Source organism: Rutidosis leptorrhynchoides, chromosome 4, assembly GCF_046630445.1.
Source record: "Rutidosis leptorrhynchoides isolate AG116_Rl617_1_P2 chromosome 4, CSIRO_AGI_Rlap_v1, whole genome shotgun sequence".
NCBI classification, from domain to species: Eukaryota; Viridiplantae; Streptophyta; class Magnoliopsida; order Asterales; family Asteraceae; genus Rutidosis; species Rutidosis leptorrhynchoides.
Genome location: NC_092336.1, coordinates 40,842,118 through 40,914,206, shown reverse-complemented (window position 1 = coordinate 40,914,206; position 72,089 = coordinate 40,842,118). Strand labels below are relative to the sequence as shown.

The 72,089-nt window shown below is 35.3% G+C and overlaps 1 protein-coding gene and 1 pseudogene across 1 annotated transcript; one reads left to right on the top strand and one right to left on the bottom strand.

Annotated features, from left to right (window-relative positions):
* Nucleotides 1–25,362: 25,362 nt before the first annotated feature.
* On the bottom strand, nucleotides 25,363–50,166 carry LOC139840576 (putative RING-H2 finger protein ATL21B; annotated as a pseudogene).
* Nucleotides 50,167–53,092: 2,926 nt separating this feature from the next.
* Nucleotides 53,093–54,568, top strand: LOC139844084 (uncharacterized). The gene is made up of 2 exons (XM_071834298.1): nucleotides 53,093–53,224; nucleotides 53,816–54,568. The coding sequence occupies exons 1-2, from the start codon at nucleotides 53,142–53,144 to the stop codon at nucleotides 54,312–54,314; spliced, it is 582 nt and encodes a 193-aa protein (XP_071690399.1). The 5' UTR covers nucleotides 53,093–53,141; the 3' UTR covers nucleotides 54,315–54,568.
* Nucleotides 54,569–72,089: the final 17,521 nt, after the last annotated feature.

Genomic DNA, 72,089 nt, shown 5'->3' with positions numbered 1-72,089 from the left:
TAAATCAAAGTTTATCATAGTTTTTAATTAACTAACCCAAAACAGCCCGCGGTGTTACTACGACGGCGTAAATCCGGTTTTACGGTGTTTTTCGTGTTTCCAGGTTTTAAATCATTAAGTTAGCATATCATATAGATATAGAACATGTGTTTAGTTGATTTTAAAAGTCAAGTTAGAAGGATTAACTTTTATTTGCGAACAAGTTTAGAATTAACTAAACTATGTTCTAGTGATTACAAGTTTAAACCTTCGAATAAGATAGCTTTATATGTATGAATCGAATGATGTTATGAACATAATTACTACCTCAAGTTCCTTGGATAAACCTACTGGAAATGAGAAAAATAGATCTAGCTTCAAAGGATCCTTGGATGGCTTGAAAGTTCTTGAAGCAGAATCATGACACGAAAACAATTTCAAGTAAGATTTTCACTCGAAATAAGATTGTTATAGTTATAGAAATTGAATTAAAGTTTGAATATGATTATTACCTTGTATTAGAAATATAACCTACTGTAAGTAACAAAGGTTTCTTAATCTTGGATGATTACTTGGAATGGATTTAGAAAACTTGGAAGTAAACTTGCAATCTTGGAAGTATTCTTGATTTTATGAAACTATAACTTTTGGAATTTATGAAGAACACTTAGAACTTGAAGATAGAACTTGAGAGAGATCAATTAGATGAAGAAAATTGAAGAATGAAAGTGTTTGTAGGTGTTTTTGGTCGTTGGAGTATGGATTAGATATAAAGGATATGTAATTTTGTTTTCATGTAAATAAGTCATGAATGATTACTCATATTTTTGTAATTTTATGAGATATTTCATGCTAGTTGCCAAATGATGGTTCCCACATGTGTTAGGTGACTCACATGGGCTGCTAAGAGCTGATCATTGGAGTGTATATACCAATAGTACATACATCTAAAAGCTGTGTATTGTACGAGTACGAATACGGGTGCATACGAGTAGAATTGTTGATGAAACTGAACGAGGATGTAATTGTAAGCATTTTTGTTAAGTAGAAGTATTTTGATAAGTGTCTTGAAGTCTTTCAAAAGTGTATGAATACATATTAAAACACTACATGTATATACATTTTAACTGAGTCGTTAAGTCATCGTTAGTTGTTACATGTAAATGTTGTTTTGAAACCTTTAGGTTAACGATCTTGTTGAATGTTGTTAACCCATTGTTTATTATAACAAATAAGATGTTAAATTGTTATATTATCATGATATTATGATATATAATATATCTTAGTATGATATATATACAGTTAAATGTCGTTACAACGATAATCGTTACATATATGTCTCGTTTCGAAATCATTAAGTTAGTAGTCTTATTTTTACATATGTATTTCTTTGTTAATACACTTAATAATATATTTACTTATCATTTAACATAATTAACCAAGTGTATCAATATCTTAATATGATTCATATGTACCTAGTAAGACGTTGTTATAACGATAATCGTTATATATATCGTTTTCGAGTTTCTTAAATTAATAGTCTCATTTTTATGTATATAACTCATTGTTAAAATACCTAATGAGATACATACTTATAATAAAATCATGTTAACTATATATATAACCATATATATGTCATCGTATAGTTTTTTACAAGTTTTAACGTTCGTGAATCACCGGTCAACATGGGTGGTCAATTGTCTATATGAAACCTATTTCAATTAATCAAGTCTTAACAAGTTTGATTGCTTAACATGTTGGAAATACTTAATCATGTAAATAACAATTTTATTTAATATATATATAAACATGAAAAAGTTCGGGTCACTACAGTCATCGACAAGGTTTGCCTCTTTTCCTTTTCCCTTTAGGGATTCTTGATATTGATTAACAGAATATTGATTTGTTCGACAGTTCTTAGACCAGTGACCAATTTTACCACATCGATAACAAGAATCTTCAATATTCTTTGAAGAGCTTCCTTCAACATTATGATTTGTGAGATTGTATGGTAGTTGAAATTTATAATTTTGTGGATTATTATTTCTTTGTCCACGACCATGACCACCGTAACCATTACGACCACGACCACCACCACGACCATTACCATAAGGATGATTTCGAACATAGTTATGATTTTTATTATTGTTATGGTAATTTCCATGATGATGGTTTTGGCCAATATGACCACGACCTCGCCCACGTCCTCGTTCGGGTGCATTTCTTTTTTTATTATTATTATTAATAATAGCATTAGCTTCAGGGAATGCTAGCGCACCCGTAGGATGAGATTCTTGATTCTTCATCAGTAATTCTTTATTCACTTCTGCAACTAAGAGATAAGTTTGAAGTTTGGAAAAAGTTTTGTAATTCTGCAATCTTAAATTTTCTTGTATAGTAATGTTTGCAGAATGCATTGTGGAGAAAGTTTTCTCCATCATATCAGCATCACTTATTTCTTGACCACAGAATTGAAGCTTTGAACGGATCTTGAACATGGCCGAGCTGTATTCACTTACCTTTTTAAAGTCTTGGAACCTTAGATTTCTCCATTCTTCCCTCGCAGCTGGGAGTAATATTTCCTTTTGATTATCGAATCTACTCTTGATACTTTCCCATAAAACATGTAGATCTTTGATAGTGAGATACATATGTTTTAAGGTGATATCAATATGTTTGCGAATAAAAGTAATTGATTTTAATTTATCTTGATCAAAACAAGTATTGTTTTCTTTTAAAGTTTCTAGAATACCCAATGATCCAAGATTTATTTCTACATCCATGATCCATGATGTGTAGTTTGTTCCCGATACGTCTAGGGCATCAAACTCAAGCTTTGATAAGTTTGACATTTTCTATTTTTAGAAAGATGAACAACATAAATTATAATCATAATCAATTTCTAACAACATGAAATTAGAATCATTTTAAATTCATAAGTAGCAAACAACAGATTAATGGTATGATTACAAGTAATAAAACCACAAGGGTAGGATAGAATATAGGTTCACCCGGTGGTATATTAGCAACAATGATGATAGTTAATATGACCAATACAATAGGAAAAATCATCCTTGTGTGAATCATCTTTACAAAAACTTTTTGAGAGTGGTAATCTGAGAAAATGAAGATTGATTTGTGAAAAATATGAAAACGGAGATGTTTATTTTATATTTGAAAAATATAGTCGTTGTAACGTCGTCAGTTGACGTTAACAACCGTTATGTATATATGACTGTTGTAACGTCATTAGTTGACGTTAACGAATGTTATGTACTCGTTATATTAATAATCATTTTAATAAAAGAATTTTATTAGTATAAATATGATTACTATAAAATACATTTAGTATAAATATGTTTAGTATAAATACGAAGATTAAGAGAATAAACATATTATGCATAAATAATAAATTTAAGAATAAACATTAGTATGCATGAAATAAATAATAATTAATTGCATAAATAATTATAAATGTTAGATAATATAAATATAAATGTTAGTGAAGTTAATAAGAGTTAGATTACAGAAATATAATTCAGGCGGTATAACCGACCATATATAACATAAATATAAATGTTAATGAAGTTAATAAAAGTTAGATTACAGAAATATAATTCAGGTGGTATAACCAACCATATATAACATAAATATAAATGTTAATGAAGTTAATAAAAGTTAGATTACAGAAATATAATTCAGGCGGTATAACCGACCATATATAACATAAATATAAATGTTAGTTATGATGATAATAATATTTACCTTGCTAATAAATAATAGAAGATATCGTTAAAGAATTTTTTTTATTATTACCTTGATTATACGGAGCACTTCTTGCTGATAACGTGTTATAATTAAGTAGGCTTATAACATTCCCTGTAGTGGTCTGATTCGTGTTATAATTCAGTAGGCTTATAACTACCTTTAGTGGTTTGTTCTTGACTATAGGCTACTTAAAATAAGAGAGAGTAAAAGAATGATGATATATGAAAATATATTCTATGTGTGCATCTTATGCAAATCACATCCTTTGATATTTATAATACAATAATTTACTGTGCAGTTAGGTAGAATAATAATATCCGTGAATTCAAACTTCACTTTATGAAATTCAAACTTTACTTTATGAAAGTGTCGGCCATATATATATAACACGTTTATCCATTTTTCATATTTAAACTATAGTTAGTGACCGGTGGAGCAAGTTGCTAAAGAAGATAAAGGTGTAACCATATATGAACTTTTCATGTGTGTTCCTACTCACTTTGCCAGTTGCATTCAACTATCTGTACAAACCAAATCAAATTAATTAATGGTTACATTTAGGAATTGTCTTTAATTGCCTCCCTAGGTTCATATTCTGAAACACATATTGGACATGTATCATTTTCATTAGGTAGTCTATGACTCTCCCCAAGTACTGTTTTCTTGTAAGACTCGATTGTGGACGAACTTACGTCTGGTGAGGATTGTGGTGATGAAGATATAGATACAAAGAATACATTGATGTTTTTGTGTTGGTTTTGATTAAGTCCCGATTATGCATGTTGAAATCGATGCACCACTGCCTATGATCAATATGTGCTTGCAGTAGTCTGAATGCCTATATAAGGAAACTTCAATAATGAACAAAAAAAACAAAAAAAAACCTTAACATCGATAGTGAAGAATTTGGCGCGGATTATCTTGACGGTGAAATTAGGTTTCTTAAGTGAATTGAGAAACAGTTTGTGGATGTGATGAACACAACGTAACTATCAGCTGCAATTAAAGGAATTTGTAAGGATGTGAGATGGCCACCGAGTTGCCCAATGAAGCACACCACCCGGGTTCAATTTCTGGCTATGCCAAATTGTTCAAAAAGGGAGTGTGACCAGAGGGTGCACATAATTCGTAATTCACCCGGTACAAGGTCTCGCGCTCGGGGGGCTTGATTACCCGAGGTTTTACCTTCTATGGGGAAGCCAATGTGCTCGTTCATAGAAGAGTTTCCTAGCTTACCAAAAAAAAAAAAAGGATGTGAGATTGAGAAAATAAGAAATTTGCAAATAATGAGAACTAGGGTTTGTGAATATGTGTGGATATATGAAAGCTGCTCAAATTTAACTAATACTACCCGCACTTTTTCTTTTCTATATGGTCTCACGGTTATCTCATATCTGCAATCAATAGTTTTTACTAGGATGTGTGTGGTATCGTACCGGTACGGAACCGGTTGGTATAACTTTGCCTTTTTACTCTAACGTGAGTGTCGAATACTGTAGGAATATAATCATTACTGGTATGGTTCCGGTATTGCTACGATAAAAAAAAGACAATAGCCATTTGGTACGAAATTAATTTTTTTAATGAATTGCTAATATGATTGCACTAATATTGAAAGCGGCATGATTCTTAAACATGAGAACTGGAGGGCACCTACTAAACTACGAAATAATGTAGGATCATCATAAGGAAGACCTGCATGTGATTCGAGCTTATACTTGGTGTCGACGGAAGTGTAAGATGGCTTACACGTAGACATCCTAGCTCTCACAAGAATATCACGAGCATATTTTGTTAGACGATAATAAGGTCCGTGTCCGTAAATCCGAATGTATAATATCAAAAGTAGCATTAACATGAGAGCTAGAAACAGAAAAAGGGAGTCGCACGTGTTTGCCAAGCTGACAGGCATGGCAAACGGGGGATGACGATTTATTACAAATAATATCTTTATTATAAAGGAGTCTTCGGAAAACATTATGTCCGGGATGTCCGAGACGCTGATGCCATATAGCCGGACTGGTGAGAAGAGCCTCTTGAGAAGAGTGAGAGGTGGGTGATGTAAATGGGTAGAGATCCCCGTTGCTATCACAACGGAGAAGGAGGCGATGCGATAGATAATCTTTCACAGAAAAACCAAAAGGATCAAATTCAACAGAAACTAGATTATCACAGGTAAATTGACGAACGGATATTTTAATGATGTTAGGGGTTACAAGTACATTATTTAAATGTAACGATCGATGGACATTGGATAACAAGCTATGGTTGGTGTTAGTGACGGGAATGGTGTTCCCGTTACCAACGGCTACTGATGAATACTTGCTATTATTAAAAACAGTACTAAGATTATTAATACATGAGGTAAGATGTGAAGGCGCACCTGTGTCCATGTGCCACCCGGCAGCACCGTAATCTGCATTGGTTGCACTAGGAAGAATAGTCTCCTGAGTAAAAGAAGCGGGTTGAGCTGTGTAAAAGCATTGGGCTTGCTATTGGGCCTGTTGTTGGGCCTGCTGTTGTGCCTATTGTTGGGCCTGCTGTTGGGCATGAGTAATTCCTAGCTGTGCTTTTATATTTTGTTGCTGAATAATTCGTAAGAGTTGGGCTTGTGAGGTACATGACATATTTTTGTCATTGTTTGTTCGATGGAACTGATCACGTGCGGCCATAATAAGTAATTGATTTTTTTCTTTTTTTTGTTGACCCTACTTGATGATATAGGTATAGATGTGAACACAAATGAAAATATTGAAAGGAAAGAGAGATGCCTTACGTGTCATCACTTCAGCATGAATTGTTTATTGTGATCAAATGTAACGGACAGATATAATAATGAGTATTGTTATGTGTACATACATGTATAGATGGGCAAAAAAACCGGATCCAGATCCGATCCGGTGACCCGATCCGGAACCGGATCCAAGCAAAATCGGACACAGCAAAAGCCGGATCCGGATTCGGATCCGAGATCCGATCCGGTTCCACTCGGATCCAGTTTTTCAAGAAAACCGCATTTTTTCCGGATATAAACCGGATTTTATCCGATCCGGTTTGGATCCGGATCCGGATCCGATCCGGTTTTTCAAAAAACTAGCCGTTTTTTTTTTTTTTTTTTTTTTTGCAGTTTTTTGAGTTTTTTTTTGACCATTTTAACCCCACAAAGTCCATTATAAATACATGGTAATGCCTTGGTTGAAAATGCACCAACAAACATTCTCATATTTATTTCTAAATCACTAAATATTCTTTAATCTCTAGTCTAATTATCCCATAATGGATAATTCACAAGCTTCCGTTTCCGGTTCCACTTCCGTTGGAACATCTTCACAAGGCTACACTACGGCCGATATTGATTATAAAATAGAAACAAAGCGAAAAGGGGACGTTTGGTCCAAATTCGAGTTGTGTGTAATGAAGGATGGTGCGGAAAAAGCTCGTTGTACACAATGTATGAAGTTCATGGGTGTTTCGGGTAATACAACGTTAAGAAAACATCTTGACAAAAGTTGTAGTGCAAGGCAAGACCCGAGACAACAAACAATGCGGGCCGATGGTTCGATTTTTGAATACGATGCCGAAGCTCTTCGGCAAGATTTGTCAAGGTTTGTCATTCAACAAGCGCTTCCTTTCAACCACTTCGACAATCCAAGGCTTACGGAGCTAAAAAACTAAAAAAAATATTTTGGAGAGATACCGAAGGTATTTTTATGTGCGGCCGCACTTGACCCACGATTAAATTTTAATGGGGTTGAACGATTGATGACAACAATATATACCAACTTTGATTGTGTGCATGGTGTTTTTGATGACGAACCCAACTATCTTTTGAACCAAGTACACGCTTTTAATGATGTTTTTGAGAATATGTTTGGTATTTATGCAACAAAATATGGTCGACAATCAAACCCAATTGTTGACCAACCCGGATCATCTTCTCGAAGGAGCCGAGACCTCAAAATAAGTCTTTTTAACTCGGTACGTGAAGACGCTTCCAAACGCGCACGAACATCGGCACCCACAAGCGAGTTGGGAAATTATAAGATGGCAAACTTTGCACTAAACATGAGTGAAGAACAATTTAACAACCTTGACATTTTAAAATGGTGGGAAACAAAACAAGACACATATCCAATATTAAGCATTATGGCTCGTGACTTATTTACCGTTCAAGCTTCAACCGTAGCTTCCGAATCGTCCTTTTCTTTAAGTGGTCGAATTATATCGGAAAGAAGGTCAAGACTTACCCCCCAAGCTGTGAAAGTATGTGTATGTTTGAAAGATTATTTGGATGGGGTAGATAGGATACAAGATCAAACTTCATTAGAAGGTCCGTTATATAACGACATTGAAGAATGTATAGAGTTTGAAGAAAATTTAGCGGGATTATCGCCTACAACAACCGAAGAGAATTCTGACAATGAACTAAACGAAGTGGATGAAGGTGACTATGAACCGTTTGATATGGACCAAACCGAAATGAATGTATCGAGTTACCAACAAGCTTACCTTTCTCTAGTTGATGACCCCGCTTTTGAAGACTACGATCGAAGCCACAATCCTCAACGCGCTCAACAAGATAACACATTTGGGTCATTTGACGACTAAAGTATAACGGGTGATGGCCATGCCGAAGCTCGATATACTTTAGTCTTAATACATTATTGGGTGATGGCCATGCCGAAGCTCGAAATGTATTAATTATAATTGTATTGTTCGAATAAAAGTGTTTTTATTTTTATTATTGTATCGTTCGAATAAAAGTGTTATTTATATAATTGTATTGTTCGAATATTGTTATTTATATTATCTATTGTGTTGAGCACTTGAGCGTTATAACTTTTCTTTATACCGATTATATTATTGTTGTCAAACGTTAAAAAAATAGAACCGGTAAAAATATAATTCGCAAAATCAAATCCTAGTCCAAGAAAAATCCGAAAAAATCCGATCGAGATCCTAAAAAGAACCGGTTCCGGGAAAAAATCCGACGCCGAGAACCGGAACCGGATCCGGAACCGGTTCCGAAAAATCCGGACAAAAAAATCCGGTTTTTTTGTCCGAATCCGGTTTTTTATCCGGTTTGTGCATCTATACATACATGTGACGCAAATGTTGGTTCATGATAAGTTGGTTCATGATTCGGAAGCAAATGTTGGTTCTATTTCAATCCCTAAATTGGTTGATTTAGTTGAGGATGATGGTGACCATGATCTTGGTCATGAGTCTTTGCCTCATGTGTCTGATTCAGTTTTCGTGTCATGTTCATGTGTTGGTAAGAAATGTAGTAAGAAATGCGAGACTAGTTGTTTGAAGACTCGGACGATCGCTCAAAAGGAAAAAACCATTGTTGATATTGTCTCGAGCAGTACTTCTAAGGATGGTAAGATGTTGAATAACATTGAGGGAGTGAGGTTGGTTGATGTTTCAAATCTACAGGAACAGAATGTTGGTGGCAATATTAATTTGCCTTTTGTTGAAGAAGAACGTTCCGGATCGAAGGTGGATGCGGTTTGTAACGACTCAACCCGTTATCCAACAGAGAACGCAACAATTTTTTTATTTTTTTATATGACAGAAGGGTGCGCGGCGCGCTCCACTGCCTGTGCGCGGCGCGCACAAGGCTTGGTCAGCTTCTGTCCGAAATTCCTAATTTTCAATTAAAGATCTCCCACTTCCCGACACTTTTAGACGAAATGCTTTTCACAACGTATTATAATAAACAAGACTAACACGTTCCAATAATAAAACGATTTTTACGACACCGGGCCCACATCGACCGTTTTACGACTTTCGTACAAAATACAAGTTTCAATCCCAATTTACATTTAGACGAGTTAGGACTCTATAACCCAACCCGATACCATGAGCATAATCCCGGGGACTACCACATCCCCAATCCGCGTCCGTTTATCAAAAAACTACCCCATCGATCCCAAGCGCTCCTACGCATCTAGTCTATCAACTAGCTAGCTTCACAATCACAAAACCTGTAAAAGGTAAACAACGAGAGGGGTAAGCTTGAAGCTTAGTGAATGCAATAATTATACATATACATATATAACCTACTTACTTGCAATCACTTACACAATTACCGCATACACGCTAGCAATATAATTAGCATACCATCGCAAAGTATAACGCTAAATCTCCAATACGCAAGCTAGCACAAACAATAGCATATAACTCGAACAATATAATATGCTACACTACAACACATAAAACATTGATGTTCACAACATCCATTAGTACTCAAGATTTCAAGGCTAGCCCTACGAATGGTATCGTCAACATCGAACTTAAAACCCACACTCATGAGGTATCGTCAACATCGAACTTTAAGCCCTCATCGAAGGTTACTACAATAGTGGTATGGCTTCGTCAACATCGAACTTTAAATCCATACATGAGGTATCGTCTGTGACGACCCGAAAATTTCCGACCAAATTTAAACCTAATCTTAATGTGATTTTGACATGATAAGCAAAGTCTGTAATATTAAGTCTCAAAATTTTTGAACTGTTTACATGGAATCATTTAACCTTTGACTATTCCCGACGATTCACGAACAATTGTTTGTAAGAAAATGTGTGTGCATATAGATATAAATATAAATATATATGTATATATAATAATGTGAAATAATAAATATTCAAAATATGTATTATATATGATATAATTAATAAAACTGTAACATTAATATATTAAATGTAATTACAAGTTGAAAATATATTTGTATAATATTATTATTACTTATATTAATATCTATAGCAGTATTATTAATATCATTATAATTAATGGTAGAAATATAATTAGTATTATGACTACTATCTTTGTAAATATCATTATTATCATTTTTTTATATACTTATTAACATTATAAATATTATGAAAATAATTATTATTAATATTATTGTAATTAGTATTAATATAATTAGTATTATTATTATAATTATCATTAATAATATTATTATTAATTTCATTAAGATTAGTATAACTTATTATTATTACTCTTTTATTATTATAAATATCATTATTATTAATTGTATTTAGATTATTATTGATATAATATAATTATAAATATTAATAATAAATATATAAATCATACGCATGAATTAAGGGCCCAATTCTGTTGCAGATCACTTTCATTCTGTTTGAGTTGTTGAACTAAATTATATCTGTCGACTTGAGATCATGAACCATTCCAAAATCAGTTGAATGTCATTATCCGCTATATTTTTTTATCTATTCTTCTCTGGCATAAACTTTCTGTCTACTCAATGGACTACAAAACAATCAATTTGTTCAATGTTGGATGGAACCATTCGATTTTCATCAGATAAGTTAAAACCTGTTACAAGTCGAAAAATACTTTTAATTTTTTTTTTCCTGATTCTAATTAAAAATGGTGTCAAGTCGATTACAGTATCAACAAAAAAAGTTACATTAGCTGTACTTACATCTGTAAACATTTATATACCACACTGCTAATGCAAATCGATGGAAAACAACAAAAATCAAAACGTATTTTTAATAACACAGCTCTTTTTCTCTGTTATGGTTTCATTTTTCAAAAACTTCGAAAACGAATCAATTGTCAAAATTCATAAATGCCATTTTGTTAGGAATGCTCTATTGATACTATCTGCAAAGTTTCCAATTCCAATTTCTATTATCGAATGAGAATTTTCAAGTCAAAGTTTTTGAGCAAAAGTCAAACGGGCAGTTCTTAACAAAAATTCGAAGTCAATTTGATGTTATTGTTTCAATTGAGTGTACAGAAAGATTATACGAACCATTTGGAAACTAGTTCGTGTTGTAATGTTTGTCTAACAAGCTTTCAAAATTGAAATCACAATTTATTATTATTATTTTTTTGTTAAAAAACGCGACGGCAGTAGCAGTGCAGGTTATACATTTTTTTTTATTTTTTTTCTATTTTAAGTGATTTTAATCCATCTCTACTTAGTTCAGTATCGTTTATAAATCCTAAAACCCATCATGTGATTCGTTGGGTATTTAAGTTGATCCCTGCTCGTTTGGTATTGATGAAGAAGAAGCAACATGGAAAGACATAATCACGGGTTATATATAATAGGGAGTGATATTAATCAGGAATGTAGAAACAGATGAGTGGTTGTGGGTGTTTACGGTTGGGCGTGAGGTCGCGGGTTCGAGTCCCGTCTCGGGCAGTTAATTCTTTTTAATGCTACAAAGGTATAATTTGATATTATTATTATTTCTATTATTATTATTATTATTATTATTATTATTATTATTATTATTATTATTATTATTATTATTATTATTATTATTATTATTATTATTATTATTTATGAGTGTTGTTATTTAATAGCATAAGTAATAAGATTACTAGTATAGTTAATATTACTATCATTTTGTTATTACTAATATTATTATTATCATTAAAAATATAATATAAACTTATCATAAATATAAGTATTTATTATCATTTATTATTATTATAGTACAATTATGGTTATGATTATTAATAAGTATTATTTATTTATGAACTAAACTTGGAAATTTTGGAAACTCTTATGATCTTGAATAAGATAAGTTTTTAGATAAATATAAGATTTATATTGATTAGAATATAACTATGATCGTGCATACTGTAAACAAAGTATCTATACATATGTAAATATAGATATAAAACCGTTAGATCTTAAGATATTAATAAGTATTATTATTTTATTATTACGATCACTACCAATATTATATTATCATTATCATTATTATTATTATCATTACTATTATTAGTATTATTATTGTTACTATTATTATTAATGTTGTTATTATTATTATTATTAATTAGTGGCATTACAAGTATTATAATTATCATAATTATTATTAGTATTAATTAGTTACGGACTACTAGTTATTATTATTATTATAAGTATTATAACTATTAATATTATCATTAATATTAGCATCAATATCATTTTTGACGTATTATTATTATTACCAAAAGTATTACTATTAAGATTACCATTCGCAAAACGATAGTTATAATTATTATTACTATGATTATTTTTACCAAAATTATTATTTTGTTTTCATTAAAACTATCATTATTATTATTATTATCAGCATTATCTATATCAATATTACTAAAAATAATTACGTTTATAAAAATGAAAGTTTTAAAGATATTATTAAGGTTGTAAGTTTGTTTTTAATCAAATTAACAAAGTTTATATAAATATTCATATATAACATATTATGTATTTTTATTAAAATACTAATCAAATATATATCAATATAACTATATAAATATTAAACACTTTGAATATATACACAAACTAGATAAGTATAATATATAATTTATGATATAATATATAAACATGTTCGATTACGATTATATATTTTAATATATATACAATTGATATAGGTTCGTGAATTTGAGGCCAACCCTGCATTGTTCAATATCATCATATGTATTTTTACTACAAAATACAGTATTGTGAGTTTCATTTGCCTTTTTACCCTTTATATTTTTGGGCTGAGAATACATGCGCAGTTTTTATAAATGTTTTACGAAATAGACACAAGTAATTGAAACTACATTATATGGGTGAATGATCGAAGCCGAATATGCCCCTTTTGCTTGGTAACCTAAGAATTAGTAAACCGATCTACTAATTGACGCGAATCCTAAAGATAGATCTATTGGGCCTAACGAACCCCATCCAAAGTACCAGATGCTTTAGTACTTCGATGTTGTATTTATCATGTCCGAAGGATTTCTCGGAATGATAGGGGATATTCTTATATGCATCTTGTTAATGTCGGTTACCAGGTGTTCACCATATGAATGATATTTTTGTCTCTATGCATGGGACGTATATTTATGAGAACTGAAAATGAAATTCTTGTGGTCTATTAAAATGATAAAAATGAATGATTATGATAAACTAATGAACTCACCAACCTTTTGGTTGACACTTTAAAGCATGTTTATTCTCAGGTATTAAAGAAATTTTCCGCTGTGCATTAGCTCATTTTAGGGATATTACTTAGAGTCATTCATGTCATATTTTGAAAGACGTTGCATTCGAGTCATTGAATTCAACAAGATTATTATTAAGTCAATTATAGTTGGATGTATTATGAAATGGTATGCATGCCGTCAACTTTCGATGTAATGAAAGTTTGTCTTTTAAAAACGAATGCAATGTTTGTAAAATTGTATCATATAGAGGTCAAGTACCTCGCGATGTAACCAACTATTGTGAATCGTTTGTAATCGATATGGACTTCGTCCGGATGGATTAGGACGGGTAGCTTCATCGTCAACATCGAACTTAAACCCTCATCAAATCGAACAAACAATATACTTTAGGATATGGTATCGTCAACATCGAAGTTTAACCCATACCCCACAAGTAAATAAATCATATACATACATATATAATTATTCCACTCACCTTGGAATTCCCGCACAAGTCATGTATAACATGATCTTCGTCCTCAAATCCGAGCAAGTAACCACCTATATCACACATAGGTACAATATACACATAAATAGTCATTCTCTAAAAGGGAACCCGACACAAATTTTCCTTAGCCGAGAGATCACACCTTGCTAGCCAAAACCCGCCCATTTAATACCTAATGGACATAAATCAATTACCACTTCGGGTGGTAATTCCAACCAACACAACAAAGTACAATTTAACCCAAATCATACTTTACACCAATTAGACCAAACCTAGGTCTTAATACTAAATTACTACTTAGGTAGTAATCATTTCAAACGCCGATTACACCAAAACCCCAACACGTGCAATATTGACCCATATTGCTTTTGACCACGTTTGACTTATGTTAAAATATCGCTTTAACCCCAAAATTACTTCTCGCGGGTAATTACATCCAAAGACATTATTTAACACTTAACAAAAGCGTTTATCATCCATTTAATCCAAATTAGTGTCGTCATCAATTTCAACCCAATTCAAATTACCCATTTTGACCAAAGTCATACAACGCCCAAAATCGTTAGCGACTAGTGATTATATTTCCAAAATACCAATTAACACCTAAATCAAGTATTTACATACTTGATTCACCAAAACTTGACTCAAAACCCATTTTGACACTAAACCAAGTCAACATCGATTTTGACTAGCAAAACTTGTTCTTAAGAACATCAAAGTCACCAACAACCTTTCAATCTAGAGGTTTAACTCCCAAACCAAGACAAATACTTCCAAATTCATCATCAAACCCTAAACCCACAATAATCGGGTTCACTTACACTAGCAATACAACAAAACCCCCAATTTCATGAGAAATGGGGTTTATAACCCTAACTAGCTCAAACCCCAAACATGAACAAGAATCATAAACAACAAAATTCGGAGTTAGAACTTACCAACACTACCAAAACGTAGTCGTGAACGAGGTGAACAACCTTAACTCTTGTACCTTAACCCGAGTCACCCTCCTTCTTCTCCAAATGGAGCTTTTCCTCTCTAAAACTCTTCCTCTCTCTAGGGTTTGAAGATGAGAGAGTTGTGGATGTGAAAGTGATCCATAATTGGATCCAAATCTGCCAATAAGACTACAGATCCGTCCTCAAGTGAAAAGACCAAAAAGCCCCTCATTTAACTCAAAATAGAAAAAAAGGCAGAAAACTGTCCCAGGTGGGGTGCGCGGCGCGCACCCTTGAATGTGCGCGGCGCGCACCCTTGAATGTGCGCGGCGCACACAAGGGTCTAAACAGATTCTGAAGTTCAGGGACTGATTCTGACTAATCCTGATTCTGATGTAAATTCTGAAAATGCATAAGTGTTAGGTAGACCTTTTGTGGCGCTTTCTGGTGCACACATTTTCTGACACTTTCAGGAACATTTCATGACGCACAAAATTCAGGGTGTTACACGGTTGAACCTAGTTCTCGGCTAAAGGAGCAACATGTTGGTGCATCTGATGGTCTTTCGACGAGCAAGTGTTCTGGGTACCTTGACTCGATTATGAAAGATCACTTGGATATTAAAGTCGAGGGTAAACACATTAACTCAAATGCGGTTTCCAAACCTATAAAGGTTAAGGGTCGTAAGGTTAAGGGTTGTAAGGTTCACGGTGCCGAGTTAAGGAATTTTTTCTCCGAGGGCATGTGATCATCTGGTGTAAGTTTGTTTTCTTCGGTCTCAATTGTGGGTGTGGTTAGATGAGCTAAATGGTTTTAATCGAACCTTAGGGTTTTTGATTATATTCCATCTTTTGAGCTCGTTTAATTCGATTTGATGATTTTAGTTTAGTTTGTTTCGTTGCTTTCTTTTATTGTGCCTTGGTCAAGTTTAGGTTCGTTTTCGTGTTGTTAGGCTCGTTTAGATCTAGTTGCGGGCTTTTATTCGTTTGTATCATGGTTTGACCTTCATCTTTTTGATGAAGTGTCTTGGTTTAATATAAAGTTCTTGTTTTTTTGCCCAAAAAAAAAAAAACATACATGTGACGGTGGTGCAATCAAAAAGGTTGATACCATATTACACAATATAATGAAACCCCATGATGAGTATATTATCATCAGTGGCAATTCCAGAATGTAAACTCAATGAGGTCCTAAATTTTTTTCAAAACTAATTATATTTGAATGCTATTTTAATGGTTGTTTACTTTCAAAAAACTACAAGTTTCGAAAAATATATTGGGTCCGAGTAGTTAAATATAGTGGTGTCATATACATTTTAAAGGAAAAACTTTAAATTCGCAAAAGATATAGGGTCCTCCAATTAAATTTAATGGTGTCCAATACAATTTACAGGGTATTTTCTACTAAAAATTTTCGAACTAGCGGTGTCCCGTGACCCCACGTAACAATAAATAAACTCGCCACTGATTATCATAATGAGATATTTATAGGTACATAATCTCTAAACATGAGTAAACTCTAGTGGACCCTAAGCCCAACGGACACGGGCCTTATTATCGTCTAACATATTTAACCCGACTTAGAAAGAGACTTGCGGCAGTATGCTTACCAGAAATACCAAGAAAATAATGCAACATGCCAAGATCTTTCATGTCGAATTCACAAGATAACTTATGGATAATCGTCCGTCGTAAAACATCTGATGAATCTGTAATGATAATATCGTCGACATACAAAAGAATATCTGCCATTTCATTACCATGATAGATAAACAGAGAATGGTCACACTTGATGTGAGTGAAACCGAGTGTAAAAATAAAATCTGCAAAGCGTTGGTACCAAGCCCGAGGGCCTTGCTTGAGGCCGTATAACGACTTCTTCAAGTGACAAACGTAGTCTGGGAAATGGAAATCACGAAAACCCATTGGCTGGTGTATAAAAACTGTCTTTTGAAGATAACTATGTAGAAAAGCATTTTTAACGTCTAATTGATGTATGGCCAAGAATGCGAAAGCGCCAAAGTAAGTACCACGCGAATTGTGGCAGGTTTAACCACGTGACTGAACGTCTCTGTACAATCTATATCAACCTGTTGAGACCTGCCATCATCAACCAAGCGAGTCTTATAGCGCTCAAAAGAACCGTCAGAACGAAACTTATGTTTAAAAATCCACATAGAAAACGGATAATATGCATATTATGGCTTTAGATTACACAAAATTGAACACAGGGGCAAATCGGTTTCATCAGGGCTGTTGGAAATGGTTTTGGAGAAGGGAGCCTCGTGGAGGTATAGAACTATTCTCTTTCTTCGCATTATCTGATTTATTGCAATCAACTTTTCTCTCAAATTGTGATGTTGTTTTGGTTCGGAATGGCTCGTCCACGTTTTCCGTAGCAGAAGCTACACTGCTAAATGATAAACTATCGCATGCTCCATTTACTCATCCACAAATTGGCTAGCTCTCAACCCGTCCAAAATCAACGTTTTTATTTAGTGTCTAAAAATTAATCGTCTTTCTACAGGGGATCATCTAGCGGCTAAGGCATCACTCTTTCTAATTCGACATGTATATGATGGGAAACCCATCCGGAGACGGAGACAGAACACAATATTTTTGTAGCATGTGACATCTGTAAACAAATTTGGTCTTGAATTGCTAATTGGCTATATATTCTTATTCCTTTATGGGGTTCCATGGAAGACGTGGGTTTGGCTTGATTTCTTTTAGCATTTAGGGGAAGAAAAGAACTCTAGTTACTAGCATAGCATCTGAATCGGCCATGTGTTGAACAACATTATTGTTACGTTTTTCTTTTGGTTATTCTAGATATAAAAAGCTAGGATTAATTGGTATGTGTGTTTGCATAATCCACTAGACTCCTTGAAGTTTTTGTATTTCCCCAGCGTCTTGCTAGTTGTTTAATATAATTTCTTTTGATGTAAAAAAAAAAACTTTATATTTACTTTGTCCATTATATATCTACATTCAATATATTCTTAATATTTGTCAATGTATATATGGTTAGTTAGGTTATATCAAAAGAATAGTTGTTGTATAAAAAGGATAAAAAGAACTTATTGTATATATCAAGAATTGGTAAAAGTGGTTTGGCACCCAAGTCTAGGCTCGGGTTTCACATGTCAGCTTCGGATTGGGTGCTTAAGTTCGGGTTCACTATTCCAAACACACATCGAAAATTTACAATTTAGTCCCTTTTACTTTCTTTTATCCACTTTTAGTCCTCGCCCATCTTTCACTTACAACCCTCCGTTATTTACCCCCACCTAATTTCTTTTGTCCGCTCGCCTAATTTTTACCTTAAACCCTCGATTATCTTTTAACGATTTCAAATCTGCATATTTTCTTAAGTTGATAAATTTCTCAACTTTAACCATTCAGGTTTGCCTGAGTGGCCACCGAGTTGCCCAATGAAGCACACCACCCGGGTTCAATTCCTGGCTATGCCAAATTGTTCAAAAAGGGAGTGTGACTAGAGGGTGCGCATAATGCGCAATTCACCCGGTACCAGGTCTCGCGCTCGGGGGCTTGATTACCCGAGGTTTTACCTTCTATGAGGGAACCAATGTGTTCGTTCATATGAAGGTTTCCCCGCTTACCCAAAAAAAAAAATTCTCAACTTAGCTGAAAAAAATTGATATAATATTTTTCTTTATTAGATATATCTCTAATCCATTTATACAACTCAAATATTTTAACTTTTTAGATTAACTGTATCTTTATTTGAACCAATATGTTTTTAAATTTTCTTGATACATTTTGAATACTATTTGGGTTAATTCTCTATTTATTTTAATTAATCATTCAACTATTCATCTTATCACGTTAAATTCTACAACAACAACAACAACAACAAAACCCAATCCCATATGAGTGGGGTATGGGGGAGGTGAGATGTAGACAATCCTTCCTCTATCCTAGAATAAAGAGAAATCATTTCTCCACCCCGAGTTAAACACTCACAAGGGCGGAGAAAGTCCTCCCTCTCTCTATTCGACGGGTAAAGAGATTGCTTTCAAGGGGACCTCCGGCCATAGAGAATGAGAAAAAACAACAATAATAAATAAATAAATAAATATATATATATATATATATATATATATATATATATATATATATATATATATATATATATATATATATATATATATATATAATAGTAAGAAAAAAAATAATAATAAATAAGTAAAATAAAATAAAATAAACAGAGACGCCATGAAAATGGTAGAATCAAATTTTCATAGGTTTTACATTGTGCCTGGAGTTCAATTTAGGCTCTAAGCGGCAGTCAAGTCGCCAATAAATCGACGCTTGCTAAGCCTCGCTTAACAGAACCGTGTAAAAAAAAGTATATGTATATATATATATATATATATATATATATATATATATATATATATATATATATATATATATATATATATATATATATATATATGAATATATATATAATGGGAAAAGAAGACGTACCTTAGACAGTAGGGCAAAGCTCAGGACAGAACGAGAGATGCTACAACTAAAAAGCAAAAACATATATGACCGCAAACAAGCAACCCTAAACACAACAAAACATACAAACCTTGCAACACAGACCAACAAACGAACAAACAAACGTACGTGCGCAAGACAGTAGTGCGAAGCACAAGAAATTTCGAGAGAAGTTACAACAGAAGAACAATAAACATGTATGACCACATACAAATAACCAAGAACAACAAAACATACAAACCTAGATACATAGACCTACAAACAATCAAACATACATACATACATACATACATACATACATACGTACGTACATACATACATACATACATATATACAAACATACATACAAACATACATACAAACAAGAAACCGTAAGTAACCAAACAAAAACATGCATACCTGAAACATGGTCGCGTGCATACATACATACATACATAATAAACGGCCCACATACAAACATACATACATACATACAAGCATACATACATACATACATTTATACACACATACAAACATACAAGAAACAGTACGTACAAACATGTATACAGAAGCATACGTAACAAGGCCGTATATAAAACAAACGTAGCAGACATAAAGCAAACATATAATCATACATACAAACATATCCGCAAACCCTAAACAAATAAACAAACAAATACAAACAAGCACACACATACAAGCCCAATAAAAAGAAGAGGGCCCGATAATAAGCAGAGAGCAAAAATACACGCTACATGACGAAACGAACAAACAAAAACAAACACACGAAAATCACAGTAAAAGAAGACACATAAACACCAACACACAAACACACAAACCCCCCAACACACAACCACACCAACACACCAGCACCCAACCAAACAAAAACCTACTCCTCTATTCTAATTCTAGTCCTCCACGTAATCCTATCAGAAGTCATGTCCTCGGTCAATAAAAGCTCCTTCAAGTCGAGCTTTATTCTATCCTCCCACCTACGGGTAGGTCTATCCCTTCTCCGTACACCATCAACCGTAAGTGTCTCGACTCTCCTAACAGGTGCAGTAGGAGATCGCCTTCTCACATGCCCAAACCATCGTAGCCGCTCTTCTCTTAGTTTGTCGACGATGCTTCTAACTTTCAGGTTCTCTCTAAAAACATTATTTGGAATCAAATCCAGCATGGTTTTACCGCATGTCCACCTAAGCATCCTCATCTCTGCCACCTCCATCCTCCTCTCTTGCGCCTTCGTCATTGGCCAACACTCTGATCCATATAACATGGCAGGTCTAATTGCCACCTTGAAGAATTTTCCTTTCAGCTTTAGGGGGATCTTCTTGTCGCATAAGACTCCAGTCGCTGCTCTCCACTTCATCCACCCTACTTTTATACGGTGCGACACGTCTTCATCTATCCTCCCCGATTTGTGGAGCATCGAGCCTAGGTATCTAAACGAAGTTTGTGGATGCAAGATCTGGTCTCCAATGCATATGTTCACTCCATCACCTTGTTCATCATCATTCCTATCAAAATCGCAACTAAGATATTCCGTCTTTTGTCTACTAATGTGTAGTCCATTACTTTCTAAGGCCACCCTCCATTGCTCTAGTCTTCTATTAAGCTCCTCCTTAGAATCCGAAATAAGCACAATATCATCGGCAAAGATCAAGCACCAAGGGATGCCCTCTTGTATCCCTCGAGAGAGCTCATCAAGGATCAAATCAAAAAGAAAAGGGCTAAGGGCCGATCCCTGGTGCAGGCCTACTTCTATTGGAAAAACTTCAATATTTTCCACCGGCATTCGAACACAAGACTTCGCCCTTTCATACATATCCCTAATAACATTAATATACCTACTCGAGATACATCTACCCTTAAGGGTCTTCCAAATCAAGTTTCGTGGCACGCAATCGTAGGCCTTTTCCAAGTCTAAGAAAACCATCTCTAGGTTCTTTTGTTTTTCTCTATACTTCTCCATAAGGTTCCTAATAATATGGATTGCCTCTATCGAAGAGCGCTTTGGCATGAAACCAAATTGGTTCTCCGAAACATTAGTTTCGCGTCGTAGTCTAGTCACAATCACTTTCTCCCAAAACTTCATAGTATGACTAAGTAATTTTATGCCTTTATAGTTACCGCAACATTGAGCATCCCCCTTGTTCTTATAGATGAGAATAGTCTCGCTCAGTCTCCATTCCATGGGCATTTTAGAGCTTTGAAAACGTCTTGTTAAATAGGCAAGTTAGCCACCTAACACCATCATCGCCAAGGCACCTCCACGCCTCAATAGGTATCTGATCTGGTCCCACTGATTTATTTCTCCCCATTTTTCGTAGTGCCAATCTAACTTCATCTTGGCTAATCCTCTCGCAATCCATGTTGTTCTGGGATTGTTTTATATCAGGGTCTTGTAAGTCCTCGTGGCGCTCTGGACTTCCCCCAATGAAGAGAGATGAGAAATGCTCTTCCCATATTTTCCTAATTTCGTCTTCCTTTACTAAAGTATGACCAGGCTTATAGCGATAGGGGGAAATTTGGTCATCTAGGCTTATAGCGTATTTTTCTCAATAGAATTGCAGTTAAAACAATGCGAAGGTAAAATTCATTAGTGTGCATAAAAATTAAAAGAATGAAATAAAAATATATGAGAAAACCGATATATAAAAAAGTAAACTAAATTTCTATTAAAGGGTTTGTTATATTTGGTCAACAAACTAGTTTTCGAACCCTCGCTTCGCGCCGGGGGTTCGGTTTTCGATGTATTTTATTGCTTTTAGTTTGTAAAATTATTTCGTGGCTAACGATGATGTCGTTGAATCGTAACTCGAGTCGAACTAAAAGGTATAACTCATGAAAGATTTAAATGTTATTTTTAAATTAACAATATATGTGCATCTCTGCGTTTCGCTATGAAATTTTCGACTTGTAAAAATTTAACGCAAAATCAACATGTATGAAAACTACCTCAAATATTTAACGTTTTTTAAAAAGCGACCATTTTGCGTATAGTTAGTGACATTGTGTTCTTAAAATTATTTCGAGTTTAACGATGGTGTCGGAAAAATTTAACTCGTTGCGAGCAAGAAGATATGACCCGTTAAATATTTGGGTGGAGTTTATTTAAGATTTTTTATGAAAATGATTATTTGACAGTTTACCCCCTATTTGGGGGGTCGTTTTGATTTTTTGGAAAAAGTGTAGTGGGCTTTATTGGTGTAATAATAGTTAGTTAATTTTTTTTTAAAAAGGGTGAAATAACGAAAATAACTCTGGTTACTATTTACCATTTTTGTTATTTAGATACTATAGTAATAGTAATAAATAGTATTGGGCTAAAGTTGTAATAAATAAAAGCTGAGGGTAAGTATCGCTAGATGTTTACTAAATTGAAGGGTCAGGGAGCAAAAAACTAAAAAGAATCCTGCTCGTAGATGACATTTCAGTATTCTGTTTTTGCCACAACATCAAAGAAGTCTATTCTCTCTCTCTCAAAGTAAAAAAATTAGGGTTTTGTAAAATCCAATCAATGGACGGCGATTCGAATGTTGCTGTGAAAAGTAGTGGCGGAGCGGTTACGAAATCCGTTACAAATGAATCTACACCTATGTGAGATCTCTATTTTTTTTTTTTTTTTTTTTTGGTTAAATTTTTATACGGAGTATGTATATATACAGATATACTTATTGTTTGTCTACATTGAACTGCTTTATGAGTCTGAACGTCTTGTTGTTTCGTTGTGTTTGTTGGATATTATTTATGCTTAATGATGATGATGCTGATGATGATCGTATTTGTTTAATTTTGTTGATATGTTGTTATATACATAGTCAAATTATAGATTATTTAGCAATCAATCAATCCAACTTCACTCACAATCAACACTTCGCACTTGTTTCTAATCCTCCTGCGGAATTAGGATCAATCAATATGTTATTAATTGTATCTTGTCAACTTATGCTTCTTAAAGAATCTGAAGTTGTGTATTGCTTATGCTGTCCTTTTGCTTACACCAGTTAATTATTCACAGTTGCTCTTGCTTATATTCGTTTTTTTGTTTGTGTTCATTATAGTGAAAGGATTCACTTTCATGTCAGAATTTTTAATATTCCAACAATTCGATTGGCTTTAAATTTTAATATAGTTTCTTGTGTTTTATCATTTATTACAGGATTCAGAATGCTAATGTTACTGTTGAGATTGACTACAAACCGTATCATGTAGGAGCTCTCTTGCTTTTAATCTTTCAGTGGTGTTGGCGCTCACCGTTCAAGGTAAACAAGAAACTCCAGTTGAAGCCAACGCCTTCTTGATGAACTCCATTGTGTGGAAATTTTTGGTATTTGGATTGACATCTGTTGTTGTGTATGCTGATCACAACATGATTACTTTGCCTAGCAAATCAGGCACCCTTTACCCCGTCTTAACGTGTGCTTTGCGCTTCCTATGCATTGCTGGTCATCTCTGTCTTATAGGGATGATGATTGTGGAGTTAATATGACCAAGCAAGGGCTAACTTGCATACGGTAAAGAAACTAATCATTTTGTTGCTACTAGTTTAGTGTTCAGACTTGTGTTAGTATGTTAAGCAAAGAGACGCATCTTACTTTGAAGATGATCATAGTACAAAGTTGTCTAGTTTCTCTTATATCGTTTCATTATGAAGCCTAAGACAACCTTCTATATTACTTATGCCTGGCAAACGGGTCAGGTTGGGTCGGTTTGGGTAACGGGTCAAAATGGTTTTGGGTTGAAATGGGTCATAGGTCAAATGGGTCAATTTTTTAAACGGGTCAAAATGGGTCAGGTTGGGTCGGGTCGAAACGGGTCGAAACGGGTCACATGTCAGTTGGGTCAAATGGGTTACATCGCTTTTTTTACATTTATTACATTATATTAGTTATTATTATTTATTATATATACATAAGAACTATTAATGTACATAATAAATGATATAACCATGACTGCTTTCATTAATTTTTAACAGATGCAACTTTTTGTGCTCGACCCATTCACAAAACCCATTAGACCCATTTCTATTTATTGATCTTTGAGTATTGATACCCATTAGACCCGTTTCTTAATTTTTTTTATAGGACTCAATAGGTTGGAGAGAAACTGATTTGGATCTTTTTTTAAGTTTTGATTTACATTGTTAGGCTTAATTTTTCTCAAGACCCAATTAACCTAAAAGCTTGACCCATTTGACCCGAATTTGAGAGTATGGGTCACAATTGCCAGGTCTAATATTACTGAATATATGTCGTTGTGTGTTATATGATTTTTTTTTATACATTTTTTTTTTATATATAAACAATGTGCAGTAACAGATACAAGTTTTGCAAAACTTCGATAATGGACCCCTGTCAAATTAGTGTACTACAAAGCATATACACTTATGTGAGTACAACGGGGTATTAATTATATCATACCTTCATTCCTTTATATATAGTTAGTGAAGTGATTGTAGATAGTTAGTATTGAAAATCCTTCGGTTTCATGAATAATTGTATTGGTTGGGTTCCTGAGTGTGACAAGCGGTGTTAAGTTCAAACCCAACTAGAGTTATATCTTAAATATATCTTAGGGTGGTATATCTTGGATGGTAAGGAAAATACTATTAAATGGTCATAGATGACCCGGTTATACCATAATACGGTTAGAGTAAAAAACACTTCCCCATCCTTCTCCTGGTAATTTGAATAGAGAAAATATTATCCTTTTATCCGTTTTATATATTTAAATCTACTTTTATTGACCGGTGGAGCAAGTTGCTAAAGAAGATTAAAGTGTAACCATATATGAACTTTTCAGGTGTGTTTCTACACAATCTGCAAGTTGCATTCAACTTAAGCCACTTATTTACTTATTTGTACAATCCAAATGAAAATAATGGTTCCCTTCAGGAATTGTTTCTAATGCCTCCCTAGGTTTATATTTTGAAAGACATATTTCACATGTATCATTTTCCTTACGGTGCTCAATGACTCTCCCCAAGTACTGTTTTCTTGTAAGACTCGATTGTGGATGAACTTAGGCCTGGAGAGGATTGTGGTCGTGGAGAATGGAAATATATATACAGAGAATACATCGATGTTTTGGTGTTGGTTGATGATTAAAGACCCGATTATGCATGTTAATATCGATGCACCAATGCCTATGATCAATCCGTTCTTAGCACTTGTTTGAATGCCTACTTAGGAAAACTCAATAATGAACAACAAACAAAACATTGAAATTAGGTTTCTTAAACTGAGCTGATGAGCGGTGAATTGAGAAACAGTTTGTGGAAGTGATGAACACAAGGTAACTGTTGGCCGCAATTGGAGGAATTTGTAAGGATGCGTGATTTAGAAGATAAGAAATTTGTAAATGATGAAAATTAGGGTTTGTGAATATGTGTGGATATACGAAAGCTGCCCAAAGTTAACTAATACTACCCACACTTTTTCTTTTCTTTTCTATATGCTTCTCACGGTTCTCTCATATATGCAATCAATAGTTCTTAGTAGGGATGAGCGTGGTACTGAACTGGTTGGTACCCCCGTTTTACCTTTTTACCCTAAGGTGAGTGCCAAATACCGTACCAATATAATCGGTACTTGTACGTCTCCGGTACCGATACGGTAAAAGACTCTACTGCATGTTGGTACCAAATTAAATTTTGTAATGAATTGCTAAATATGACTGCACTAATATTGAAAGCTGCATGATTCTTAATGTGATGTCACAACTGCCAAAGGAAACATATGTAATTGTTTTTCATAGATGTGAAGCTCATTCCTAAACGAAACATATGTAATTGCTTTTCATAGATGTAATTGCTTTTTACCCTAAGTTATTGACCAAATATAACGTTAAACATGGTATAAAAAGATTTTACTAAACCTCCTAGCTCGGTACCAAAACCGGTAAATACCGGTACCATACCATTAAGTACCGAATTCACATATACATAAAACCTAATACCATATCGCTTATATTTGGTGGGTACCGATTTAGTACAGGGCCGGAACGATTTTGGTTTGGTTTCGGTATTTAGATACAAATACTCATCCTTAGTTCTTAAGTGTGTTATTTTACTATATTTTGAGTTTTATAAATTATTTGATTGACATTTATTAATTTATATCAGTATTTACATGTGATTGAACTTACAAAATTGTAAAATTTTATACTTGATTTAAGTTTTCGCGATTACATTGTTGGTGATTTTAGTGTCATCCAACTAACATTTTAGCTGATTGTGATTTACTAGAAAGCAGGAGTTGACTAGTGATACTTAACATGGGTTCGGTGAGTGCGGAGTGCACGCCCATAAGAGTGAACTAGACACTGGCGCACGGTAATGGCGGGGGTCAAGGGGGCAGCGCCCCCTTGCGGGGTCCAAGGGGCAGCGCCCCTGGCGGGGTCCAAGGAGCAGCGCCCCTGGCGGGGTCCAAGGAGCAGAGCCCCTGGCTGGGGCCCCGCTCCCAGGTGAGCGGGCAGGGGTCGAGGGGGCAGCGCTGCCCCGAAACAAAAACGTTTTGAGTGATACGTTTTAATGAAACGTTTAAATAAAACGTTTTTCCCGCTCCTTTTCCAACCGTCATAACCATTCATTTGTTAACCGCCTAAACTGTTTTATATAATCAGTTTTGGAAAAACTGCTTTCATTATTATTCAATTTCATACAGAACGAACACACAAATCTATACACATAAATCGCATTCTTCTTGTCTGGAAACGATTTGCATTTCTAGTCTTATCCCAATTGAAATTTCGTGTAACCCGAGACAAGGAGGGTCGGAATATTCAATTAGGAAAGTGTTTCACGATTCTAGAAATATCCGGATTATCTCTTTACATACCCTGTTTCTAACAAACTAATTGAATATTTTCGTTGATAATCATGAGTGGAGAATCGGTGAAGGAGATGACTGCAAAGTTTGCAAAGTTGGACAAGTTTGATGGTATTGATTTCAGGCGCTGGCAGAAGAAGATGCACTTTCTTCTCACAACTTTGAAGGTTGTTTATGTACTGTCTACCCCCATGCCAGAAGAGGTTGAAGATGAAACCTTGGAGCAATACAGGAAACGAGCAAAGTGGGAAAATGATGACTACATATGTCGCGGCCATATTCTTAACGGTATGTCTGATACTCTCTTTGATGTTTATCAAACTGCTGAATCTGCAAAGGGATTATGGGAGTCACTTGAATCAAAATACATGGCAGAAGACGCTTCTAGTAAGAAGTTTCTTGTCAGTAATTTTAATAATTATAAGATGATAGATTCAAGGCCTGTGATGGAACAGTTCCATGAAATTCAAAGAATTTTGGGACAGATGTCACAACATAATTTGAAAATGGACGAATCTATCTCGGTGCCATGTATTATTGACAAACTGCCCCCTTCGTGGCAAGTTTTTAAAAACACTTTAAAACACAAAAAGGAAGAAATGTCTTTGACTGAATTGGGAGGCCACTTACGTATTGAGGAAGCAATACGGGTTGAAGAAAGTGGTAAGGGAAAGGGTAAAGAAGCGGCATCATCATCTGTCAATATGATAGAAGATGGTAACCGTGAGAACAAAAAGAACAACAAACGGTCCAATGAAAAGAAACGTAAGTTTAATGGAAAGAACAATGATTCCAACAAGAAGGATAAAAAGGCTTGTTGGAAGTGTGGAAAATACGGCCATTTCAAGAAAGAATGTTCTTCTAATAAGAATACGGGTGGTGCAAGCACGTCTGGTTCGGGAAATGGGTCTAAGGACCACGTTTCTAACCAAGGTCAGAATTCTGATTTTAATCTAAATTCTGTTCAGAATTATGTATCACATATTTCTGAGGCATTTTATGTGCAGGATGATAACGTTGCTTGGTGGATTGATTCTGGTGCCACATGTCATGCTTGTAAAGATCGTTGCTGGTTCAAGACTTTCAAACCAGATAATGATGTGTTGTACATGGGCAACGAATCAGTCACTCCTATTCTTGGTCGTGGGGATGTTGTTTTAGATTTTAGTTCTGGAAAAACTATTACTTTAAGTAATGTTGTGTATGTACCCGGGTTGAGAAAGAATCTGATTTCCAATCCTATATTAAATAAGTGTGGTTATAAACAAGTGTTCGAATCCGACAAGTATATCTTGTCGAAGGGTGGTATGTTTGTAGGATTTGGTTACTATAATAATAGTATGTTTATGTTGAATCTTAAGAATATCCCTAATGTTGTTAATTCTGCCTGTATGATTAGTTCTAATGCAAATGAATCCTGTTTATGGCATGCACGTTTAGGACATGTACATTATAAAAGAATGTATGAAATGTCTAAAGATGATTTGATTCCTAATTTTGATATGAATTTGGAAAAATGTAAAACTTGCATGTTGAACAAAATCACTAAGACTCCATTTAAAGAAATAAACAGGACTTCTTTGCCTTTAGAACTAATTCATAGTGATTTATGTGATTTCCATGCTACACCTTCATTAGGTAATAAGAAGTATGTGATCACATTTATAGATGATGCGTCTAGGTATTGCTATGTTTATCTTTTGCATACTAAAGATGAAGCATTAGACAATTTTAAGATCTATAAAACTGAAGTAGAATTGCAACTAAATGGTTTAATTAAGACATTGCGTACTGATAGAGGTGGTGAGTATTATGATCCGGTATATTTTCAGTTCGTGGGGATCATACATCAAACTACAGCTCCTTATACACCACAGCAAAATGGTGTGGCTGAGAGGAAAAATAGAGCTCTCAAAGAAATGGTTAACTCCATGATGTCCTACTCTGGTTTGAGTGAGGGGTTTTGGGGAGAAGCCATGTTAACGGCTTGTTATATCTTGAATAGGGTTCCTAACAAGAGGGGTAAGACTACTCCTTATGAGCGTTGGTATAAGAAACGACCAAGCTTGCATTACTTACGAGTTTGGGGATGTCGAGCTGTTGTGAGACTACCCGAACCCAAAAGGAAGACTTTGGGTGAAAGAGGTATTGATTGTATTTTTATTGGATATGCTGAGCATTCCAAGGCCTATAGGTTCTTTGTGATAGAACCTAATGATTCTGTTTCGGTTAATACCGTTATAGAATCAAGAGACGCGATCTTTGACGAGTCTCGTTTTACATCGATTCCTAGACCAAAGGATGTTATCTCTCATTCACATGAGACTGTTCAAGAAGAACACGTGGAGGAAATTCCTAGTGTAACACCCGAACCTCGTAGGGGCACTAGAATTAGGACGCCCAAATCTTATGGTTCTGATTTTCAACTTTTCTTAGTTGAAGGATCTAGAGATCGTGCTCAATCTCAATTTTCTTACTGTTATAGTATAGAAGAGGATCCTAGAACCTTTGATGAGGCTATGAGGTCTCGTGATGTCGCTTTCTGGAAGGAAGCAATTCGCGATGAGATGGACTCTATTTTGGAAAATAATACTTGGGAGTTGACTGATTTGCCACCTGGGTGTAAACCTTTGGGTAACAAATGGATCTTCAAAAGGAAGATGAAAGTCGATGGTACAATTGACAAGTTTAAAGCTAGATTGGTGATCCAAGGCTTTAGACAAAAGGAAGGTATTGATTATTTTGATACCTATGCTCCGGTTGCTCGTATCACTACTATTAGGTTACTGATATCACTTGCTGCGATTCATGACCTAGTGATCCATCAAATGGATGTCAAAACAGCATTCTTAAATGGTGATTTGGAGGAGGAAGTGTATATGAAACAACCGGAAGGATTTGTTATTCCCGGACAAGAGAATAAAGTGTGCAAGTTGATTAAATCATTGTATGGGCTGAAACTGTAACATCCCGCATTTTTCCGTTAAATTATTTTTAACGCCGTCTTTTTCTTTTTAGATAATATTCCTCGTATCTAGATTCGTAACCTCCGTTAGCTAACATTCTAAATTTCTCGTTATCGGATTTTAATATCTTCCGTTAATACGCGTTTTAAAATATTCCGTTTAGGTATTTTCCGCACCCGACTACAAACTCGAGGGACTAAAATTGACACGGGGCAAACTAGTTGACTAGGTCACCTAGTCCACCCCAATCACCACCATTCAACCATCTCCCTCTCTCTCTCTTTCTCTCTAGCAAGAACACACCCAAATTCCAAATTCATTCAATCATCATCTAAATCCGATTGGAGAAGCAAACATCAAAACAAATTACATTTTCGTGATCCTCTCTTCATCCTCTACATTTTGATACCAATATCATCAAGTTTGGGTAACATTTCTAAAACTCTAGATTTCTCTAAATTCGTGTTTTTGACTTGAAATGTTGTTAATTAGTGTCTATGGCTCATTGTGATGTCGCGTATGTAATTTGTATGCTCGATTTGTTGTTTTTGGTGTAACTAGCTTGAATATGAAAATTGCTTGCTTAATCTTTGATTTTGGATGATCAAATGTTGTTAGATTGTTAAAGTGCATGTTTTAAAAGTGTTACTAGTATCATTAGCTTCGTTTTGATGTGTAGGTTGATTTGTAAAACTTCATAAACTTGATTAGTGATTTTGGTGATTTTGGATTAGGGTTTGATAAGCTTTATATGAACTTTTGGTGCATCAAATGCTATGAATTGTTGTTGATAAGTGTTTGGTTGCAATGTGTGTTTGATTACCTTCGAAACGGCATATCATACATGTAAATTGGTTGCCCGAATCATGAAATGCGTTTTTAGAACTTGAAACTTTGATTATGAACGTTTAATGCGGTTTTGGGTTGTTGTAAGTGTTGAATTGCTAGATGATATGTGGTTAGTTGTATTGCTCGTCAAAATACCTTTCCGAGGATATAAGATACATGTTTTGGTTGTTTGCGGATCATAAATGGTGAATGTTTGATGTTTGGTTCGTGCATACTTTGAAAAACTGACCAGAAATGTCTGTACAGGGGGTGGCGCGGCGCGCCCTTTACCCGCGCGGCGCGCAGATTATGCTGTACAGATTCTGACCTCTTGGTCCCAATTCACGCGAAATGTTTGACTAGTTACCGACCTCCGATTCACATGAAAACAGTTTTAATATACTTGTATATGAATAATTAGCATAGAAAATTTGTCCGGGACCCGACCCGAACGCGTTGACTTTTTCGTTGACTTTGACCAAGTTTGACTTTTAGTCAAACTTAACCAAACTTTTATACAATCATTCTAACATGCTTTTATACTTGTTTCTTGTATGAAACTTGACAACGTGATTCACATGCTATACTTAATCGAGTCGTAACGAGCCATAGGACTAATTGAACACATTTCACCCGACCTTGTGTCGTAACCGGTTAATTGATACAACTTACTTGTTTAGGTCAAGGCTAAACAACTTTCATGCACACGTTTACTTTGTGAAGTACATTTATACTCGTGCACTCGAGGTGAGATCATAGTCCCACCTTTTCAACAACTTTTATACTTTTAAATCGTGGGCTGAGAAAACATGTACTTTGTTACATCTTGTACTACTTACTTTTATGTTTTGAACACAAGTGTGAAAACAAACATTCCACGTGCGAGTTAGAACAAAAATGCCTCAATTCGATTATCATTAGTTACACTTGCAGGGTGTAAGCGAGAACTTATATTGTGTGGCCATACGGGTTTAACAAACACTCATTCGGACGGTTCGCTACCGTTATGCGGATGAAATATATTTTTGTGTTTTAGTGTGGGTTCTAGCACTGTGTGATGGGGTAACGTTGGTTAAGTTTTGATAATTGAGTGCTCGCGTATAACAACACTTTTGGAATGCAAATGATTTGGATAATCTACGTTATGGAAATACAAAATCTTGTGGTTCAAAAACAACGTTTAATACTTACTAAACCTATGATTTCACCAACGTTTTCGTTGACAGATTTCTATGTTTTTCTCAGGTCTTGCACGATATGTGATACATGCTTCCGCTCACTATTTGATACTTGCATCCGATGTCGAGTATACATGCATTTCATGGAGCGTCTTTTGACTTTACTTTAAACCGTGTCGCCTAGATTTCAATCGTACTTATAACATTGTAACTTAACTTTTGGTTGAACAATTCTTGTAAACTTTGAAACAATCCTTATTTTGAAATGAAGGCGACATATTTTGGTCAAACGTTATCTTAAAGACTTATAATCAGGTAATGGGACCCACGTAGCCGACGCCGTCACTTGACGATTTGTCGGGGTCGCTACAAGTGGTATCAGAGCCTTGGTTGTAGGGATTTAGAGTTCATTTGTGTTCACCCCGAGTCATAGGGTACATAGGTGAATCTAGACTACAACCGGCATATAGACTGAAGTAGGAATTACTTGACTATTTGTGCATTTATACTCGAACTCTTCTATCATATCTAACTCGTATTCGATCTTAATCTTGAGTTGATAAATTTTGTTGATGCGCTACCTTGACTTTATGAAGTAATGTTAAATGCACATGAGAATCAGGGTAATATAATTTCCGGGATTATATTACGGTGATTCACATGGACGTTCCGACATTATGACATAAAGAATTTAAGGCGAGTCAAGGAAAATTTTCTCTACATCATCATTCCCTATCATGATTAGTATTATTGAGAATACTAATCAACGATATTCTTGTGTCTTGAAGGAACAATGCTTCCCCGTCGCGGACCACGTAATGAAACTTCCGAACAAGCTTTTCAACGCATGATAGCCACCGCCATAGGTGCGGCTATGGCTAGTATCTCCTCCGACATCAATAACAACCACAACAACCATGGAGCCGGTAATTCAAACGAGGGTTGCTCCTACAAAACTTTCATGGGGTGCAAACCTCACACCTTCGATGGGACCGGAGGACCGGTTGTGCTCACCCGATGGTTTGAGCAAACAGAAGCCGTTTTTAGCATAAGCGGTTGTCGGGACCAAGACAAAGTCAAATATTCCACCCACACTTTTGCCGGTATCGCCCTCACATGGTGGAATACGTATGTGCTGTCGGTGGGTATCGATGAAGCCCACACACTCTCATGGGCCGACTTAAAGAAAAAGATGATCACCGAATACTTCCCGCGCGAAGAGACCCGTAAGCTCGAACACGAACTAAGAACTTTAAAAGCGGTCGGGAATGACCTAAAGGCATATAATCAACGATTTTCTGAGCTATCCTTGATGTGCCCAAACCTCGTGACCCCCGAACCTCTAAGGGTTGAACTTTACATGGATGGTCTTCCCAAGAGCATCAAACAAGGAGTAATGTCATCCAAACCCAGTAATCACCAAGAGGCCCTGAATATGGCCCGTCAATTGATCGAAACGGTAGACGAGATTGAAGTGCCGGCACCTAAAGCCGAGGATGAGTCGGGTGACAACAAAAGAAAATGGGAAGCCCCCCAATCGAGTAACTACAACAACAACTTTTCCAAGGAACCTCTCACCCCCGTCGGCAAGAAAAGTTATGCCGGGACACGACCTTTTTGCAACAAATGCCACAAGCATCATTTTGGTGAATGTGGCAAGCTAATTTGCCATCGGTGCCAAGGTAGTGGTCATATTGCCAAGTATTGTGGAAGTACCGCCCCCGTCACTCAAAAGGGGCCCGGCGCACCAAAGCCGAGTATTTGCTACAAATGTGGCCAATCGGGTCATTTTAGGAATGAATGCCCAAAGAATAAAGCAAAAACCAACGCGCGCCGTTGAACTTACAACATCGACACCTAGGATGCCCGAGACGATGATGGACTAGTCACGGGTACGTTTCTTCACAACAAACCGTATATTTCATACTTATTCGATTCGAGTACCGTTAGACGTTTTATAACCAAGGATTTGACTCGTGCTCTTTATATTCCACCTCTTACCCCCAGATACTACTTAGACGATTTAAGTGACCGACGGAAAATATTGTGTGCCTATAAATTTTATCGGAGGATATGTGTTAAGAAATTGGACTCGACACCTATAGAACTAAGGAACTCAAAACCTATTCATTAAGGAGAAATTGTTGCCCTACATTTATGTATAGATTATTGTGAACTAAGTAACTTTCGGTTGGAAACCAATACTCTCTTCCTCGTATCCATTACCTCATGATTATTTACGTGGATCCCGTGTATTCCAAATCGACCTCCGTTCTGGTTATCATCAATTGGGGGTTAAGGGAGACGATGTCTCCTAAGCCATTTTCCGAGCTCGCAACGTTAGTTGTAAATCCCTCTTAGTACCGTTTGATTTATTTAGGACTCCGTCCGTATTCATGAACCTCCTAAACCACGTATGCAACTTATCTAGACAAATCTGTTATCGTATTTATGGATGACATCTTAACTTATTTAAGTAAAGAAGGAAAACGAACAACATCACCATCTTACGCTCGAACTTTTGAGAAAAGAGCAACTCTATACCAAATTCTCCGAGTGAGAATTTCTGTTGAACGAAGTCCAATTTTCTAGACCATGATGTTAATGGTCAAGGCATTACAATCAATCTCGAAATCAAGCCACATGTAATCAGGAAACTCTACCAACTCGGACTTGTATTCGTAAAAAAAAAAAAAAAAAAAAAAAAAAATCTTAGATCTCGTCTGTTATTACCGAAGATTCATTTCTGACTTTTCTCGTGTTACACGACTTTTAAACTCGTTAACTCGCTAAGGAAAACTTTAAACATCTCCGTGTTCGCACCTTGAGCGTGATTCTTCACACCAACATTTCTAGTTAAAATCGTATAGCAACAGATGGAACTCGAACATGGAAATATTTCTATTTGAACGCCGAAAGGCATACTCTCTCGACTCAAAAAAAAAAAAAAAAAAAAAAAAAAAAAAAAAAAAAAAAACTAAAATTCGTTATTTTACACGAAGAATTCGAATACTAAATTGTGGATCCGATCAAACTTCTCGTCATCACGTACCACACTACATACCTCTGTTATTTCACCATCACCGTCTGATATTACTGGAATTTAAGATAACACACAATCCAACGATACTTCACTCTTCTTTGACTTAACACCCTTGTGTTTCTGATAATCGGTCAACTATTATTCAACCCCGAACTATACAACTACGTGTACTACCTCGTTTCTCTTTCAGACTTCAACTTTTGACAACTAGAGGCACGTTATGGCAACCTCGAGATGCAAGCTCATCCTATTCTTAGTCCTCATTTCACTCCTATCTTTATCGCTCGCATTTCCGTTTAAAGAAATTCCTCATATTACCTAAGTATTCGCCACGAGGATGAATAGTCCTAACGAACATATTTCGAACCCTAACTAACTTGTTCAAACGTATCTTAAGAGATTCTATTCCAACACGGCGTATCTTTGTCAATTATTCCGTATCGAAATACTCGTTTCACTTCTAGTTTTACAAGAAACCTTGGAGACCCGTTTAGACATGAGTACCGCGTACCACCCACAAACCGACGAACCGAGCAAACGAACGATTTACGTCTTGGAAAGACATGTCACAAACTCGTATTGTCACCTTTAGTAGATCACTCTTACAACAGTAGTTACCACTCGTGTGTTCACGCGCACTTTCCGAAACCCTATATGACCGCTAATGTCATACCCCTGTTCATTTAACCAAAGCATCAACCACCGAAATCTGAACTCCATCAAGAAACAACAATTGAAATCATTCAAATCCGAGGAGGGCTCGAGACGATCCGTAGTCGCCAGAAGAGTTATACCAAACTTAGATGAAAACCTCACAAATTCCAGTGTGTAACCGCGTGATATTGAGAAACCGCACCTTGGAAAGGTGTAATCCATTTTGGGAAATCGAGAAAGGTTATATCCGCAATATTGAACCTTTTGAAACCTTGGGGCGTATTGGAGCCGCTTCCTACCATTTAGAACGGCCGACTCAATTAAGTTTCCGTTTACCCTACATTTCGTGTAACAAACTTAGAAACGTGTCCTGCGGAACAGGAACGTGCAATCCTTCTAGATGCACCAACTATTGATGACAAACTCCTCCTCATAGGAAAAACCGGCTGAACTTGTGGATCGTAAAACCAAGCCCTAATACAACGTAACACCCCGACTATCCGGATTCGTGGAATGTCTAAGAAAGTACCTTCAATCATTCGTAGAGTTACTACACTAGGTCTCGAGTAAGAGACATCGACTATTACTTCCAACTAAATTTCGGGACGAAATTTCTTTTGAGGTGTGGATAATGTAACATCCCGCATTTTTCCGTTAAATTATTTTTAACGCCGTCTTTTTCTTTTTAGATAATATTCCTCGTATCTAGATTCGTAACCTCCGTTAGCTAACATTCTAAATTTCTCGTTATCGGATTTTAATATCTTCCGTTAATACGCGTTTTAAAATATTCCGTTTAGGTATTTTCCGCACCCGACTACAAACTCGAGGGACTAAAATTGACACGGGGCAAACTAGTTGACTAGGTCACCTAGTCCACCCCAATCACCACCATTCAACCATCTCCCTCTCTCTCTCTTTCTCTCTAGCAAGAACACACCCAAATTCCAAATTCATTCAATCATCATCTAAATCCGATTGGAGAAGCAAACATCAAAACAAATTACATTTTCGTGATCCTCTCTTCATCCTCTACATTTTGATACCAATATCATCAAGTTTGGGTAACATTTCTAAAACTCTAGATTTCTCTAAATTCGTGTTTTTGACTTGAAATGTTGTTAATTAGTGTCTATGGCTCATTGTGATGTCGCGTATGTAATTTGTATGCTCGATTTGTTGTTTTTGGTGTAACTAGCTTGAATATGAAAATTGCTTGCTTAATCCTTGATTTTGGATGATCAAATGTTGTTAGATTGTTAAAGTGCATGTTTTAAAAGTGTTACTAGTATCATTAGCTTCGTTTTGATGTGTAGGTTGATTTGTAAAACTTCATAAACTTGATTAGTGATTTTGGTGATTTTGGATTAGGGTTTGATAAGCTTTATATGAACTTTTGGTGCATCAAATGCTATGAATTGTTGTTGATAAGTGTTTGGTTGCAATGTGTGTTTGATTACCTTCGAAACGGCATATCATACATGTAAATTGGTTGCCCGAATCATGAAATGCGTTTTTAGAACTTGAAACTTTGATTATGAACGTTTAATGCGGTTTTGGGTTGTTGTAAGTGTTGAATTGCTAGATGATATGTGGTTAGTTGTATTGCTCGTCAAAATACCTTTCCGAGGATATAAGATACATGTTTTGGTTGTTTGCGGATCATAAATGGTGAATGTTTGATGTTTGGTTCGTGCATACTTTGAAAAACTGACCAGAAATGTCTGTACAGGGGGTGGCGCGGCGCGCCCCTTACCCGCGCGGCGCGCAGATTATGCTGTACAGATTCTGACCTCTTGGTCCCAATTCACGCGAAATGTTTGACTAGTTACCGACCTCCGATTCACATGAAACTTGTTTTAATATACTTGTATATGAATAATTAGCATAGAAAATTTGTCCGGGACCCGACCCGAACGCGTTGACTTTTTCGTTGACTTTGACCAAGTTTGACTTTTAGTCAAACTTAACCAAACTTTTATACAATCATTCTAACATGCTTTTATACTTGTTTCTTGTATGAAACTTGACAACGTGATTCACATGCTATACTTAATCGAGTCGTAACGAGCCATAGGACTAATTGAACACATTTCACCCGACCTTGTGTCGTAACCGGTTAATTGATACAACTTACTTGTTTAGGTCAAGGCTAAGCAACTTTCATGCACACGTTTACTTTGTGAAGTACATTTATACTCGTGCACTCGAGGTGAGATCATAGTCCCACCTTTTCAACAACTTTTATACTTTTAAATCGTGGGCTGAGAAAACATGTACTTTGTTACATCTTGTACTACTTACTTTTATGTTTTGAACACAAGTGTGAAAACAAACATTCCACGTGCGAGTTAGAACAAAAATGCCTCAATTCGATTATCATTAGTTACACTTGCAGGGTGTAAGCGAGAACTTATATTGTGTGGCCATACGGGTTTAACAAACCCTCATTCGGACGGTTCGCTACCGTTATGCGGATGAAATATATTTTTGTGTTTTAGTGTGGGTTCTAGCACTGTGTGATGGGGTAACGTTGGTTAAGTTTTGATAATTGAGTGCTCGCGTATAACAACACTTTTGGAATGCAAATGATTTGGATAATCTACGTTATGGAAATACAAAATCTTGTGGTTCAAAAACAACGTTTAATACTTACTAAACCTATGATTTCACCAACGTTTTCGTTGACAGATTTCTATGTTTTTCTCAGGTCTTGCACGATATGTGATACATGCTTCCGCTCACTATTTGATACTTGCATCCGATGTCGAGTATACATGCATTTCATGGAGCGTCTTTTGACTTTACTTTAAACCGTGTCGCCTAGATTTCAATCGTACTTATAACATTGTAACTTAACTTTTGGTTGAACAATTCTTGTAAACTTTGAAACAATCCTTATTTTGAAATGAAGGCGACATATTTTGGTCAAACGTTATCTTAAAGACTTATAATCAGGTAATGGGACCCACGTAGCCGACGCCGTCACTTGACGATTTGTCGGGGTCGCTACAGAAACAAGCCCCGAAGCAGTGGCATCAAAAGTTTGATGATGTGGTATTGTCCAATGGTTTTCAACTAAACCAATCTGACAAATGTGTGTATAGCAAATTTGATCCATCTGGAAAAGGTGTGATCATTTGCTTGTATGTTGATGACATGTTGATCTTTGGTACTGACCAAGATCAAGTTGATCGAACAAAGAAGTTTTTGTCATCACAGTTTGCCATGAAAGATATGGGAGTAGCTGATGTGATTCTTGGAATAAGGATCAAGCGTGGTGAGAGGAGTATCTCGATTACGCAATCTCATTATATTGAGAAGATACTTAAAAGGTTTGAAGTTGATAACTGTTCACCTGTTAATACTCCCGTTGATCCGAGTGTGAAGTTAGTGCCCAATGAGGGCAAGGCTGTGTCACCACTTGAATACTCTCGAGCTATTGGATGTTTAATGTATGCTATGACTAGCACACGACCCGATATTGCTTATGCCGTGGGAAAGTTGAGTAGATTTATTAGTAATCCCACTACTCTTCATTGGCATGCTATAATTAGAGTATTCAAGTATTTGCGAGGTACCATGGATTATGGTATTACTTATTCAGGATTTCCTTCGGTTATAGAAGGTTATTCGGATGCAAGTTGGATTACCAACGTCGAAGATCATTCATCTACGACAGGTTGGGTATTCCTACTTGGAGGAGGTGCTATATCGTGGGCTTCGAAGAAGCAAACGTGCATTACAAATTCGACTATGGAGTCAGAATTTGTTGCTTTGGCAGCAGCTGGTAAAGAGGCTGAGTGGTTGAGAAATCTGATTTATGAGATTCCTTTGTGGCCAAAGCCGATATCTCATATCTCAGTCCATTGTGACAGTTCGTCTACCGTGTCTAAGGCATATAGTCATATGTACAATGGAAAGTCGCGACACTTAGGTCTTAGACATGGTATGATTCGTGAGTTGATCATGAATGGTGTGATATCCGTGGATTTTGTGAGATCTCAAGAAAACTTAGCGGATCATCTAACCAAAGCATTAGCCCGAGACTTAGTGCACAAGTCGGCTATTGGAGTGGGATTGAAGTCCACCGAAATCTTTCAAAGTAAGACACCCGATTCCCTTCTAGTAAAACGCTAGAAGCTGAATTTCAATGTGGAAAGCTTACTTTCTGAAGATTGAAACACATAATTATACTGATCCCAAGGTATGTGTTTAGACTGCAAGTTGAGGTAGGTTGAAGTTTATCTTCTTAATAGTTCTTTTGAAAAATTGCATATGCAGGTGCAAGATGTAAAAGAACTACCTATGTGAGCATGAAGTTTTACCGCTTCAAGGGAGCTTTGGACTTAGCTACCGATATGTTCACTGAAGGATAGGGACACATGGCTTATAAAAGTGTCAAGTGTGTATTAGATTAGTGTAAGAAACTGATGTGTGTATTACTCTCTCGTTTTCATATGGGTTGAAGGGTTTAATTTCTGAAACACCCCGATTCTCGAATTCTGGATGATGTAATATACTAAGATGAAAATTTAATTTCTGAAACATTTTCATTTATGCATTGGTTTGTCTGTTTATTGAGGTCATTTAGTAAATCAAGCATTACACTAAAATGGGGGGGAATTGTTGGTGATTTTAGTGTCATCCAACTAACATTTTAGCTGATTGTGATTTACTAGAAAGCAGGAGTTGACTAGTGATACTTAACATGGTTTCGGTGAGTGCGGAGTGCACGCCCATAAGAGTGAACTAGACACTGGCGCACGGTAATGGCGGGGGTCAAGGGGGCTGCGCCCCCTTGCGGGGTCCAAGGGGCAGCGCCCCTGGCGGGGTCCAAGGGGCAGAGCCTCTGGCTGGGGCCCCGCTCCCAGGTGAGGGGGCAGCGCTGCCCCGAAACAAAAACGTTTTGAGTGATACGTTTTAATGAAACGTTTAAATAAAACGTTTTTCCCGCTCCTTTTTCAACCGTCATAACCATTCATTTGTTAACCGCCTAAACTGTTTTATATAATCAGTTTTGGAAAAACTGCTTTCATTATTATTCAATTTCATACAGAACGAACACACAAATCTATACATATAAATCGCATTCTTCTTGTCTGGAAACTATTTGCATTTCTAGTCTTATCCCAATTGAAATTTCGTGTAACCCGAGACAAGGAGGGTCGGAATATTCAATTAGAAAAGTGTTTCACGATTCTAGAAATATCCGGATTATCTCTTTACATACCCTGTTTCTAACAACATGGTATATATTTTATTGTTTTTGTTTGAAAATGCCGATCGAAAATCCAGTTATATCAAAACAGAAATATGTCTAGTATGTCTAAAGAAAAGATTAAAGGATATTATTTTGCGCTATTGATCAAAACGCCCAATTCAAACGAACTATAACAATTCGCTTTCGAAAAAGCAAACTTGCCAAAATGCCTTTGAAAGCCGCAAGATGTCTTGCGAGCCTTGCGACTTGGGCTTGGGAGCCTTGTAATAAGTTTGTTGTAAAACTTTGAAACGTAATATCTTTTTACACGTATCTCCGATTTCGGCACCCTTTTTTTTTTAAATCGTGTAAGTTTTCTGAAAATATAATTTGTTATTCAAAATAAATTAAATAATAAATAAAAGTATTAAAAAATGAATTAAGTAATAATTAGATACTGAAATTAGACATTGAACCATTTCCTCACTTTTGGTTTCAGTTTTAAATTTCATGGACTTAGAGGACACTAAAATTCGACATTAATTTCAGTGTCTCTAATCCTAATGCTTTTAGTGTACGCTGATAAAAACGAAAAGGGTGAAATAAAATTAAATAAAAAATCTATATATAAAAGAGTAAACTAAATTTCTCTTAAAAGGTTTGTTACGAGTATATTTCATAAACAAATAATTAGTATTGGGGTAAAGTTGTAATAAATAAAAGCTGAGGATACAAGTATTGCCAGATGTTTAAATTGAAGGGTAAGGGAGCAAAAAAATAAAAAGAATTCTGCTGGTAGAATATCACATTTCAGTATTCTGTTTTTACCACAACATCAAACAAGTCTATTCTCTCTCTCTCTCTCTCAAAGTAAAAAAAATTAGGGTTTTGTAAAATCCGATCAAATGGAGGGCGATTCGGATGCTGCTGTAAAAAGTAGCGGCGGAGTGGTTACAAAATCCGTTACAAATGAATCTGCACCTATGTGAGTTATCTATATCTGCTGTAAAATTAGGGTTTATGAGTCTGGATGTCTTGTAGTTTCGTTGTGTTTATTGGATATTATATATGCTTATTGATGATGATGATGTCGTATTTGTTTAATTTCATCGATATGTTGTTATATATATATATATATAGTCAAATTATAGATTATTAAACATCAATCAATCTAACTCCACTCACAATCAACACTTCGCACTTGTTTCTAATCCTCCTGCGGACTTAGGATCAATATGTTTTCAATTGTATCTTATCAACTTATGGTACTTAATGAATCTGAAGTTGTGTATTGATTATGCTGTACTCTGCTATTCACAGACTCAGTTGCTCTTGCTTATAGTTTATCTTTTGTTTGTGTTCATTATAGTGAAAGGATTACATTAATTTCACGATTTTAATATGCCAATAATTCAATTGGATTCATATTCTAATTTAGTTGCTTGTGTTTAATCATTCATTGCAGGATTAAGAACGCAAATGTTAGGGTTGACAATCATCTCGAACTCTTTTATGATTGCTTGCTTCTTCTCACACAGTATGCTATGTTGCTGAGCGTTATTCATCTGAATTATCAAGGTAAGAAGGAAAGTCTATATGAAGCGCATGCCTTCTCGATGATCTCCTTTGTGTGCTCCTTTATGGTATTTGGTTTGACAGCCGTGCTTCTATTTGTTGATCACTATGTGACAATATTTACTAGCAAATCAGGGGCCCTTTACACCATGCGCGTCTGGCGCTTGTCTTCATATGCTGCTCATCTCTGGCTTGATGTTATTTTGATCAAAGATGGTCAACTTGCTGAACTTGCTGAACTTTTCCGTTGGTGAACTCCTTTGCAACATTTGGGTGCTACTCAGATATGTAATAGTTTGTTAAGCAAAGAGAAGTTTTTTACCTTGTTGATGATCGTAATGCAATGTTGTCTAGTTTCTATCGTACCGTTTTTCTATGTAGCCTTCCAAATATTGGATAATGTATATATGTCATTGCGTGTCGTTATATGATGGATGTTGTTTAATGCTTTTTACGTGTTATGTGATAACTATATAAGCTGATAAACACTTGTTGTGAAACTTTGATGTTGGACCCTTGTCATGCAAACTAGTGTACTACAGAACATATACACCTGTGTATTTATGTCACATCTTCTTTCCTTTATATATAGGTAGTGAAGAGTTGGTTACAAAGAACTGTCATTTTATTGAGACCTTATTGAAAGTATAGGTGATTGCTTGTGTATTTTGGTGGTGGTGGTGGTGGGTCTAAACGAGCTGAGATTGACTGGGTTCGAGCTGACGTGTTTAAAGTTCAAATCGGCCTGAGCTCGACTCATTCTAAGTCTGAATCTGCTTGAGTTCGACTAGGTTATATAAATAATAATACGAGTAGTTTTACTATATATAAACTATGTCATGCCACTTCTTCAGTGTTTCCCCTTTAGGAATCAATCCACAATGTATAGCAATTATCAAGTGATTCACGCTGGCCAGACACGTTAACGAAACCATTGGGAAACAAGTACTTGTACCTAGCTCGTTGTGTGTATTTTAACCCTAATTTTATAGTGCCCAATTGAGGTATGTTTGTATTGTGTATAAATTTCAACAATAACAGTTTGCAACAATAAGAATGAAGTTGATTTTGATGAACAAGAGAGCTTGGATACTGGAATGAAGTTGATTTTGGTCTATTATTTGAATGGTTTGGATTTTTATTTGTTTTGAATTGTTTGAATGGTTTAGTTTGATCTGTTATTTGAATGGTTTGAATTTTTATTTTTATGATTTGAATTTTTACTTGAATGTTTTGAATTGGTAACTAAGCGAATGGAATATAAATAAATGCTATTATGTTGTCAATGCTTGTATGCAGTTGTTTTTGTAAATCCTTGTAATCAGTTCTATAAGTTCTATTATGCTGTAAATACTTGTATGCTCTTGTAAATTCTTGTACCCAGTTCTATATGTTTGATTGAATGAATGGGTCAGAATTGGCACCTGTTGATTGAGTGAGTTAGAATTCATGCTTTAGAATGATCCAAAACATATATGTGCTTTATATACTTGATTTGTAATTTGTAATGGTGCACTTGATCAAAAACAGCAGCATCAGCGATTTTACAACATCTTTGATAAAAAAAACCTCCAAACTGACACACAGCCTATCTTGACACCAGTTTTGTAAATACCAAGACCAGCTAGCTCCAAACTCCATATGAAACTATTATTAAAGACAACTATTTTAAAAGTAGCCTTTGAACCATTTTTATGAACCATAAAACCAACATTCACTCAGCCCATATTTACCACCATGCAACTTACCATTAATCAGTCAGCCGGGTGGAAAGGTAGATGTCTCTCTTTCGGGGGGAGACTCGTTATGATAAACGTGGTCATTTCCAATTTGCCTCTTCACTATATGTCCATTTACAAAGCTCTGTTGGCCATTATATAACAACTTGAAAGGTATGGCAGGAATTTTCTTTGGGGTGGCGATTGCCTTAAAGAGAAAACGTGTTTGGTCAAATGGGAATCAGTTTGTTTACCTAAAGATCTCGGTGGCTTGGGTATAACTCCTCTCCGGTTATAAAAACCTCGCAATGCTTGCTAAGTGGTGGGCTCGTTTAAACTCCAACAATTTTTTTTTTTTTATGGAAATCCATCGTTGTTACCTCGTTCGGTCCTTTGTTTCGTGGTAAAATAATGAATAAAGTGTCTTCATTACAAAATTTACAACTCTCTTATTTGGAGAGATTTGATCAATCTTTAAAAGATTGAATTCGCTCAAGGTATTGTTGGTCCTAATATTTTGGAAGTGGAAATCAGGGGACGAGGCAAGTATTTTATTTTGGTATGATTCTTAGGCCGATGGGAGTATCTTGAAAGACGAATTTCCTTCTTTGTTCTTCATTTGCCAACAAAAATTCCAATGTGTCAAACGGTTGTTGAAATCGACTCACAGTTGGGATGGAATTTACATTTAAACCTCCCACGGTCCAATTTCAATTTATTTAAAGCACAGGAGCTGAACTATTTGTTGTCTAAATTTCGATTAAATGATGCTGTTGCGGATCATCTTACATGGGCCACAAGCCCAAACAAACCATTTTCTGTTACGGATGCTATAAAAATTCTTGTGCAATCGAGTAATATTGAACCGCCCATGTAGCCTAAGGGTCTGTTCCCTAATTTTTTTATAAAGGAAATGAAATGAAAGGAAGGGGAATGAAGGGGAGGGATTTCAAATCATTTCAATTTGGAAGGAAAAAATGAAGAGTAAAATACTCATCCATTCTCTTCCATTTCTTTTCTGTCAAAACTTGGGAACGCAATTGTGATTTTGATTTCATTCCAAATCAATTCCTTTCTCTCCAAATAACAGCTCCGGAATAGAGCCCAAGGTAATTTGGGGTAATAACGTTCATTTCAAGATTATAGTTTTTCATTGGCTCGCTATTAAAAAGAGGATTCCCGTTAAAGACGTTCTAGCACGAAGAAGCATTTTTTCTTCTAATCAATCTACGTTATGTGTTTGGTGTATGGTCGAAGTAGAAACCATCGAACACTTGTTACTTCATTGCAAATAGTCTCCGAGCATTTGGTCGGATTTATTTCGTTGGTGGAACATTCGTTGGGTCATGCCGAGGTCGATTGTCGATTTCTTTTTTGATTGGTATTATGGAATGGGTATCAAGGCATCGAAATTTTTGAAAGATGATCGGGCCCGCTACTATTTGGGCCATTTGGATGGCTAGAAATGATATTATCTTCAATGGTAAATTTACATGCCGTTCCATAGTTGTTCGGAACATCAAATTAAAGGTTTTCTTATGGGCGTCTAATCACATCTTAGTGCACGGTTTACAAGCTTATATATGGGAGCAAAATCCGTTTGTACTTTGTTTAATAGGATTTCTTAAGTTGTAATCCTTCTTTGTATTTTCATGATTTCATATTGTACTTCTAACCGGTAGCCTTTATTGTTTTGATGAAGTTATCATGTTTTATAATAAAATCCTTTCTTTCGCCCAAAAAAAAAAAAAAAAAAAAAATTTGTATGTTTGATAAATGAAAGGGTATTTAGCAAAAAATATTTATTGGGGTAAAATTGTAATAGATAAAAGCCGGGGATACAAGTATCGGGTAGAGTACTAAATTGAAGGGTAAGGAGGGGCAAATATATAAAAAAGGAGGGGCAAATATATAAAACGAGTAATTAGCTTTCAGTAATCAGTAGTATTTTGTTTTTACCACAAGATCAAAGGAGTCTATTCTCTCTCAAAGTCAAAATTAGGGTTTTAAAAACTCGATCGATGGAGGGCGGTTCGAACGCGGTAAAAAGTAGTGGCGGAGCGGTTGCGAATACTCTTAAAGATGAATCTACTCCATTGTGAGTTTTCTGTATCTATTGTTATCTGTATAATCTTATGTACTCCATTGTTAGTGTTGGTAGAGTATTTGTATTATGTATTGATATATAGACAGATACATATGTATATTTGATCTCAGTTTATGTATTGCTTATGCTGTTATTTTGATTGCACCAGTTAAATGTTCCTTGTTGCTCTAGCATATAGTTAGTTATTTGATTGTGTTCATTATAATGAAAGGACTCAGAGCTGTACAGGACCGGAACGGTTCTGGTTCGGCTTCGGTATTCAGATACCAATGCTCATCCTTAGTTCTTACATGTGATCATTTTATTATATTTTGAGTTTTACAAATTATTTGATTATAACATTAAATATATTATACCAGTATTTACATGTGATTGAACTTACAAAATTGTAGAATTATATATAATATAAAAGTCTTCGTGATTATATGGTATACATGTTATTGTTTTTGTTTGAACATGCCGATCAGAAATCCAGTTATAAAAAAAAATAATACTCCCAATATGTCTAGAGATTAAATGATATTAAATTATGTATTACTTGATATAATAATTTCAAAAAGCGCAATGGAGTTGGCTTAGTGGTAGTGACATGTCTTTCTATATGGGAAGTTCGGGTTCGACTCCTAATCGCTGCAACATTTCCTGAATCTTAACTGCCGTTAAAAAATATGTGAAGTATGTAAATATAAAACAAAAATAATAGTTACACATCTGTTGTTTGTGACAGAAAACATGAATTTTCTATAATGCTCGATAAGTTAAACGAAAAGGGTAAAATAAAAGATAAAGTTGTAATAACTTTCTGTTACAGGTTTTGTTAGATTTGGTCAATAAATAATTAGTATTTGGGGTAAAATTGTAATAACTAAAAGCTGAGGATACGAATATAGGCTAGATGTTTCTTAAATAGAAGTGTAGGGGAGCAAATAAAAATAAAAGAAGGCTCGTAGAGCAATTACTTCATCCGCTACTTCGTAGTTTTTACCAACACGTCAGAGGAGTCCATTGAAAAGTCAAAATTAGGGTTTTGAAATTCCGGTCGATGGCGGGTGATTCGAATGCTGTAAAAAGTAGCGGAGGATCAGTTGTGCTTTCTGCCACCAATGAATCTACTCTTCAGTAAGTTTTTTGTATCGTTGTTATTTGTAATTCTGTAAAATGTTATGTTTATTGTTAGTATATTGTTATTATCTTAACTTTCACTTTTATATTTTATCAATTGTAGCTTATCGACTTATGGGTCATTATAAATCTCAATTTATATATTTCTTATGCTGTCCTTTTGCTTGCACGAATTAGATATTCACAAATGTTCTATTATATCAAATCAAATAGTTGATTATTTATTTGTGTTTATTATATTATATGGATTCAGTATAATGCCACAATTTTAATATGCCAACAATTTAATTGTCTTTGTATTCTAATTTTGTCCTTTGTGTTTTATATCAGGATTAAGAATGCTAATGTTAGTGCTGAGATTGACTCCGAACTCAATCTTTCCTTGTTTGTTATCCCTCAGTGTCTTATGTTGGTGTGCGCTCTTCGACTGAGGTATCAAGGTAGAGAAGAAACTCCAGTTACGGACTATCCCTTCTTGATGACCTCCTTTGTGTGCAGTTCTCTATTATCTATCTTGCTAATGGTGGTTCTGTGTGTTGATACCTGTGTTAGTTTTACTAACAAGTCAGGGACCCTTTACACCATCCTCAAGCGCGTTTTTCGCTTCTCTTCCTATGTTGCTCTTCAATCTCTTATCGTTATGTTGGTTAAGGACTTTATAAGCAAGTAAATAGTACAATGGTATGCTGCAACATTTTGTTACTGTTGCTATATTGAGGATGATCGTAGTACAAGTTGTCTAGTTTCTGTTATATTGTTGCTCTATGAAGCTTAAGACAGTCTTCCAAATAGTTGAATGTATGTCGTTGTGTGTTGTTATATGATGAACTTTGTGTGATGCATTTGACATGATATGCAATAACTATCTTCAGCTTTGATTAACGTTCCTATTTAAATGATTTGTAGTACACTTGTTGCAATACTTTGATGTTTGACCCTAATCATGTAAACTGCTGTACTGCAGCATCTTAAAAACTTCTTTATGTAATATATACAAGTTTGTAAATGTCGCTAGTTGGGTGACTGTTGGCCGTGCCTTGTAGGGATTAGTCATTTAGTCCGCAGCTGACCAAGTTTGACCCGTTGAACGACTTTGACCGTCTTGAACGTATTCTTGACGGGCTAGTCTTCAAATCTGACTAGTCAACCACGCAGGTTTTTATTCCTATCTTGTTTTCGTTAATATATACTCCCAAATACTTCGTATATATAGGTAGTGAATAGTTGGTACCCTCAAATCAGTTTTCTGTCTTTCCATTTTCCTAATGTCTCAATCTAATTGTTCATTTTGTAGATGAGATAACTGATTTAAATTATTTTATATTACCCTTAAGTAGTTAAGTGTATAATATGCAACATAAATAAGTTACTAAAATGTTAAGGGTAAAGTTGTCATCTTAGTAATGTTCCCTTTTTTTTCTTCTTTTTTTCTCGTGTTTTTTTGGTCCCGTGAGAATAAAATTTTGGGTTAAAGTCAAAAATAGGCTACAAACTTACACAAATGTACCGATGTCGCCCACAAACTCATTTCCGTCCTACTGTCGCCTACAAACTTTGAAAAAATGTGTTAATATCAACATTTTGACGTTTTGACCTGTTACATACTACTCCGTAATTTTGACCTGAATTTTTTTTTTTTTTTTTTTTTTAAGAATTAAGATCCAATCCACGAACGATACGTGTCAATTTTGACCGGTTTAGGCGGTAGCAAGTCATTTTTGTTTACATTGGTACACTTTTTGAAAGTTTTTGTTTACATTGGAACACTTTTTGAAAGTTTGTAGGCGACAGTAGGACGGAAATGAGTTTGTGGGCGACATCGGTATATTTGTGTAAGTTTGTAGCCTATTTTTGGCTTTAACCCTAAAATTTTGGTCTTGTGGCAACTGGTGGATCAATTTATTTGTTGTGTACCATACAATCCCGATTATGCATATTAATATCATACACCTGCCTATGATTAAGCTCTCGTCTGAAATTCTGAATCGACAACTCAAGTAACATTGTGCTCTAAATATGTACAAACATTACAAATTGTAACAAACTTACCATTAGAAGAACCAAAACAAGTAGTTTCACCATCACTGCTTTTTAGTCTTACAAATTCTACCTTCAATTTCCCAAGTTTTACAAAATGGTCTAAACCACATCAACTAAAATTCTTCCTTAACTCGATTAAAAGAACTATACAAAATAAGTCTGCATTTATTTATTGAACTAGATTCGGAAGCCCGCGCGTTGCTGCGATTCTCAATGTTTTTGTCATAACGTTTTTGCAATAACGTGTTTTGACAAAACATTTGTTGTACGCATTTAGCGTTGATTATTTACTCATTTATCCCCACTATAAATTTATAGACATTTATTTTTATTATGTTTTTGAGAGCAAAATATATGAAAAATGAAAGGATTTATACTCCGTAATATTGCAGTATTTTTTTGATTAAAAAAAGTTGGAAGATGCAACGGCCAACTGGACTTCGTATTTGGTAGCCACATGATTTGGTCAACAATTACTTTACTACTTTGTCTTACCCCTTTACTCTCGATTAATCGAATAGGTGGTTTCGGTCGTGAGATAAAAAATTAGTTTTCCAACCCGATATCATACTCTAAAGGAAAACGGTTACCGGTAATATTAACATACTCTAAAGTTTATATAGAGTATAATATAAGAATTTAATTTAATTGATGTTCGAAATATAAATCTTTACAATTTTATGTAGGTTCGAAATATAAGAGTTGGCCGACGGTGAAGGTCGACGGCGGCGTCGGCTGTTGTGATCGTAACTGTTGCCGGAAGTAGCTTTCCACCTCCACTCTCGTGGTGTGTTGGGCTATTGTAGTTGTTCTCCTACAGGAGGTCCAGCGCTTGACATTTATCAAAGCCACGGTCGTGAAAAACCCGACTCAAAAACTTGACTTTTCAGGTATGTGTTTTTTCTAACCACTACCAAACCGTCCTATGTTCAGATTTGTTTATTGATCGGTTGATTTTTAGATTTGTTTTTGTTCCTTTAATATATATGTTTATCGTTCCCCCCACCCCCCCCCCCCCCCCCCCCCCCCCCCTCCTCTCTAATCAGACAATTGGGTGGACTCGTGAGGTATTTGATATGCTGGGTGTCTTTTAAGTTTTCAGGTATGTTTATATATTTCATCAAACACTAAATTGCCCTTTGTTCAGGAAGTTTGTCTCATGTGTGGATCTGGATGTTTTTTCTTTAGATCAGATTTGATGGTGGTTGAAAGTTGTGGACGGTGACAGTCGTAGCTGGCCGTGAAATCGGCGGTGGTAGGTGGCAGTGCATGGTGGTGTAAAGTGGCTGATGGTGGCGGTTGCAGGTGGTTGGTGGACATGGAATACTGGTGTAGATGGAAAAGAGACCCAAAAAGTAATAAGTTCATGGTTTTTTTTTTTTTTTGAATATATGTAAAAAGACGAATATTAACTGGTGGTCGTTGTATAAAATCAGAAGATTAAATAAATTATCTAAAAAAAAAAAAAAAAAAACTACTGTAGCTACAGTGCGTTACAGTAGCTACAGTGGTTTTTGGGGTATGTGGCGAGTTATGATTGGAGGGTGTTGTCCATATTTAGTATATACTATAGTATAATTATAATGGATAACTTCAAAATGGATCACAATAACTTGAATGGATTATTAAGCTTGGGCTAATCACCAACACAGATATTCATGACTTCGGCTATAACAATTTACCCATAAAAAATTGCAGATATACCCACGCAAATGGCAAAGGGTATTTGCGAGTTTCCGACTTGCGTGTCTTCTAATCGTTTGTGGGTTGTCATTCCTCACTCCAGGACAAAAATCGCAAATCACAAGCTCCTGTTTTGAGAGTTGTGAATTGTGTTTTGCGCATTATACAACTAAAACAAATAACCATTTTATTAAAGGAAACCATTTATACAATACACATACCTTAAATAAGAGGTACTTTAGACACGCTATACTTTCATCTGCAAACCACGATCTTATAATGAAACAATGTCGTGAGTCTCATCCCAAATGGTAGGTGGCGGTTAGGATCTGACTCTATGGTGTCCTGCGTTACATTTGCCATTATAAATCTCATATCGATTTTGATGCTATTTTTAATCCAATATAGGATCGTCGCTTATTAGCATCATGTATTTTGTTTTGGGTTGCCCTGACATACCGACATCCAAGGGTCTGCATGTGCGTTTTCACGAATAACCATGTATTGGACCCTCACTTCCTCTTTTAGATGTTATGCCTCAATCTTCCCCTTCGCATTGCATGTACCCACATGTTGCAGCTTACACACGGTTTCTGGTAATGTGTCCATTAAACACCCGTTAACATTGTATTGACATTCCTGATTGAAGTTGTTTTGAGTAGAATTGTTCTCCTTCTCCTAAGAGTTATTCCTCACTCATAGTAAATAAGAGTTATTCCTCATTCATTCTGCAAAAGAAAGTGAGGGAAAACGACTAGAAAAGTGGTCAACCGGACCTCCAGCGAGGTGTCGGAGGCCAGCAGTGGTTGAGCCTAAAATTATGCTTATAAACGATGGGAGGGAAAATGACGAGAGAGACAAGGCTTAAAATTTGAATATCTAGTAAATAGGGAATCAGGCCGGGTATGGGCAGGGTAAGGGTAATCCCGAACCTGATTAGAAAACCCGTCCCATACTCGACGGGTCCTCATTTACAAACTAACTAGCGGATAAACGTGTAATCTCACGGGTTTTCGGGTCCCCGTTTACTTTCTAATACATGTATATTATCAAGCTTACATACCTTATTATCAATAAATTTCCTTATATTATATAAAAAAAATATGTCAGTATATTATATTTTATTGAAATTTAAACGGGTTGGTTATACGTTTTCGAGTCTTTTTTCGGGTATACAGGGCGGATAATCGGGTTTATATCTAAAACCATCCTCATACCCGAACCCGCACAAAAATTTAAAAACCATCCTCATACCGACCTTAGACCCGTATACCCAACCCGAGCATGACTCAACAAATATTGGGTCCCGGATTTCCCCATCGTGCCACTCATACCCGTAAACAATGTAAAATTGTTTGCTTTGCTTTGTTTTGTTTTGTCAATAAATTAGAGTATTGGGCTATAATTGTAATTAAATAAAAGCGGAGGGTAGGGGAAAGTTAATGCCCGTAGAGCAATTAATTACCTTCCAGTATCTTTGGTTTTTTATCACTTAAACGGAGAAGTCTATTGTCACTCAAAATCAAAATTAGGGTTTTGTAAAATCCGGTCAATGGACGGCGATTTGAATGCTGTTAACTGTAATGGTGGAGCGGGAGCGGTTGCGATTCCTGATATGGATGAATCTACACCTCTGTGAGTTCTCTCTGTCTATTGTTATATCTAATAATATAGTAATATTTCTCTTATGTTAAAATTTAGAAGGTTTTTTTTTGGATAGCGAGTATTCCATTCTTATACTAATGTAAGCAGACCATCAAGATTACTCCGGGCTGTTTCCAACCCTTCTCTTACCAGTTACCACCACAAAATCCGACCTGGGCATGATTCAAACCTAGGATTCAAATCTAAGACCTTTTGCAAGTAATTTAGGTGCACAATCTATAATCTTATGTACATTATATCTCTAGAGTTTTCGTTAAGAATTGGTTTTCTGCAAAAAATCAAGTGGTATTTTCAGGTGGTTGGTTGTATTTATTTCTAGAGAGTAGTTGGTTATTTTCAGGCGTGGGTTTGTGCGCGTTACAAGTCGTCTAATGCTTATGATATCCTTTTGCTTGCACCAATTAAATTTACACAGTTATTCTATCATATGGAGTTAATTTCGGAGTATATGTTTGTGTTATTTTAACCAAATGATTCAGAATAATTTCACGATTTTAGTATGCTAACAAATCAATTGGCTTCCTATTCTAATTTTGTTGTTTGTTTTATCATTCTTGTCAGCATCGAGAATGCTTGTGCCAATCTCGAGAATGCTTCTGCCAAGCTCGAGAATGCTCGTGCCAAGCTCGAGAATGCTTGCGCCAAGCTCGAGAATGGGCTCGAGAATGCTTGTGCCAAGCTCGAGAATGCTTGTGTCAAACTTGAGAATGCTTGTGACGGGATCGAGAATGCTTATGGCGGGGTCGAAAATGCTGATGCCAGGGTCGAAAATGTTAATGTGAGGAGTAAGAATTGTAATGCCAGGGTTGACAATCATCTCGAACTCTTTTATCATGCCTTGCTTTTTCTCACACAGTATGCTATGTTGCTGAGCGTTATTCAATCGAGGTATGAAGGTAAGACTGAAATTGTGTTTGAAGCGCATGCATTCTCGGTGATCTCCTTTGTGTGCAGCTTTATGGTATTTGGATCGACACTCGTGCTTCTGTTTGTTGATCACTACGTGACAATATTTACTATCAAATCATTGGCCCTTTACCGCATCCTTATTCACGTTTGACTTCTCTTCATACATCGCACACGTCTGTCTTGACATCATATTAATCAAAGATGGTGAACTTGGTGAAATTGCTGAACTTTTCCATTGGTGAACTCTTTTGCAACATTTTGGTGCTACTGGTCTTGTGTATAATGTTTTCTAGTTTCTATTATATCATTTCTGTATGAAGCTTGTTACAAGCCTTCCAAAATTATTGAATATATGTTGTCGTTTGTTAATCATATGATGAATTTTGTATGATGCATTATACGTATCTTAGGTTAATTAACAGACCTATATGGACAATGCGTAGTACGGAGTAACATATACAATTTTTGCACAACTTCGATGTTGGACCCTTGTCATTCAAACTAATATCATCTTTCCTTTATGTATACGTAGTGAAGTGAAGGGAACTAGGGAAGTGATAGTGAATTGGTTAGTTAGTATTGAAGTACCTTCAGTTTGATGAATAGTTGTTTCTAGTTCATATCTCACTAGCATTATATATTTGTTACTTAGAAAAAGGATCTAAAACTGTCATGTTATAACTGGTTAAGGCACGTGTATATAGTAAAAGCACCCCCCTCCCTCCTCCTCCTCCTCTTCCTAGTGATTCACACTCCCTAGACACGTTAATGAAACTGCTGGAAACTAGTAATTCGACTTCTATATAGAACAGTTGTAAAACATATAGCTTCTTTGACTACTGAAATCAAAAGGTGTTCCTGTTAGATTAAACTCTGTTAAACGTTTCAGTTTGTATAACTCAGGATCAATGTAGATGATCTGCAAACCATAATTTGAATTTAGCTTAGGTATACAGTCAGAATAAAATGAGGAACGAAGTAACTTTGAGTCATAATTTGTGAATTTTTGTTGTAATGTATAAATAAATTGTGAATCAATTTACTTTATAGAAGTCACTAGATTAGATACATTACCTGTGCACTATAGGAGATTTTGTTGACGATGTATGAACGCGTAGGTGTTAAGTGAAGCATTGTTTGATTTCTTTCGTTGCACGAGTGGTTTCAAAACCAGGAAACCCACCCACAATGTGATGACTGTTGACTATGGATACGACGTAGTTAAGGACTGGTTGAGCTGCATAAGGACGTGCGACAATCATCGGCACCAGAAATGGATTTGAATAAGAACAAGTAGAAGAAGACAGGTAAAGTTATATCATCCATTTGGTTGGTGATGCATTATGAATGCATTTGAGAGTTCATCATGTTCACGAGTATTCGAATTTGATTTTAGACAATGGTATTAGTAACGTATTTTTTAGCGAAAAAAACATAATACTTATCACTAATTGGGATTACTTCATCCAAAAGATGAAACTTTAAATCTAGCCCACAATCCTTTCTTGTATTAGGAGGTAGTAAGCAAGACTTCACATGCTAAGATCTTTCTTCTTTTAAGAAATTTATAGTTACAAAGTCTTATTGCAGACCTTCGTCCGTCTTCACAGGTGGTTGTTGAAACCGACTCCTCCGCTTAGCGTTTAAGATGAAGCCCTAAAAATCAAGGATACAAAAAAAAAAAAAACTTCCGAGCACAACCTAAAACGAAACAACTAAACAAGAGCTCACAATGAAACACGAGAACAAGACACCAAATAAACAAGCAAAAGAACACCCTAACCAAATAAAAAAGCAAAACCAAAGAGGGTTCTCAATCATGACGTCAACAAAAGATTAAGGACCCTCTCTTTGTATCAACCACCGTACAAACCAAAGAACGAGAACCTGAAAGAAGCAACTTGCCTGCTGTCGCATTTAAATAAAGAAATATTATATCATAATGTGTTGGGATGCATTTATAGTCCCTTTGACATTAAAACACCTTTGGAGTCTCCATTTTGATTTGTTCACAGAGATAGATTACGATGGCAAAAAGAACCTAGATTACGATGGCAAAAAGAACCTCTTTTTAGCGTGTGAGATCGCGATCCACAGTCGGAATCAAACAAAAGGTCCGAACGTCCGAGGACTTGCAAGCAATTTCTTTCAAGGTGATAGTCTATCACTGATAGATGGGTACACCATTAATTTTCATCCGTAGAACACTAAACATGTTTTATGATATTGTCTAGTACAATACTTTAAAATTATATTTAGGGTAACCGAATAAAAGTTAGTGGGGTACGATCCGAACGTTGTCCTAACCATTGTGTTCGATGTCAATGTCTATCTGACTTTGGTTCGTAAGTATCTGTTTGTATGTAAATTTTAATACCCGGGAGTAAATGAACACCCAAACTGTATCGAAACTCATCAAATAGACTTGTCCGAAGTTCTTTGGTGAAGATGTCTGCATACTGATAGCGAGATGGTACGTGAAGAACACGAACTGGGCCTTTTGTCACAAGATCCCGAACAAAGTGATTGTCAATCTCAATGTTTTTGGTCCGTCGATGTTGGATTATATTGAATCAGAGATTGACACTAATGACGTTGTCACAGTAGACAAGGGTAGCCGAAAATAGTGGGCAGTAGAGCTCTCAGAGAAGGTTACGAATACAACAAGTATTAGCAACGGCGTTGACAACACCAAGATATTCGGCCTCTGCACTGGACATTGAGGTTGTACCGAGAAATACGCAGCATCTAGCGCAATAATATTGTTCATAATATTAATATGACCGTTTGTTTGACTTTGAAAGTTAGCTTTTGACTGACAAGGTTATAAATTACGCTGTATTTTAAACCTGATCAATCGCCGAAAAGATCACGCGGTGATGTTCTTATATATTTATTTCTTTGATATTTTTTATTTGATTAGGGTTTCTTTGTTGTTGTGGTATCTTTGTTGCAAATAGAGCCTATTACTGCGAATTAGGGTAAAACGAACTTTAGGGTAAAACGAACTTTTATTTAATGTAAGTATTTAGGTTTAAGATTGTACTTTATATTTTCTCTAATCGTTTTGGTCTGATTTTTGTTTTTGAACTCTTCATGTTGGTATGATCATGATATATATTTCAAGTCAAATAACCTTGTTTATGTTTTCTATTCTCAGAATGTTTATGTATCTTCAATCTATGCAGACACCATATAATCAAAGTTTGTTTATTTTTTATTCCTGTGATACTTAAAGTCTCTGTATCTTTGATTTCTTGAATTACAACTCATTATAATGTTGCTTGATGATATTTGGCTAATCTTCTTTCCTTACATTTTTCTTATTATAATGTTGCTTGATGATATATGATCATTCTTCTAATTGTGCTATTTTGTTAAGGTCATAGTTACAACCGCAAGGCCTGCTAAATAATCATCTGCAATGCTCATATTTTTGTTATAAACATGCATTACAGCCTTACAGGTCCCTTTTCTATTATTTACCTATTAATCTTGCTATTAAACCTTATATTTGGCTGATATTTTCATTGACATATATGTTGAAATATCTTCTCGGTCTTGAGGTAACTTAAGCACTTGAAGTATGATTCTTATATACAATTGGGAAAACTAATTAATCAAAAAACACATTAATTGCAATAGTGATTTTGGTACTGATTGTTGTACAATGCGATTGTTGTACATTCAGTTGTACGTGACTAATAAAGATAGGAATAGATAGCTTAGTTAAAGCATCTTAGAAAGTGGTTTGACCACATACCTAGAATAGAGTTTCTTCTTTGTATATATATATATATACATGTATCAATAAATAAATGAAGATATCAGTTTTACATAAATCATTTCACAAATACTCAGATAGGGCACCACTTAACCAAGTTGGTGTTGGTGGAGTGGATGAGGGCCTGTTAGAAATAGGAGGTTATGTATATTATTTGTGAAAGAGAGGATTGATGATTTAGAAGTTTGATTGTTCTTGAAAGCTTTGTTTATTACTTAATTTGCTTTGCTTTGCTTGATTACAAATGAGAGGTGAATCCATCTATTTATACTACACCATGGACTAGTCTAGAATACTTCATCATCTAATATCTAGATATTTCCTAAGTATTCTCATGATAATTCTAGACTTAGATATTTTACAAGATTATTCTACACACATTCTACACACTTTCACTACTACATTTTACATGAACATTCTAGATAATGGACTATAATCTTGATAATATACTTGTATACTTGCAAGGCCAAATCCAAACATATGGCCCAAAATCAAGTTTAGTTTCCAACAGCCCCCCTTAAACTTGATTTTGTCACTCCGAGCATATTCCGTAATCTCTGAAATGTCTCGTGTTTTAGGGGCTTTGTGAAAATATCAGCAACTTGGTCAAGTGACTTCGCGTACTTTATCTGCACCTCTTTATTTGTAACACACTCCCTGATAAAATGGTATTTCGTATCGATGTGCTTGCTTCGATCATGGAAGACTGGATTCTTTGCTAGAGCAATCGCAGACTTGTTATCCACATATATCTCCGTAGCTTCCTTTTGGAAAAACTTAAGCTCATTTAGTAACTTCCTGATCCATATTGCATGACAGGTGCACGATGTTGCTGCAACAAACTCAGCTTCGCACGTTGACAGAGTCACAATGGGTTGCTTCTTCGAGCTCCATGTGAACGCCGTGTCTCCCATATAGAACACAAAACCACTCGTACTCTTACGATCATCTATGTCTCTAGCCCAATCACTATCACTGTATCCAACTAGCTTGAAGTGCTCAGAAGGCGAATAAAACAGGCCATAGTCAATCGTACCTTTGATGTAGCGAAGTATCCTCTTGGCCGCCTTCAAGTGATTTATTGTAGGTGCTTCCATATATCGACTTACTAGTCCAACTCCGTAGAGAATATCTGGCCTCGTGCAGGTTAGGTACCTCAGACTTCCAACCAAACTCTTGTATTGTGTTGGGTCCACCAAGTATCCTTCATCATCTTTTGACAATTTGAGATTGCAATCCACCGGTGTGTTCATTGACTTGCAGTCATTCATCTTAAACTTCTTGAGCACCTCATTCGCATAACCTTCTTGGGATATGAATATTCCTTCTTTCTTTTGTTTTACCTCGATCCCAAGATAGTAAGCCATAAGTCCAATTTCGGTCATCTCGAACTCCCGAACCATTGCTTTCTTGAACTCCTCAAACATTTTGGGATTACTACCGGTGAATATCAAGTCATCCACGTATAGGCACACAATCATAACATCTCCATCATTGCTAACTTTGGTGTAGAGGGCATGCTCATGGGGGCATTTCGTAAAGTCATTCTGCTGGAAATACTTGTCTATCCTGCTATTCCATGCCCGAGGCGCTTGCTTCAACCCATATAAGGCCCTTTTCAATTTCAGCACCTTATTCTCTTGGCCTTTCACGATGTATCCCAAAGGTTGTTCTATATAGACTTCTTCTTCTAAGTGGCCATTAAGGAACGCGTATTTGACATCCATTTGATAAATCTTCCAATTATGCTGAGCCGCAAGTGAGATTATTAATCTTATAGTTTCTAGACGAGCGACGGGAGCAAATACTTCTTCGTAGTCTATGCCAGCTCGTTGACTATATCCCTTCGCCACCAACCTTGCCTTGTATCTTTCAACTTCACCTTTGGAATTCTTCTTGGCCTTGTACACCCACTTTACACCAATAGCCTTATGCCCTTTTGGTAGTGTAGCAAGATCCCACGTATCATTCTTCTTGATTGCTTGAATCTCCTCGTCCATGGCACGTTTCCACTTTTGGCTTTTTGCTGCGTCTTCGTAACTTATTGGCTCACAATCGGCAAGAAGGCAGAACAATGATAGATCCTCCATAGGCTGGGTTACCTCGTACAACTCCCTAATGCTCCTTGTGTGATGTTGTAGCCTACTTAATTCTCCTCCTGATGTTGGTGTCACTTCATTAGGTGTAGTGGTTGGAGTATGTGGAGAGTGCGGAGATGGTGTAGTAGAAGGTTCTTGAACTTCTAGATATTCTTCGTTCTTTGCAGTACTCTCGAATGGATAAGGGAGAAAGTCGTAGTTCTCCTCTTCGGGAACATTCCAATCCCATGTTGCTTCTTCATCGAACACCACGTCTCGACTCGAGATTACTTTACCATTCTTGGGATTGTATAGCTTGTAACCCTTCGAACTTGAGTCATAACCCACGAATATGAGTTTCTCGCTTTTATCATCGAGCTTCGTCCTTTTCTGATCTGGCACATGAGCATATGCCACACTTCCGAACACTCGAAGGTGTGAGATGCCGGGCTTCCTTCCACTCCAAGCTTCAATGGGCGTTTTGTTCTTGACACTTCTAGTGGGCGAGCGATTTGATAGATAGATCGCACAGTCCACTGCCTCAGCCCAAAACTCCTTAGGCATCCTTTTGCTCTTTAACATACTCCGGGCCATATCAAGAATGGTCCTATTTTTTCTTTCCGCAACACCATTTTGTTGAGGTGAATACGGAAGAGTTAGAGGACGTCGTAACCCGTTGTTGTCGCAAAATTTCTTGAATTCCTTGGATGTGAACTCTCCTCCACGATCGGATCTCAACGCCTTTATGGTGAGACCACTTTGATTCTCCACAAATGCTTTAAACTTCTTGAACATTCCAAAAGCTTCCGACTTCTCTTTTAGAAAATAGACCCATGTCTTTCGACTAAAATCATCAATGAATAGAAGAAAATATCTATTTTTACCAAAAGACGGTGGGCTGATGGGTCCACACACATCCGTGTGAATAAGTTCTAGAGGTTTCTTCGCTCTACTAGAAGCTTCTGTTGGAAAACTGTTTCGAAAGTGCTTTCCTAGAAGGCATCCCTCACATATTTGATCCGGATGATTAATTGGAGGCAAACCCTTCACCATTCCTTTACTTGATAATAATTTTAAGCCTCCAAAATTTAAGTGTCCGTATCTCATGTGCCAAAGCCAAGATTTATCTTTGAAACATGCTTTTAAACATCTTGGAATGTCATTTTGAATATTTAGCATGAACATCCTATTCGTTGACATTGGCACCTTAGCAATCAAACCTCCTTTTTGGTCTCTTAAAGAAAGGGTACGATTTATCATGTGAATATCATAGCCTTTCTCCAAGAGTTGTCCAATACTCAGTATATTCGTCTTCATATTGGGCACATAATACACGTTAGAGATAAATTGATGCCTTCCATTTTTCAAGCGGATGAGAATCTTACCTTTGCCTTTAACCGGGACTTTAGAGGAATCTCCGAAGGTGATATTTCCACTAATTACCTCGTCTAACTCCACAAACATGTTTTTGTCACCGCACATATGGTTGCTTGCACCCGTGTCGAGATACCACAAATTTGATTCTCCGTTATCTTCACCTTTGCATGCTAGTAACAAAGTGTTTTCCACGGCTTCAGTATCTTCTTGTGCAAAATTTGCTCTTTCTTGCACGTAATTGTTTGACTTCTCGCATTCCGAAGCATAGTGGTCAAATTTATGACAATTATAGCATTTGGTTTGAGAATTGTCATACCTTGGCCTTCTACTTGTGTAGCCTCTCCCGCGACCTCTTGTCGGGTGAAAATCTTGACTTCTTTCTTCATTTTTGTAAGAACTATAACCTCCACGTTTGATATATCCTTGCCCTCGTCCTCGGCCACGTACTTGACCACGACCTCGTTGACTCGTTTGATGAGTCTTTTCACTGTTCTCTTCCTTGAAAGAGAGTTTTGCTTGTAAAGCTTGCTCCAAAGGCTCTTTACTTTTCTTATTAAACCTCTCTTCATGGGCTTGTAGTGAACCCATGAGTTCATCGATAGTCATTGATTCTAGATCTTTAGATTCTTCGATGGCTACGACTATATAGTCGAATTTTGAATCTAATGATCTAAGAATCTTCTCAATGACTCTTACATCACTTAGAGTTTCACCATTCCTCTTTAATTGATTGACAATCGCCAAGACTCTTGTAAAATAATCGGAAATTGACTCTGAGTCTTTCTTATTTAAGGATTCGAACTCACCTCGTAGTGTTTGTAGTCGAACCTTTTTCACCTTTTCAACTCCCTTGTGAGAATTCTCCAAGATCTCCCATGCTTTCTTGGCGGTGGTTGCACTTGCAATTTTCTCAAAAGCTCCATCATCTACACTTTTTTGGATGATGGAAAGAGCCTTTTGATCGTTCGTCTTCATTAATTTTTTCTCCTTGCCGAGAGGACCTTTTTCTGCAGGTTCCTCATAGCCTTCCTCCACAATCTCCCATAAGTCTTGTCCACCTAGGAAGGTCTTCATTTGGATGCTCCATCGATCATAATTATCCTTTGTGAGGCGAGGAAATGTGATGACATTGTTGGCCATCATCTTGTCGAACCAAGCTCTTGATACCAATTTGTTAGAAATAGGAGGTTATGTATATTATTTGTGGAAGAGAGGATTGATGATTTAGAAGTTTGATTGTTTTTGAAAGCTTTGTTTATTACTTAATTTGCTTTGCTTTGCTTGATTACAAATGAGAGGTGAATCCATCTATTTATACTACACCATGGACTAGTCTAGAATACTTCATCATCTAATATCTAGATATTTCCTAAGTATTCTCATGATAATTCTAGACTTAGATATTTTACAAGATTATTCTACACACATTCTACACACTTTCACTACTACATTTTACATGAACATTCTAGATAATGGACTATAATCTTGATAATATACTTGTATACTTGCAAGCCCAAATCCAAACATATGGCCCAAAATCAAGTTTAGTTTCCAACAGGGCCTACCCCTTTAACAAGGGGATCATGGGTTCAAATCCATGCAAGCAATTAAAAACTCCATCTTGGCCACGGAGGTTCACCCGCGATGACTCCGGGCTGCCCGCAAAGCGGGTAGTCGCCCTGGGATATAGTCGACTCGCATAGCGAGGAGGAAACCCAGGCTAATCAAAAAAAAAAAAAAAAAAAAAGATAGGGCACCTTATAATGCTCATTTCCTGTACAAAACATGCATGACAGGTCCTTTTCTATTATTATTTTCTTATTAATAACATTGTTTTTTGGCTGATATTATCCTTGGTATGTATTGAAATATTTATTCTCTTTCACAGATTGTGCAACTTTTCTCTGGATATTTGGCCACTCATAAGAAGTATCTGATTTTGACAATTGGCAAAGCTAAAATTCAGCAATTTCAGAGATATTTTGTTGAGTTTGGTATCGCGACTATTAATCTATCCTTACATGTTATTAATTATAATATTGCTTGCTGCTATTTGTTAATTCTTCTAATTGTGCTATTTTATTTAATATAAAATATAATATTTACAACCGCAAGGTCTGCTAAATTATCAGTTGTCATCAGCTGCAATTGACTACTTTGACCACAGGTCCCTTTTTTCTTGTTCTAAACATGCATCACAGGTCCTTTTTTTTTCTTTCTTATTTACTTATTAATCTTGCTATTAAGCCTTATATTTGGCTGATGTAAGCAGTTAGTTCAATTGGAAGGTTATAATTTTTTATATTATTCATTGGTTAGCTTCTATCTGTGCATGTCTCATTCTTTTTGGCATTTATAAGTTTAGATGGGTTTGGTTACTTTTAAATGCTGAGGTTGATTTACACTCAAATACAGAGATAGTTGCTGAAACAGTAACTCATCTGGATGTATAACTCTGATTAAAACAAGCATTTGAAGCATTCTACCTACCATGTGGTTCTTTTTATCTTTGTGGTGGTGGTTAGTTTTATACAAGTGTTGGGATGAAATGTCAATTTTTACTAGGAAATGATAGTTTCGGTTAATATATAAAAGCTGATATTAAAATGCCAACTATACGAATGCACTCGACTTCTTGTATTACGACTAATTATAATGTTTCTTGATGATATTTGATCATTCTTCTTTCGTTAATACTAATGTTACTTCATGATATTTGATCATTCTTCTAATTGTGCTATTTTGTTTTAAAACTCATATGTACAACTGCCAGGCCCGCTAAATTATCATTTGTCATCCATTGTAATTGACTCCATTGGCACGGGGTAAAGGATCCTATTTTAAACACGCATCACAGTTCTCTTTTCTATTCTTTACTTATTAATTTCACTGTTAATTATCTCGGTCTATTATTGTCAGTTAAAAACAAGTGTTTAAAGCATTACCTACCATGTAGATTTGTGTATGTGTTTGGTGTCGGTTAATTCTATAGTAATTTCGTGATGAAATGTCAATGCTGTACTAAGATATAATAACTTCAGATAACATATACAGGCAGATATTATATGACTATAAAACTTGTTCTTTGATCACATGTTGATTACCTAGCTGCATAATCTCTACGTAGTAGCAACTAACTGTTTCTCCTTATCATGGTTCTAGTTTCGTAGCTATATGAACTCATCCTATATATATGCGGTTTCACATTCTTTATAAAGCCATCTAATTAGTTGTTTACAAACTAAATTTATCTATGATAGTATTTGACTATTTTCGATAACCCTATTCAATATTTTTAAATGGCATTCTGCTACGTTTTTAGCATCTCATGAATAGCCATCACATGAAATTTTGTTTTTCAACTAATGTGTATACACCTTGATCAAGCGTTTTTTCGTCAACCGGTTTGGGAACGGTTCCCGGTTATACACTTGAGTGCAAAATAGTGTTGGTTGAATGTTTTGGGGGTCGGTTGTTCGCTCTGCGGTCCAGATACCGTGAATAACCCAGATAGAGGTGCGAATCTCAAAGGGGTGGCATGCTACAATGTACTCGACTCGAATATGGACCGAGTGTCTTAAGTTAACGAGTCAGCTAGTGAGAGAATACTTAGAGAGAGAAAGTATCGGCTCTCATTTATGGTATTGATGTGACTTTTCATCTGGATTTATTGGGAATGACAGTAACACATTTATAGGTAAGCACCTAGGGTTTGTGCTTTCATGGGTCTGACCATGCTGACGTGTCATTCTATTCTGGATTGACCAACATTGGGAGTTGGGCTCAAGCCTTTTAATGCTGATTTTTCGGGCTTACGTGGCAATGTTAGTGACGTGTGCGCACTGCTATTGGCATGGCCTATGTGACATCACCAATATGTACGGAGCTTACGTGTATTGCTGACATCGGCTGCTCCTATGTGATGTCATTGCCTTGTACTCAACTACCAACGCTACTCGTGCTCGGCCTGTGCTGAGCTTCGCATACAAGGGTACCTCTTTCGGTTGCCACTATACATTTTAAGCCATATGCTTCTGATTTCCCCGTCTTGATTAGCCAACATTTCTTTTGCCGCTGCAATCTCGGACCTTATCCTATGAAGCTCATCCTCCAACGTCTCTACCCGTATATTCCACGGGTTGCCCTACATTTCATGGGTTTATTAACCACTGCAAAGTTGATTAAAAAGTAAATAAAGATGCACATTAATGGGTATTAACGGATCTTTACAAGTTTCTCAAAATATTATTATAGAGAAGTTTTATGATTTTAAGAAACTGTGAGAAACAATACCCGTTTGACCCGTAAAAAAAATCTAAAACTTCCGACCCATGACCTGTTTCAATCTAAACCCCTTCGGGTCTCAACCCAACCCTATCCATCTTACTTGTTTTGGAAGGCAGCTTATTTGTTTACGTTTCCGTTATTTTTTATGGCTATTTAATAGCTTTGGTTGATTATCCATAAAGTTAAGCAATAAGCATTATGCAATACAAATCGTGTTACTGAAAACACTCTAAAGGCATTATGCTTATACAATTTGTGTTATTTATGCTTTAAGTTGAGTCACAGAAGACTACTCTACATTTTACTTGGTGTTTATCTTTAAGTAGGAGATCCATAGCCTCCTGTATATGTAGGTTAGTTGATGTATTGAATTAAGAAAAGTTTCACAGACACCAATGTTGGTTTGGAACAGATTGTCGTGGTAACATCTACTTATTAATTGATTGACATTTTTGGTAAAATTTTACTTAAAAGTTCATGCATATGCAGGTTCGTGTAGCACTAGATAGATTCTCTGTGTGTTTAATCAGTATGTTTGGACAGTTGACTGACACAATGCAAATATGTCTTTACCAAAGTGTAATGTTTGTGTTTATTAAGACTAATAATTAATACTAGTTTCTTTAAGCCTTATGTTAGATATATATTTAGTTAACTTTAGGGTAACGAAAATGGAGGCCAAAGGAGTTGTCCAGTATTTTTTCTAGAAATCCTTGATCAAGTGATCAAGAGTGTTACGAATTCAGTTTACAATCATTCATGCTGATACCATCAAAGTATAATTTCTTTTTCTTGATGATTTTAAGTGTTTTGTTATCAATTGTAATCGTGTTTGTTTATTTATTTATTTATTTCATGTACTTGGATTTCAGGTTAGTCATTTATCTTATTGTAATCGTTTCGAGATCCATATCTTTCAATAAGATAATCTCTGATGATATCAATAAAATGCCTAACTTGTAATTTAAGTATACAATATAAATAGACAAACAAACACGATAACAAAACACTTAAAATCAACAAAAGAAGAAGTTAACTTTTATGGTATCAGCATAAATTATTGTAAACTGAATTCGTAACACAATCATTTGATCAAGGGTTTCTGGAACAAATACTAAACAACTATCTTGGCCTACATATTTGATACCTTAAAGTTAATTAAAAAAAAAAAAATATCTAACATAAGGCTCACAAAAAATAGTATTAATTATAATCTTAATAAATAAATTATAGTAATTACATTTTGATAATGACAGATTTGCATCGTAAGAGTCAAGTATCTAAACATACTTATTAAACACACCGAGAATCTATTTAGTGCTCCACGAATCTGCATATACATGAACATTTAAAGTAAAATTCTACAAAAAATGTCAAATCAATTAATAAAGGGATGTCACCATGACAATCTGCTCCAAACCAACATTGGTGTCCGTGAAGCTTTTTTTTATTCGATACACCAACTCTTCTACATGTATAGGAGGATCTGGATCTTGTATCTGAAGAGAAACACCAAGTAAAATGTCGAGTAGTCTGTATCTTTTTCTGTGACTCAGCTTAAAACATCAATTATCAATTACACAAATTATATAAGCATGCCTTTGGAGTATTTGCAGTAACATGATTTGTATAGCAGAATGCTTATTGCTTAACTTTACTGATAATCAACCAAATCTATTAAAGTTAGCCATACAAAATAACGGAAACAAATAAGATGCCTTTCTAAACAAGTAGGGTCGAGACCCGAACGAATTGGGTTAAAACGGGTCATGGGTCGGAAGGGTCAGATTTTTTTACGAGTCAAACATGTATTGTTTCTCACAGTTTCTTAAACTCGTAAAACCTCTCAATAATAATTTTTTGAGAATCTTGCAAGATTAGTTAAGACCCGGACCTGTTACCTTTATATATATATTCTAAAATAATATTCATCTTTATTTACTTTTTAATCAACTTTTCAGTGGTTAATAAAGTCATGAAATGCAGGGTAACCCGTGGAATATACGGGCGGAGAAAGTTGGAGGATGAGCTTCATAGGATAAGGCCCGAGATTGCAGTGACAAAAGAGGCGTTGGCTAATCAAGACGGGGAAATCACGAGCTTATGGCTTAAAGTGTACAGTAGCAATCAAAAGTGGTGCCCTTGTGGCGGAGCTCAGCACAGGCCGAGCACGAGTAGCGTTGGTAGTTTTCGAAGAAGAGTCGTGGAACTAAGTTAATAAAATTTTGTTGATTTCACCCTCTATCAAATACGTGAATAGTGTATCTCTTTTCAGTTGGGTCAAATACCTGCAAAAGAAAACCCGATTAATAACTTACTCCAAGCATAAGGCTCTCGGGTGGCGTATAGATGACGTCGCCATTAAGAACGTTAGTAAGAACCGGCAACAGTTCGTGAACGGGTCTGATAATGCTAAAAACAAACATATATTTCATAGCATTATCCCTCAAGAAAGACAAGCTTTTGGTTGCAATTGTTCTATTTACAAGTAATATTCGTTTAAATAATAAAAGGTGAAGACAAAAGACAGATTCGACGAATTGAAGACACAAACGACCAAAAAGCTAAAAAGTACAAAGTACAATCAAAGTGGTTCAAATTATTGATGAGAAACGTCTAAAAGTTACAAGAGTACGAGCCGCGAAACGCAAAGTACAAGATATTAAATAGTACGAAAGGTCGTTCGAAAATCCGGAACCGGGACCAGAGTCAACTCTCAACGCTCGACGCAACGGACTAAAAATTACAAGTCAACTATACACATGAATATAATATAATATATAATTAATTCTTAAAATTATATATGTATATTATATTATATATTAAAACCGTCGGCAACAAGAAAACAAGCAAATGTGAGTTGTCCCAGGGGGCCATGCGATCGCATGGCCTGGCAGTTATAAACCCATGTGATCGCATGGCAGCAACAGTGAGGTCAGGTCCTATAAAGTTCGCGTGTTTTGGCCGAAATTCACACATCTTTTTCTATCCTCTCTATCTCTCACGATATATATATATATATATATATATATATATATATATATATATATATATATATATATATATATATATATATATTTATAATTTATAATTTTAATTTTAATTTAAGATTAATAATAATAAGGGTATGTTAGCGAATGTTGTAAGTGTGTAAGTCAAAATTCTGTCCGTGTAATGCTACGCTATTATTAATCATTGTAAGTTATGTTCAACCTTTTTATATTAATGTCTCGTAGCTAAGTTATTATTATGCTTATTTAAATCAAAGTAATCATGATGTTGGGCTAAATATTAAAGACGGGGTTATTGGGCTTTGTACCATAATTGGGGTTTAGACAAAAGAACGACACTTGTGGAAATTAGACTATGGGCTATTAATGAGCTTTATATTTGTTTAATTGAATGATAGTTCGTTAATTTAATATAAAGATTTACAATTGGACGTACCTATAAATAATCATATACACTCGATCGGACACGATGGACGGGATATTTATAAGTACTAATAATCGTTCATTTAACCGGACATGGGGATGGATTAATAGTCAATGGACTCATTAAAACAGGGGTGAATTATGTACAAGGACACTTGGAGTAATTGTTAACAAAGTATTAAAACCTTGAGTTACACGCAGTCGATATCCTGGTGTAATTATTAAACAAAGTATTAAGACCTTGTTACAGTTTAAGTCCCCAATTAGTTGGAATATTTAACTTCGGGTATAAGGATAATTTGACGAGGACACTCGTACTTTATATTTATGACTGATGGACTGTTATGGACAAAAACCAGATGGACATATCGAATAATCCAGGACAAAGGACAATTAACCCATGGTAATAAATTAAAATCAACACGTCGAACATCATGATTACGGAAGTTTAAATAAGCATAATTCCTTTATTTTATATCTTATCGCAATTTTATTTACTGTACTTTTAATTATTGCAATTTTATCGTCATTTTAATTATCGCACTTTAAATTATCGTTATTTACTTTACGCTTTAGATTAAGTTATTTTTATTTTTAATATTTTACATTAGGTTTTAACTGCGACTAAAGTTTTAAAATCGACAAACCGGTCATTAAACGGTAAAAACCCCCTTTTATAATAATAATATTACTTATATACATATATTTATATTTATACAAATATAGTTTTAAAAATATAGCGTTAAACTTGGCTAGTTCCCTGTGGACGAACCGGACTTACTAAAAACTACACTACTGTACGATTAGGTACACTGCCTATAAGTGTTGTAGCAAGGTTTAGGTATATCCACTCTATAAATAAATAAATAACTTGTGTAAAATTGTATCGTATTTAAAAGTATTTCGTAGTAAAATATAAGCTATTTCATATACACCTCGCATAACATCAAGTATTTTTGGCGCCGTTGCCGGGGACTCTTAAACGCCGGAAGCGAAACGCTATATAAAATATATATATATATATATATATATATATATATATATATATATATATATATATATATATATATATATATATATATATATATATATATATATATATATATATATATATATATATATATATATATATATATATATATATATATATTTAGTTTTAATTTCTTTTTGTAAAAATACGTTTTAAATATCAAAAATATAAAAACAAGAAAAAGAAAAATAAATAAATATATATTACCATATATTTTTACGTTTTTTTTAAAGAAAACTAAAAAGTTTGTATTTTCTTTTAGTTACAAAAACTAATAGTATTTTTTTAAAAAAAATTAAGTTTTTATTTATTTTATATAAACTAAAAACAGAAAATATATATATATATAAAAGAATCGGGCCTGGTCTGTAGCAGCCCAAGACTTGGCCTGGTATCCAAAACCATGCGATCACATGGCCCTGCCATATAAAACTCATGCGATCGCATGAAGCTTTCTGACAGGTCTGATCCCAATAATTATTACGCAGTAGGGTTTTAATAATAATTATTATTAATTTATTAACCCTATTTAGGGTTTATTTATTTAATTAGTTTTTATTAATTAGTTTTAGTTTTATTAATTAATTTGTATTTTAAGTTTTAATTAGTTTTAAAAATTAATACTTTTATAAAATAAATAATATAAAAATAATATTTTTATAAAAATTGTATTTTTATAAATTTAAGTTTCTTTTTATATTTATATCTTTTTAATCGTTTATTCATAATTGTATATTTTAATAGTTTATTCGTAATATTTGTATATTTTTCATTCGTACTTAGTTTTAAATATAGTATTTGCCGTAGCCATTTTTATTTCTAGATTTCTAGGCTTTGCCGTAAAATCCCTTAAGTGCTTTTTCTTTAGATTAAGATTTAGGCGCCTTAGAATTTTACGACGTCGCTTATCGCTTTAATATTTTATAAATTTTAGTGCCTTTTTAAGTTATTGCTTTTTTGAATATAGAATTCCTTTTAAGCTTTAATACCTTTAGACGCAAGTTTTAATTTTTAGTTTTTAGACTTTTAAGTTTCGACGCTCTATTTTCGACGCTCTATTTTCGACGCTTATTTTTCGACCTTTTATTTTTCGACCTTTTATTTTTCGACGTTTTTCTCTTTTTCTTTCTTATTTCTCGACGCTCTAGTTTTTAGGACATAGAATTTTCTATTTCTTCTCTAAAATTTCGACGAAAATTTATTTTAAGTGGTTAAATTGATAGACATCCAAAATTTTCTGGTTCGTAGTAATAGTTGGATTTGTTAGTGGCGAGTTGTGGGCTTCCGATTTAAATGGTCCTGGCTACCTGCTGCATCTTTTGGCTATTTGAAACGTGGGAAAAATCAGAAGAGTCTATTAATTTGATAGCTTATATAATTTTTATTTTTATAACTAATAGGATATTCAGTGAATGCACCGAGCAAAACGTTCACCACCTGTAACTCGATCAAGACATCTAGCCAATATTGTCGCCGTTGATTTTTCTTTAGAATCGTCATCTAGTCGACCAAGTACTCCAATTCAAATTTTTGATAATCCATTTTTTGAACCCGACATCACAATTGAGAATCCGGAAGATATTCAGGGACAATTCAGAGATCCTGAACCACTAATCATTCCTCCTGAACCACAAATCACTCATCCAGAGATTGTCGAGGAAGAAACCATTAAATCAGAATCCCTTAGTGATTCAGATTTAACAAATTCAATCATGTAAAATCTGGAATCTCTTAGTATGGAAGACCGAATGCGAGCTAAACGCACTGGCCAAGGTCACGCAATTACTCAACCAGACATTAATGCACCAGATTATGAAATTAAAGGACAAATCCTACACATGGTAACTAATCAATGCCAATTTAGTGGTGCGCAGAAGGAAGATCCAAATGAACATCTTCGAACCTTTAATAGGATCTGTACTCTATTTAAAATAAG

What these genes read in the sequence shown, in the direction of transcription:
- LOC139844084 (XM_071834298.1), top strand. Translation starts at nt 53,142, where the DNA reads ATGGACGGCGATTTGAATGCTGTTAACTGTAATGGTGGAGCGGGAGCG. An exon ending in ATGGATGAATCTACACCTCT is followed by an intron (nt 53,225 to 53,815) that starts GTGAGTTCTCTC and finishes CATTCTTGTCAG; the next exon opens with CATCGAGAATGCTTGTGCCA.